At 46.9% G+C, this 72089-nt stretch overlaps 1 protein-coding gene across 1 annotated transcript; it reads right to left on the bottom strand.

Annotated features, from left to right (window-relative positions):
* Positions 1 to 1458: 1458 nt before the first annotated feature.
* PDPK1 (3-phosphoinositide dependent protein kinase 1) lies at positions 1459 to 40549 on the bottom strand. Its single transcript, XM_073648098.1, has 14 exons — positions 40407 to 40549; positions 28461 to 28709; positions 27271 to 27313; positions 25906 to 26043; positions 22943 to 23087; positions 21139 to 21236; positions 19604 to 19679; positions 17531 to 17599; positions 17327 to 17423; positions 15679 to 15852; positions 14155 to 14372; positions 12881 to 12938; positions 6636 to 6788; positions 1459 to 4903 (listed from the first exon to the last, which is right to left on the bottom strand). Exons 1-14 carry the CDS (start codon positions 40428 to 40430, stop codon positions 4790 to 4792), a joined length of 1656 nt encoding a protein of 551 aa, XP_073504199.1. The 5' UTR covers positions 40431 to 40549; the 3' UTR covers positions 1459 to 4789.
* Positions 40550 to 72089: the final 31540 nt, after the last annotated feature.

Below are 72089 nucleotides of genomic sequence, written 5' to 3' on the forward strand. Positions count from 1 at the left end.
CACAGACAGAACACATGAAAAATGGGACGTCAATATGTGGCCTACTTCACACATCAGTGCTTTAAAATGACATTATATTCTATGGGGCCACTTATCCAAATCCAGGATCAAAGTTTCCATTCAAGCGAGTCTTTGGGGAACAAAAAAAATAAATAAAAAATAGACATCATATGAATGTCATACATGCGCAGTCCATTTTTTATGGACCAGTTCCAGACAGAAGAGAGACGCACACATCTGACATTCATGGGCAGAGTACAAAACGTCTGGACAGGCCACAGGTCTCCTGACCCCCAACTCAACAGCCTCTTAGGCAGGGGTGCACAACATTTTTTGGTTCAAGGGCCACGTTGCCATGCTGAAACAATCCAAAGGGCTGCAATTTTTTTTTTTTTTAAAGGGGTAGTTAAATACATCACCAGAACCATATTATGAGTAATTGAGAAGGATTTGGAGTTTCTGCTCCCAAAAAAATCAGTGTGAACACACGCCAACTTAAACTGAATTTTTTTTAGCAGAAATTCACCAAATCCTCCTTAAAAAGTGTCAAAACTTTGAGATTATAAGTTTTAGGCTATGTGCCCACGTAGCAGATTTGATTCAGTGCGTTTTTGCCTCTCTCTGGCAGAAAAAAAACGCATGCAGATTTACATGCGTTTTTTTCTGCCAGAGAAGCGTTTTTTTAGCGTTTTTTCAAGCAGTTTTCCAAGCGATTTTGAGCATCACTTGGAAAACTGTTTGACAAGTTGGTCACACAATATAAATCCATGCTTTAAATGCTGCATCTATAGTAAAAAAAACAAAACCTGTTTACTCACCTCTCCGGTCTTCTCCCGACCGCATCCTCTCTCCTCGGCGTCCCGCGGTGTACTGGCAGGACCTGCGGGGACGTCATTTAGTCAGCTGATGGTCATGCATTTGAATGCAGCACCCGTAATACCATCTTTACATGAATGCTACATCAGAACCACCGTCCGTACATGAATGCAGCGCCAGGACAACAGTCAGGACATGGTAGTTCTGGCGCTGCATTCATGTACCGATGGTAGTTCTGGCGCTGCATTCATGTACCGATGGTAGTTCTGGCGCTGCATTCATGTACAACTACAAGTGCCACCTGTGTTTTTCACGGATAGCTATGGGGCTGTTCACATGTCCAATTATTTCCTCGGACTGAGTGGTCCGTGCAAGATTGCGGAGACATGTCCAATTTTGATTCCAGTGTTGGATCAAAATAGACAATGTAGGTCTATGGGTCTGTGAACAAAACTGGACAGCACTTGCATGCCATCCGAGTGTGGTCAGATTTTCACAGACAGTTAGAAGGTGAAGAAACCAAACTCTGATGAAACTTGGAAACTTTAAAAAAGCAAAGCCAGGAGGGGGGGGGGGGGGGGGATCATAAATGTAAGACCACCTAACACCCATAAATAAAGAAACAGACGACATGTACACCTATAACCCTACATGCTTTTTATTACAAGACTAAATCGAGCATATGTGAAAAATTTCTCATTCAGTTACTACATCTAGGGGCACAAATATTTGGAAAGAACAAAAAAAAAAAAAATCATTAAATTATGAGAAATATGATTAAATCATTGACCAAATAGAAAAATTTATATAATAAAGCCAGGAAACAAAAAAAAAAAAAGTTGTAAAATATAGTTTACAATAATTATTCACATTCATGGCTGTACATCAATACATACAACATCGTGGCCCAGAACATGAATTCAATCCAAATAATTCATATATTAGAATTTAAATAACACAGACTGAACTAGAGGCCAATATTTAGCCAGCAAATAACCTTATACAAGAATAAAAATACAAAAAAAGTGAATATCCTATCATTGCATTATTTGTTTAACATTTTTTTTTTCCAGGTTTTTTATTTTTCTTTATTTTTTAAGCTTAGCCTGTACATCACAGTTACAGTCAGCGACAAACCAGAAAAAAGGAGAGAAAAAATAAAATAAAAAACTGCCACCAACCTGAAAAGGAAAGCCAACTTACTATCAAGAAATTTTTTAACATTTTTTTTTTCCCCCCTAAATTCTTTAACTAAAATTTCAGCAGTACTATAAACTCTGCCACCGATCGAGGCATATTAGACACTGTTAAACCTAGACTGTGGTCATTTAAGCTTTTTATCCCCCCTCCCCCCACACCACCACCATTGGGCTTGTAGACTAGCTGCGTCACAGAATAATAATAATTAAAAAAAAAATATATCTAAGAATTGTCTATCTTCTTCTAAGGTCACTGTGCAAGTTGCATGTGCGTTCCTTTGAGCAGCATAGGCGTCAATGTTATCAGCCGTAGGATGGGGGCACTCTGGGTAGGTCCTAACCTTGTCTAATAGCTACGCGTCCAGCTGTGGGTAATGTCAACATTAACCAGCGTTAGGATTCGGGGTCCCACTACCGTGCCAAAAAAATGTATCCAAGTACTATAGAGACCCCCCCAATGCTTCCATGTCCGTCGACTTCCCCGAAGGCTTGTAAGAGGGGCGGCCATATTGGATGATGGATTACCGCTATCAAAGGCCTTTCCAAAAACAAGAATAAAGAGGGATATAAGGAGCCCAAGGACAATTTTTTTTATTGATTTATATTACAGAAAGCCAGCACAGCTGGCTGTGCTTTTGATCCAAGATACACCTCAAACTACTTTTTCCCCTTCATCTGTACCAGGTTAAAAAGGGTGTATGAGATTAAACCAGTGCCACTACTGTCTATTGTCTGGTACTGCAGCTCAGCCTTGTTCACTTAAATGGGGCTCAGCTGCAATACCAGAAGCAGCCAATACACAAGAGTGGAGCTGTTTTCAGGAAAAAAAATACAAATTAACAGACCTATTTTTTTTTTCTAATTTCATACCAGCCCTATTGGCCGCTTCCAGTACTGCAGCTTAGCCTTGTTCACTTGTATAGGGCTAAGGTGCAGTACTAGAAACAACCAATACACCGAAGGGGCACAGTTTCTGGAAAAACAACACAGGTCTTTTTAAAAATAAAAATAAAAATTCCTAGCTTCATGCAAACTCTTTAAAGATTAAAGACAGGTGTCCAGGACCGAAGATCGCGGCCCCCGATGCACCGATCACACATCTGCCTAAACTCTATGCAAGTGAGTGGTCTCCATCTCCAGCACAACCTAGAAACTTTTAGTTTTTTTTCGCCTATTTACAGAAATGTTTTGACCTCCTAAATGGAAGCGATTCATGAACTGATATTTTGGGGTTTGACAAGTACCGTAAATCCTTGAGAATTAAGTCTGACTGATCTGTTGTGTATAATAATGTGTGTATAATATTATATATATATATATATATATTGCAATAAGTACTAGCTAAAAACATGTTTTGCTTAGATATATTTATTACAATATATACATAATGTACATATATATATATATATAAATGTAATAAAAAAATATATATTACAATGTATACATAAAATATATATTTTTAATACATATTTATATATATTAATTTTTTTATACATAGATATATATTTTATGTATACATATTGTAATATATGTCACAAATTATATAAATATATATTTTTTTTATAGTAATACATATATATTTTTATTACATGATCTAACACATTTTTATACACAACAGACTATATGTAAGTGCAAATATATATCTACAGCCCTGAAATTAAAAGAAAACAATAGTATATGGGTTTAAATAGCAGCAGGCAGATGTAACAAAGCCCGTGTACGAACACCGCCCTATGGTAAAATATCTCTCTGTGGGTTTATGTTACTGTAGTCAGTAGAACAGTCTTTAGCATTCCTATATTCCTTTTCTTATACTCCCTCCCTTCCCCCAACCCCCAAAAAAACAAAAAAAAAAAGGCTGGCCTCCTAAAATCCAACATGGTGAGAAGAGAGATCTCCTTTTCGATTGGTCTTGCAGCAGTCGGCAGCTCTACGGCTACACCAGGACGCACTTTCGGACAGAAGATAAAATCTAGGATATAGGATTTTCTTCTTTACAATTTTATATTTATCTCTATCTCTAATATATATATATATATATATATATATATATATATATATATATATATAAAATGTACGGTGATATATTCAGTGCTACGGTCAACACTTTTTTTTTTTTTTTAACCCTGCTTCTCATTATTTCTAAGTCTGTGTGGTGCACAGTTCATGTACTAAAGTAGAAGTACCACCTAAGACGAGAAGATCTGGAAGAGACGTGTTTGACCTTATCGAAACGCACTATGAACGGAAGTAAGACGATCCCTTGCGTGGAGCCGGGGCTGCGCGTTTTATCATTTCCGTACTGTACGGCTCCCATGATCAGACTAGCTCCCTGCCAAATACCAAGAAACAAAAAAAAATAGGCAAGATGAAGGTCCCGCGGACGACTGTATATGAGATTCTCACGTGTGCACGAGTACAATGATCTGTGTGGTTTTTTTCTACCGACTGTACGTTAAGCTGGCATAGCGAGGCCTACCCACTAGGTTGCAGAAGATATAGAGCTGGTGTGCACAAAAGCAAAAAATAAAAAGAAATAAAAAAAATAATCACCACAGCAACGATATGCATGTTGTAACTCAACAGAAGCACAGAGAAGAAGCGAGGTAAACCCTGGATTCCATTATTGTCCACGTGTTCTGCTTTCTGATGGAGAGATGGCGGCTCGGTGGGTGGAGAAGGGTTTCTCTTCCGTTCTGCTATGTAAAGCTCATCTGTTGGATCCGGGACTCTAGCAGCACGAGGGAAGCTGGCGAGACGTGGAGGAGACGGCGCTATTTGCTGCTGTTTTGGTGATTCTGGTATCTGTGCCGCCAAACTTCCTGGATCTTTTTGCACCACTTGTGTGCGTTTCCACTAGGGTCCATCAGGTAATATGTTCGGTTAGGCTGCAGAGGGAAGATGGAAATGTTAGGAGAGGAAAACCTGGCTTTAGAAGGAATGGGTTTTAAAAAAAAAAATGACCAACTGTTTAAAATCAGGAAAGCGTATTTTATTGCAAAATCGTTAAAAAGTAGATGCAAGTGCAAGAGATGGACGATGACCGTTTCGCACACAATGGTGCTTCAGCAGGTCCAAATGGACCAGCTGAAGCACCATTCTGTGCGAAACAGCTGTCACCTGTCTCTTGCACCTGCATCCACTTTTTAATGATTTTGCAATAAAATACGTTTTTATGGGGCAGAGAGTGCCGACTTTCTGCTCTATGAAGTTTTATGAAAATCTTGCATTTGGGGAAGCACCCGGAGTTCCAGTATAATCATGAGGTGCGTGCCGTTATCTGTTGTCGTGTGAGTTATGAATGGTGCAGGTTTTTTCCCCTTTTTTTAAATCAGGCATTTATGTATTAGAACTTATTTATTTATTTTTTTAAGAAAATGTGATCATTTTTATTTTTCATATCACAATTTTTATGAAAAAACAAGATTTTCACACTGGCCACTAGGTCTCATATTAGACTCCTACTTTCTGATCGTCACATGGACATTTGCATGGACTCACTCAGACCCTATTTGTTTGCATTGAGGCATTATCTGAGCATGCTCTACTCTGGAAAAAGATCATTGTACAGGAGGAGGAGGTGAGCTGTGACACCACCTATTGTGAATGGTGGATCCGGTGTTATCAGTCATTGTACAGGAGGAGGAGGTGAGCTGTGACACCACCTATTGTGAATGGTGGATCCGGTGTTACCTAGTGTATATATTTAAAAATCATCTGTCTTAAAACATTACAATTTTTTTTTCTCTCTAGGTGATAGAGATTTACACTACAAATGTCACCAATACATCCAAATGGCTGACAATGTACAATTATTAGAAAGTAATCGTCATTTTAATTATAATTCATAAATCAATAGTACATAAGATATATAAGCAACTTCTTCATAACAGAGAAATGTGATTCTTTCCTCCCTGCACTCATCTTTCACTCTCAAATCCTGGGAAAATCTGTGTTCAGTGAAGACAGATTTCCCCCATTACTGAGATGGGAGATGACAGTTGGTGCTTTTAAAATTCTATGGAGGGGGAGGAGCTGGAGGCAGAGACAGACATTCTGCTGAAAGGACAATTACAGTCCTCCATAGAACTTTATAAGCACCAACTGTCATCTCATATCTCCGTAATAGGAAGACCTTTATGCACTGAAAACAGATTTTACCTGTGAACTTGAAAATGAATGATCAGTTCAGGAAAAGAAAGAAACAGATTTATCTAATAACATGTTATAAAGTTTCTTATTTTCACGTGTACTATTAATCTACAGGGATAAAAAGAATATATTAAATGACGGCTGCTCTTTAAGGGTTGAGTCTCCATCCAGCAGTGCGTATCAAGACGTGATTGCTCAGACTCCCAGCAGCGCCAGCCTTGGGGCTTACTGCAAATTGCAGAACAATTCTGGGATTACCAAACTCTGGCTTTGACCACAGCAAAAAGTTCAAGGTTAGCACAAGGGAATCCTGAGATTTACTGTGAATCGCCATGGAAGCTTAAATTCAAGCCAAGTGAACCCCTCGGACTCAATGTAAGCGGCAATACTCCCGGGAGAAGACATTAGTAATAAGACTGATCGACCATTGATGGCAAAACGTCGAAAGATGCTCCTCTGGATACTTACAGTATGAACAAAAAAGGTTTTGAAATTCTTCGCTTCTGGGCGCAGCTCCTGTGACCACGGGATTTCTCCTTTTAGGACTTTATTTACTGGATCCACATAATAAAGGTGCGGGCCTTCTGTAAGGAGAAGCTGACGCCGGCGAGCAAACAAGCCCTGCGAAAGAAAACACACGAGGGGAAACAGTCACAGTGGGACCAAGATAGATTTATACATTTAAAAAAAAAAAATTATATTATATATATATATATATATATATATATATATATATATATATATATATATATATATATATATATATATATATATATATATATATATATATATATATACACACACACACTTTTTTTATAATATTATATATTTATAATATTTTACATATATTTATATTTTTTTATTCATTTTATCTAGTTATCTATTTTTTACATTTTTTATTATATGTATACATATACACACACGTCAAAATTTAATACATCTACAAATATGTAAACAAAAAATGCAAAAAAATAAAATATCAATATTAAATATAATTTTTACATATAAGTACATATTGTTATTGTTTAATATATCTAAAAAGTAGGCATTAGACCTACCGGTAATAGGGTTTCCAGGAGTCCCTGATGACAGCACCCTCAGGAGGACGTCCTTCATGTCTCTGATAGGGACAGGAAACACAGAAGAGTTTGAAAGCCCCCCCTCCACCCACCCATACCTCCAGTGATTTTCCAAGTACCACACCAGGATGGATGCAACGCTATTTTATTTAGTTTCCTTCTATCTATGTTAACATCACACAGCAAATTGGAATATAAGGGGGGGAATATAATAGGTGCTGTCATGAGGGACTCCTGGAAACCCTATTACCGGTAGGTCTAATGCCTACTTTCCAGGACGTTCCTCCTGACAGCACCCTCAGGAGATTACCAGAGTATATATTCAGGGGGGGGGATTATAGCTTGGAGGACCTTCCTTCCGAAAGCCATTTTCTGGTTAGACAGAATGTCCAGCTTATAGTGTCTGCAAAAGGTGTTTAAACTTGTCCATGTTGCAGCTCTACATATTTGGTCCATAGATGCACCTGCTCGTTCTGCCCATGATGTGGCCATTGCACGGGTAGAATGGGCTCTGATATTACCTGGAGGGGTTTTCCCCTCTGAAGAATAGGCTAGATGTATCACAGATGTCACCCATCTTGCCAGAGTCATTTTTGAAGCCTTTTTCCCTTTGTTTTCACCTGCGAACTGTACAAACAGATTAGAGTCAATTCGCCAGTCTTTTGTTGTTTCTAGATACTGAAGAACTACCCTCCTGACATCTAGGGAATGAAAGGCTAGTTCTTGCTCACTTTTATAGTCCTGACAGAACGAGGGTAAAACTATTTCTTGATTCATGTGAAAAGGTGTTACCACTTTTGGCAAGACTGCTGGATGCAGTCTGAGGATGATACAGTCGTCCAGAATCTTTAGGTATGGATCTTTTATTGAGAATGCTTGCATCTCCCCAATGCGTCTTGCTGTGGTTATAGCCACTAGAAAAAAAGTTTTGAAGGAGGGAATTTTTGCACTGGCCTCTAAGAGGGGTTTGTAGGGATGTTTGCACAGATTACTTAAGACTGCATTCAAATCCCAAGGGGGGATATGAGTTTTTACTGTCGGTCTCATTCTCATTGTGGCTTTCATGAATCTCTCAATCCAAGGATGATGTGCTAGGGGGAAGTCCATGAAAGTACTTAGACCTGCAGTCTGCACCTTTAGAGTGCTAGGTCTTAGACCTTTGTCTAAACCAGCCTGCAGAAATTCTAATACCTCTGGGATGTTAGGACTCGAATCTTCCATTGCAGACTCCCCATATAGTGTACAAAACTTTTTCCATATTTTTGTGTAGATTGCTGATGTTACAAGTTAAGTTTTCTACTATTTTCCATTGTTGAGATTACCGTGTCTGAGAGCCCTTTGGACCTTAGGATCTTCCTTTCAGGATCCAGGCTGAAAGTTGGAGAAATTTTACCTTGGGATGGTATAACGGTCCTTGGAAGAGTAGATCCTGTCTTTCTGGTAGAATAATTGGATCCTCCAGGGCCATCCTCTTCAGTAAAGGAAACCAGCTCCTCTTGGGCCAAAAAGGTAAGATTATTATTATTACCCTGGTCCGATCTTCCTGTATCTTTCTTAACACTAGTGGAATTAAGGGTAGAGGAGGAAATGCGTAAGCCAGGTCCATGTCCCACTTCTGGGACAGAGCATCTACTCCGGCTGGTCTGTCTCCTGGATTGAGGGAGAAAAATTTTTCTGTTTTTGCGTTTTTCCGGGTGGCAAATAGATCGACTTGAGGGGAACCCCAGCTGAGTTCTATGTGACGAAACTCCTCCCAATTCAGCTCCCATTCTGTTTGTTGTAAGGTTTTTCGACTGAGGAAGTCAGCCACCGAATTCGGAGACCCTTTCAGCTGTTATTGAAAGTACTGTTTTTTCTGCCCACTGAAAAATCTTGTTCGATAAGGCTTGCAGTTGGTGAGGTCTTGGCCCCCCTGATGTTTGAGGAAGGCCACGGTTGTCATATTGTCTGACAGGACTCTGACATGCTGATATTTCATCTGACATGTCTTCAAGGTTTTCCAGACTGCTAGGAGCTCTTTTAGGTTCGATGATCCAGGAAGGTATTGTGCGTGCCAGGTACCTTGTAGGTACTGATCTTTCACATGTGCTCCCCAGCCTCTGCCGCTTGCGTCGGTGGTAAGGGTGATGAAGGGGGATCAACTTCCACATAACTCCCTTTTCCAGGTTGGTTTTTGAAGTCCACCACTTCAGAGATTTCTTTGCTGTTCCTGACAAGGTTATCTTCTTGTCCAGACTCTCCATCTTCCTGTTCCAGGATCCTAGGATCTGATGTTGAAGGGGCCTTGAATGAAATTGGCTCCATCGAACCGCAGGTATGGAGGCTGTCATCAGACCCAGGATCTTCATGCACTCTCTGATTGTCACCTTCGATTTCTTTCTGAAAGTGATGATTCTGTCTCTGAGATCTGTTCGTTTTTGTTCTGGAAGAAAAGACATCTGTCGTTCTGAGCCCAGTAGAATCCCTAGAAAGATCTTTCTTCTTCCCGGTAACAAATCTGATTTCTCCCAGTTTATAATCCAACCTAGATTCTTCAGAACTAAGGTGGTTGAGGATAAACTGGCTCTTAATTGCTGAGGAGAGTCTGCGATAAGTAGGAAATCGTCCAGGTATTGGACAATTAGAATTCCTTGTTCTCTTAGAAACGCCATAATCTCGGCTACAAGTTTGGTGAAAATGCGTGGGGCCGAGGAGAGACCAAACGAGAGGCATCTGAACTGATAATGCTGTATGTTCTGCCTGTCCTTCAATGCGAATCTCAGATATTTCTGGCTGTGAGGGTGAATAGGTACATGATAGTAAGCCTCTTTGAGGTCTAACGTGCACATCACCATGTTCTCTCTGATCAGGGGAATCGTGGATCTGATGGATTCCATTTTGAATTTTTTGTACACCACTAATTTGTTTAATGACTTTAGATTTATAATTGTGCGGTAATCGCCTCCTGGCTTTTTAAAAAAAAAAAAAAAAAAAAAAAAAAAAAAAAAAAAAAAAAAAAAAAAAAAAAAAAAAAAAATCGAGAAAAGATTTGAATAGTACCCCGAAAACTGTTCAGCCACTGGCACCGGTATTACTACGCCAACAGCTTCCCGACATCTGTCCGTAATCTCTGCTGGACTAGTGGAGACTGAGCAGTCGTTAGATGGAATCTCTCTTGGGGAACTTTTACCATCTCTATCTTGTACCCATCTGCAATTACCTGCAGTATCCATGGATTGCTGGATACCCCCGACCATGCTCCCAGAAAATGTTGGAGTCTCCCTTCTACTCTCATGGCGTCATTGTCTATGCGAGCTATTTCCCGTACTAGAAGAGGTATTTCTGCTTTTACCCCCTTTTTGGTAGCTCCATCTACCTGATTTTCCCTTTCCAGTGTATTCTGATTTCTGTTGGGGACGTGGTCTCCGAAAGGATGTTATTTTTCTGGGTTTTTCCCCTGGAAATCCCTTCTTTTCGTCCGAGGCCTTTTCCAGCATATCATCTAGAACTGGACCGAACACTCGGAGGCCAGAAAAGGGGATGGAGCACAATTTGTTTTTGGACTGGTTATCTCCAGACCAGGTTTTTAGCCATACTGCTCGCCTGGCAGCAGTAGATAATGCGTCATTTCTTGCAGCAAACCTAATTGATTCGGCTGAGGCCATAAACTCTGTTGCCATTCTTAGCAGAGGGATGGAGTCTCTGATCTCCTCTCTGGAAGTTTTGTTCCTCAGATGGTCTTCCAACTGTCCCAACCAAATGATCATGGATCTTGCTACAGAGGTTGCTGCGATGTTTGTTTTAATTACCGCAGGTGCAGTTTCCCAAGTTTTCTTAAGGAGGCTATCTGCCTTCCTGTCCATAGGGTCCTTTAAGCATGGCGAATCCTCAAAGGGGATCTATGTCTTTTTTGCTACTCTAGCTATTAGAATATCAATTTTTAGGATCTCCTCCCACAGCTTGATTTCCTCTGGCTCAAAAGGCAAACGGGATCTGAAACTCGTGGGAATTATTAGTTTTTTCTCTATCTCTTCCCATTCCTCTAAAATCATGGCTTTAATGTGATTATTGACAGGGAATACGCTGTTCATATGGGTTCTCAACCCTCCGAACATTTCATCTTGTACTGAGGAGGGCTGGAGGGTGTCTTCCACTTTCATAGGGTTCCTTACTGCCGATAAAAGTGGTTCAGTGTTTTCCCAAGAGATATTTCTTCCTTTCTTCTGGGGGAACTGAAATAGATCCCTCCCTTTCATCCTGTTCAGGATCAGCATAAACTGATCGTTCTTCCTCCTCCTCTGAGCTAGATTCCATCTCCCACCGGGGTCTCTTTTGCCTAGGTCCGGGTTGGGAAGTTTGTGTGGGGATTATATTTGCGACTGAACTTTGGACCTCCTCTCTTATTATGGATCTTATGTCCGACATAAAGGAGGAATGTTCATCCCTGACTACTCGGGCAATACAGTCGGTGCATAATTGCTTCCCATATGTGTCCGGTAGCTTCAGGTTACAGATGGCGCATCTTTTCCCTTTTTTCTTAGGGGTTGATGACGTTGTGGGTTTTTTAGAGCCCTCCTTGTCCTAAAACAACAAGGGATCGTATAGTAATAACCTACAGATGGTAGCAGGAAACTTAGACCAAGAAAACTCCCATTAACTCACATGTACCGGGGTTTCTGCTGGCATATCAGGGCGACCAGTGGTTAATCCTTCCATGGCTGGTGTCCAGACACAGTGATACCGCAGATGCAGCCCCACAGTTAAATAGCCTGTCTCACCTGTCTTCCATCTGCTTCGTCAAAATGTAGGCGCTTCCCCTTTAATTTCAGGTTGGCGCCCTTTTTTTCAAATGTAGACAGGAACCGTAAGTGCGTTCCAGCGTGGAACGCACGCCGGTTACTAAAGGCAGGCACTCCACTGCCCCTGTAACCGGAAATGCCGCTCGCTCCTTCTCCCTTGCGCACATAGGATCGCACGCAGGGCTGCAGCGGCATGGACCCAGAGCCCCCTTTATGAGGGAAACCGGTCCACCTCGGGAGCCACCTGCTCAACTGGCCAGGCTGAGGGACCCCTTTGGCAGGCAGGGTGTCGGCCTCTGGACTGTGGCAGAAGGAAGGGGAGGAGTGCGAGGACCCCATCCCGATCCTCCTGCGTCCGGCTTCAGGAGCTCCTGCTCACTGGAGGTTAAGATCTTCTGCGTCCTGTCTCCGATAGGGACAGGAAAAACACTGGAGGTATGTGGGGGGGGGGGCCTTTAAAACTCTTCTATGTTTCCTGTCCCTATCAGAGATATGAAGGACATCCTCCTGAGGGTGCTGTCAGGAGGGACATCCTGGAAATATAACTTTTATATAAATATTTTTAGATATATTAAACTTTTACAGATGTGTATTTATAAATTGAAAAAATAAAATAAAGTATTTGTTTTATTTATATACACACGCGTAAAATTTTTATACATCTACAAAATATAAATATATATAAAAGTTTAATACATCTAAAAATATAAAACTTTTATATATTTTATATATCAATTATATTTTTAGATATATTAAAAACTTTTACATATATGTATATATAAATTGAAAAAAAATAAAACAAATCATATATACACATCCATTATAATATATAGCGATCACATTAACGTCTACTCACCTTTCTTTTATCAACTGGACCCATTTTCAGTATTAAATTGTTTTCCACAAACTGGTGCCTGTAATGATGAACAATACATTCATTACTGCCCTAATAAAGCATGTGGAAGGGGATATTATATATATATATATATATATATATATATATATATATATATATATATATATATATATATATATATATATATATATATATATATATATATATATTACACACACCACGTAGACAGGAAACCTTACACTCCAGTAATGAACATGTTACAAATGAATTAGTTCATCCCAAATCACAAGGATGGGCAGCTGAGACTTGTAATGGAGAAGCAGGGGCGTCTTGTAGACACCAGCGTACCCGCATACTTTTTGACGCATCTAAAAGGGGGCATGCGTGTTTCTGGAAGAGACTTCTCTGTCATTTTTGTGGAGTCTTTGCTGCCAGTGTTTTTTTTTTTGTTTTTTTTTTTCATTAACGGTTTATCGAGATTTTTTACAGACAGGATCCAGTTGGAACAAGGCTGAATATTTTGCCAAAAGAGTGTGTTCACATCAAGTTTTTTTTTTTTTTTTGCTGCGTTTATGTAGCGGAAACTCACCAAAAACCATCCGGTTTTATTGGAGATGAAAAGTTTCTGAAAAAAATAAATAAATCAAGCCTCTGAACACGCGCTAAGGCTATGTGCACACAGAGTCTTTTTACAGGAGTAGAAACTTGGCACAACATCAAGTTTTTGAGGGGAATTTGGAAAGTTTCCTCTCCGTTTCTGCTCCAGATAGACTACCTGTGCACAAGCCCTTCATGGATTTGCATATTGAGTGGTTTTTGAAAAGTTTTGCTTTTTCTAAAAAGAAGGATTAAAGTATTTTCATTCAATTTTTGCTGCAAAACAATCTATGAAAAAAAAAAAGTCTCTGTGCTCATAGTCTTAGCGATGTTGTCGGGTTTAGAAAACCTATTAGCAAATTCCCTACTGGTGAATTTCGACTTAATAGATTTATTATCCTGAGAGTAAATGGCTCTGGAGCGCTCACCACATCCATGCATTACACGGACAGCCCATTAGCTTGAAATGACCGCTTTGTAATACTTAATTTCCCCTGCGGAGGCGCTGCAGGGAAATGGAGCACGGTTCTCACTTCTGATTACAAGGTTTGCACATCGCTAGGATGTCACTTCATGATCCGGAGAATGAGGGGCCCTCAGCGCTGGCATTTTCCGCAGTATAGTGGCGTCCCCCCTGGCTGTGCAGCTGGATGGACGTCACATATTAACACACTCACCATTGGTTTCCACCGGCTTGTTTCTCTAGCAGAAGCTGCTTTTCCTCCTCGGAGAACAGGAGATCAAGCTCGAAAGAGTTATTATCCAGGTCATGAATGTACTGTTCAATGTTACTACCGGATCTCTGCGGCTGAACCGGTTCTGGGATGGATAGGGCTTGGGAGGACACGGACGAGGCCACCTGCATCCCCCCAAACTGACTCAAGAGGTCGTCATACTGGAAGAAGAAGAGAAGAAGGACACGAGAGTTTATAAGTCATTTAGATGGAAATTCACTTTTACACCATCAATATCAAAGGTGAAGGGAGAGGACCAGATGCATTTTCTGCTTTGAGTAATATTTTTTTAGTAGGACAACAACAGCAGAGATCAGAGTTTCTGCCGATCAGAGTCATTGGTGAGACCAGAACCTGGGCATTACAGCTGGGGTCCGGCTCCTGCCAGCAGGGACGCGTTTGTAATCTCATCCCGCGCCATTGACCAGTTACGGTGACCCCGACCACCTCGCTCTTTAGACGGTGTGAAGGGCAAAACATATTTCAAGATACAATCACAAAATGAAGGTTGTACGGTAGCTAAAGAGACTGTGTCATCAGAAAGATAAATGAAACAATAGGTTAGGTTTAAAAATAAAAAATTTAATAGTGATATGAACATATGTTACTAAAAAAATCCAAATAAAAATGGTGCAATTTTCAGCTGCTCATCAGGCCAAAATTAGACTCCCTGTACTGTATGTGGAGGTTAGCGGAAAGAGACTGAAACAGACCCTATGTGTCTGTGTAGAAGCATAACCCGAACATGCTCAAATCTGGGCAAGGGCCAGTGAGAGGAGAGAGATGTAATATTAACTACTGTGAATGTCAGAGGAGGAGGTGAGCTGTGATATCTATTCTGAATAGTGGTGGATCCTGTGAGATCAGTCATTGTACAGGAGGAGGAGGAGGTGAGCTGTGATATCACCTATTGTGAATGATGGATCCTGTGTTATCTACTGTATATAGGGGTGTTATTTGTCACAGTACAGGAGGAGGTGAGCTATGACACCACCTATTAAGATTGGTGGCTTTTGCTTTATCGCTTATGAAGAAATTTATAAAGAGGTTGTCCTATTACAATCATTTTCATGTTTAAGGCCAGTCAGGTCATAATAACGTGGTAGGTGAAATGCAGGGGCGGACATACCATTGGTGCAACCTGTGCCGCTGCACAGGGCCTCAGGGGGAAAGTAGGCCAAATCCACTTTCTAAGCAGGTGGAATGGTGCATTATAATGAGCTATGGGACTGCAAAGGGCCCCTATATTGTTCTTGCACTCTTCTGTGTATGTCCACCACTGGTCAAATGTATGGGAACCCTATTGTTACCAAGAGAATGACCTGGCAAGGTCCCAATCTTGGCGACAGTGGAAGCCGTCCATACAAAGCCGCCCTCCAAAGAAATATAGGAAGCAAATTACTCTGAGGCGATGTTACGTTTCCCATAGTTCTGACCCGAGAGTAGATGAAATCTGAAATGACTTACATTTCCATAAAACTCTTCATCATCTTCGGCCATGGCGGGCAGGTACGCTGTGAGTTTAGGAGGAGTCTGAAGGTGTAAGTCTTGCCACGTGATGCCATCGAAGAACGAATGACCCTTTAGGGGACCATATCCTCCCATCTCCTCACAGCCTAATCGTTTGGTGGGGTCTAGGACCTATAAAAAAAAAAAAATAAAATAAAAAAACCCCAAAATGTATAGAATATAGAAAGGTTGAAGAGAGACACAAACTAAACTAGAATACATAATCAATTTTCATCATCTGTTTGAATTCCCTTCTCTTTTAAGAATAATATAAATATATATATATATATATATATATTATATATATATATATATATATATATATATATATATATATTATTATTATTATTTTATTTATTTTTATTTTTCCTTGTGTTGAAGTTTGACAAGATTTAACTTTTTTTTGTCTTCATTGACTTCTGGAAGTTTTCACATGGATTGTGCAAGCTGCAATTTTTTTTTTTAATCGAACTACATCTGCAGGTGACTTATTTAAAAATGGTTTCTCTTAAAGGGAATGTCAGCAGGTTTTTGTTATGTAGAGCAGCATGTTGTAGAGGCAGAGAGCCTGATTCCAGTGATGTGTCACTTACTGGGCTGTGTGTTGCTGTAATAAAATCAGTGTTTTATCAGCAGGAAATTATCACTACAGGACTAAGTGTCTCGTGCCTCCTGGTCCAACCACGCCCCCAGAACTGATTGGCCGCTTTCTGTCAATATACAGTGTACACAGAAAGTAGCCAATCAGTGGTGTGGGTCGGGTTATACACAGCTCTGCTAGAATCACAGTTTTCTCTGCTGCAGATCTATCACAACTGCTGCACCCAGTAAACTAAGTGACATCGCTGGAATCAGGGTCTCTGTTCGTATACCATGCTGCTGTCAGATTACATAGCAAAAACCTGCTGACAGATTTAACTATATTAAGGTCAGTATGAAATCTGATTTGTAGACATTTGCCTAAAGGGGTTGTCCGGTCAGAAGATACTGATGACCTATTCTTGAGTCGGGTCATCAGTATCAAAATCGGTGGCTGTCCAACTCTTGGAACCCCAATTAATCAGCTGTTGTAAGCTCCAACGCAGCGCCATTCAGTATGTAGCAGTCGCTGATGGGTGCTGCAGATCAGATCCTATTTTCTTGAATAGATGCTGTGCTGCTGTACCTGGCAGCAGCTACTACACACATTGCATGGAGTTGTGCAGAGCAATTTGTTTACATCCAACAGGTGATCAGTAGGGGTGGAAAGTGTCAAACAACCCCCCTCCCAAATTTGATATTGAGAAGTCATCCTATATCTCTTCACCCAATAATCCCTTTAAACAAACCAATATCAAATAGAAAAATCGTCTTCAATAAATATTTAATAAGCATTTCTGAATGAGAATGATACTACCATGTCTAATTATTCCAATGATATACTTGCTGTGGCGCTCCCTGGTTTCTTTTGACGCCCTTAGCACAGTCACTCATCCGTGTGTCACAGTCCTTCATGGGCTGTAAAGTTTGGGTCAGTGGACCCGCAGCCAGTCTGTGCATCGTTTTCCATACCTGGACCTACGCACATGGATGAGTGAATCCAGCCAAAAAAAAAAAAAGGACATACCAGAAGTTTTTCTACAAGGTCTTTAGCTCTGGGGAAGAACTTTTCCGGGAAGTCGTACTCCAGCTTTATTATCTTCTGAAATATAAGGTATTCATTGCTGCAATAGAGAACACAAAGCCGATCAGAGTGTCATTCTGCACAAACTCACAACTCCAAAATCTGAGCGGCACTCCTTCCTCCACCTTAGATAAGGGACAGGCTTACCCGGCTCTGTAAGGCGGCAATCCGGCTACTAACTGATAGATAATGCAACCTAACGCCCACAGGTCAGAACTGGAGGAAGAGAAAAAAAAAAGGATCAACCAAAATGCAAAGTTATATTAAAAGTTTTTTTTCCTCAAGTCAAACATGTTGCACCGATATAACTGCAATAAATAGAGTTTATGCCCTATAGTAAGTATGGCACGGAAAACAACCTGTAACATCACAGCTTCACCGTCCTAGGTGTCCGGAGGTCTGGGAACTTTACTATGAAATGTAATATATTCAATTATGCAAGGATCACTCTTTTGCTTTCCATGAGGACAAGCATGATAGGAATGTGCGCTCAGTAAATGGATAAGAATTTAATGTCATCATTAAGTCCAGCGGCTCAGATACCCCTTCCCTTCGACTGCTTATGTTAGGGACATCCTCTGCAGCATTAGACCATTGGCACTGACATGGGCATGGTAAATCAGTGGCCTCCTTATGAGTTTCCTCTGCTTTGTCAGGGTAGATACCCCCAGTTTAAGTTGGGACACAACTGTATGGCATATAGGGAGTCTGGCAGCACAAAATGACTGTTCAAACCAAGCACTGCACCTTGCAGGGGTCATAGCCCTAATAATAAATAATTAATGCCCAAATTCATTGCTGTACTTGCCAGAAATTGGTCAATATTCAAATATGCTAATGAGGTGCTTAGCGCACCCTTGGCGTCACCGGGCAGCTTAGCGCACCCTTGGCGTCACCGGGCAGCTTAGCGCACCCATGGCGTCACCGGGCAGCTTAGCGCACCCTTGGCGTCACCGGGCAGCTTAGCGCACTTTCCCACCTACTTGTTTTCCATCTGTAAAGAAAAAACCTGGGAGTCTGAACTGAAACGTAAATTGATGTGCATGCAAAATGTAAATGCATGTTCACATAAGGCCACTAGACAGAGAAAAACCAAAGACAAGCAAAATACCCAAATAACTGGAAGTAAATGGATAAATCGCACAGTGCAAAAAAATATGATAAATAATAAATACCCTTTATTATTTATCATATTTTTTTTGCACTGTGCGATTTATCCATTTACTTCCAGTTATTTGGGTATGTTGCTTGTCTTTTGTTTTCCATCTACTGTATATCTACCATCCTTTGACTACTGGAAAGTCAGAACTGTAAATCAAGGATGAGGAGGGCGGAGATGGAATACATGCACTAAACTTGATGGCACCCCAAGGGTGCACCATGCGCAACAATAGCATAGTTGAATAAAGCAGGCTTTCTGGCAGGCGCAGCAATGAATTTGGACACTAAAAGTCCAATTTTTATTAGGCTTAAGTCCCCTACAAGGTCCTGTGCTTGGTGTGAACAGTCATTTTGTGCTGACAAGACTCCTTTTAAAGAGAATCTGTCATCAGGTTTCCTTGTTCTAGAACGGCCCCCCACTATAATGACCTTTCTAGATGTACTAATCCTCCAATGTATACCAGCCGGCTGCAGATGTAAGAAGAGCCTGTACTTCTGTCCTTATGTCATCCATGTCTCGCGCTCGTTTTGCCCACCCAAAGCTCAGCGCTTGTGCATAGGTGAATTTATTCTCTGGCCTGAACACGGCAGAGTATTCCAGGCTCCTGATGAACAGAGTAAGAGAAAAATGTACTGCTAGATTATGAGTGTAGGGGACGTCATCGATGTCAATGCAGGGCAAGGGGTAGGAAGACGTACACTGCGGTGGGCTCTGAGGACGGCTCAGAGGGGATTTGCATCTGCTACGGGACAGAAGTGCAGGCTGTTCTTACAGGTATCGCAGACTGTGGCAGCAGGGGAATCACACATTTACAAAAGTCATTGTAGCAGGAACAAGTTCAGAACAGGGAAACTTAAAGACAGGTTATCAGGCTGCGTTCCCAAATAGTAGCAGTTCAGGCTCAATGGATCACAACTCAGGAGCTTTTCCCAACATGGACATTTGCTGAGTGCTCTCTTCATGGTCTTCAGCGTGAATAACTAACGATCTGCTTAAAATTAATGAGCATTTTACAAGAGCGGAACAGGAAATAAGCTGTGAAAAGCCATTAGACTTGCCTTTTACATGCTGATTTTTCTGTGAGAAGCTCCGGAGACACATACTGTGCTGTTCCCACAAATGAATTTGCCCGGGCTGCGGAAAAAAATAAAATATATATTTTCTAAATGCAAGTTAACACTGATTTTTTTTTTGGGACAGTCAATTTTGTAATTTTTCCCCTCTCACTTGTTCTCTATTTTAAAAGGAAAATATTCACCCTTGATAACCTAGTTTACATGTTTAACCCCTTCATGACATGCGCCGACTGTTAACCTGTTGAATGCCGTTGACACACTCAGCCAGCGGCATTTAACACGCGCCCATGACGTGATCGCGGGTCGCCGATGGGTTGCTGTGACAGCGATTTTTTACTATATGCATTGCTGTATATAGCACAAGCGATCAATCGCAGCTTCTATTAAGGACAGTGGTAAGCAGAAAATAATGTTTTAAAAAATATGGAGGAAGAAAAAAAAAAAAGTCCAAATCACCTTTTTTCCCCCAGATATAAAAAAAAAAAATTACACATGGTGTATTGCCGTGTTTAGAAAAGCCATCTAAAAAATATAAAAATAATGAACCTGATCGGAAAACAAAAAAAAAAAAAAAAAAAAAAAAAGGACAAAATTACAGTTTTTTTTTTTTTTTGGGGGGGGGGGGGGTCGCTGCAATTCCACATAAAAAGCTGTAACAAGCGATCAAAACATCATATCTATCCCAAAATGATATCAATAAAAATTCAGTCTCGCCATGCAAAAAATAAGCTGTCATACCGCTCCATCGACCAAAAAATTAAAACGTTACGGATCTCGGAAAAAGGCAAAGCCCCCCACCCAAAAAAAAAAAAACCTTCAGATTCTTTTTTCACCACTAAAATAATAAAAAGAAACTGGACGTATTGGGTATCGCAGTAATCGTACTGATGAGCAGAATCAGAATGTGAAGTAATTTTTACCACAAAATGTACACCGTAAAAACAATTACCAAAAACCTTCCAGAATGGTTTTCACAATTGTTCCCCACTTGGAATTTTTTTCCCCCCATTTTCAAGTACACTATGCGGTAAAATGAATGGTGTCATTCAACAGTACAACTAGTCCTGCAAAAAAACAAGCCCCAGTACGTCCATGTGGACAGAAAAAAAAATAATAATAATAATATGCCTTTGGGAAGAAGAGGAGGAAAAAACGAAAATTGACCACATCGTGAAGGTGTTAATGACATAGAATACAACTAGAGATAAAACTTCAATAATTCCACTTTTTTATATTGTGCTGATCTTCAGTTAAAAACCTAATAGTCCAGATCTGCAATTACAGTTCTGCTGGTTATTAGTGGAAACAGTCAACAAGAATGGGGTCAGAGACCCCCTAAGAAAAAGTCAGTAAGATCGTGAGTGATGGGGTGGCAGCAGGTATCACAGGATTGCATCTCTGCACTACAATACAAGCGGATCCGGCAAGTAGATTTTAGCCAATTTGCTGACTTTTTCCCTAATAGTGAAGCCTGGTAGCCATAGAAAAGGCCGACTGTCCCGGGACATGTTACCTACCTTGCCGGCTATCGGAGGACAACACCTTTGCTGTCCCGAAGTCTGTGATCTGAATGTGCATGTCTTCACTAAGCAAAATGTTTTCCGGCTTCAGGTCTCTGAAATAAAGAATATAATTTTGGAATTATTTTCTCTAATAGTCAAGTCTATCAGCGCTCGTTTATTGCCCCTGAAGCTGTAAGGACAGATCGACGTCATTAGGATTATTTTGTCCCCATACAGCTTGCATGTTGTCAGCAGCACGTCTTGTCTACATGAGGTCATCACCGCTTGACAAAAAGATATTTTGGAATGAATGATCCAATCAGTGTCTCGCATGTCCCATCGGCTGATCAGTGGCCATGAGCATTCTTATTTGCCAATCAGTCCATGTAAATAAGTCACCGGTGGTCCGCTCCGATCTCCTGATGCCTCTATTCCCTTCGCTCCGTGAAACTTGCAGATTACTATGCTTTGCTTATATATAGCAATTATTTACACAGCACTTTACAGACATCATCACTGTCCCCATTGGGGCTCACAATCTACATCCCCTATCAGTATGTCTTTGGAGTGTGGAGGGAAACCAGAGAACCCGGAGGAAACCCATGCAAACACGGGTGGAACGTACAAACTCCTTGCAGATGTTGTCCTTGGTGGGATTTAAACCCAGGACCCCAGCGCTGCAAAGTAACAGTGCTAACCACTGAGCCACCATGCTGCCCCTACTACAAGTCTAGGATGAAAAAACCACCATTTTTTTTCTCCTTTTTCCCTTTGTGTTTCAGATCAAACCAAGAACTGAAAATATTGTTTTGTTGCCCCCATAACAGCGTTCTGGCCTTAGGGTGGCCATACACCTTCAATAGATTGACAGACAATCAGGTGCCCCCATACACTCCCGGCTGAGGAGGCATTGCTTTTTGATGGAGAGGTGACTATGCTGCCATCAGAGATGTCAGATAGTCTTCTGATTGCAAAAGGAATAGCCCCATTCTTCTTTCTGTTAGGTGGTCCCCATACGCATAAGAGGGTTGGACTGCATGTTCTCTTAGATGCCTCGACCTTGTGTTCTCTCAGGGGGATTAGCAGCTGCAAGACATGTCCGACAGCAGCTTTCTACCAGATGGAAACATGGACGCTCAGCCGAGGTGAGTGCTCAGGTGTATGGTGAAACATAAGTGTATGGACACCTATGAAGCCCGATCCATCCACTTCTGACAACCATAGGGGAGTGATGAGGACCTGCAAACTTATCAGATGTCTGCTGAGAAACCTGGTCTAACTTATCAGATTAACTATTGGTTTGATGGTTTAGGACACAGATCAAGCCGGAGAGTATTTACAAACTGCGCACGATGTCCTCACAAGACAAATCCTCTTACTGCCAACACAAGTTCGCCACAAGAACAGAGCAGTCATATCCTCAGAAGATTAATGCTGCAGGGGAAGACATCCGTTAGGTTGGAAATCACACATGTAGCTCTTTGACACGGTAAAAGAAGGTTCAGTCTTTCCTTTATCATTCTTGTCCTTAGATCTACTCATAGTTTTGGTTTAAGAAAAAAGAAATGCATATGTGATTCCAGAGATTCGCACGTCCGACACTCATGGACTGAGTGTGCACCGCGACGTCCGCTCCGGCTAGGAGTCTACGGACCCAAAATGATCGGCCTCTTATATGCCCGAGATTGGGTCAGGAGACTCCCAGCTGGTCCGGACGTCGCGGCCTCTACTCCGACAGTAAGAGTCAGTGGCAAACAAACCAAGCGGGTTCTGGTTTCATGCATTCGTCCAAATTATATTTCCACCCATGTGACCTTACCTGTGAATTATTCCCTTCTCGTGTAGGTATTCTAAGGCGCACACAATTTCTGCCGAGTAAAACCTGGTGCACGTTTCATCAAAAGAGCCAATCTTCCTTATGTACTTCAGTAGTTCGCCATTTTTGGCGTAACTGAGGCCAAAGTCTGTAGCTGTTGTTAAGGAATAACGTTATGAAGAAACTCGGGATTTATTCTTTCCCTGATCCGACAGAAGACTGAAATAATAGGAGGCAGCGATCATGCTATTATAGAATTTTGGATAACTAGAGGAGGAAGACATGTGAAGACTCAAACTTCAAGGTTAGATTTTAGAAAGGCAGATTTTAAGAGACTCAGAAAGAGAATAGGAGGGATCCAATGGCTGGATGTCCTTAAGGACAAAAATGTCCAGGAAGGATGGGAAATTTTTAAAAATGAGATTCTCAAAGCACAATCGTTAGCAATCCCGAAAAGTAGGAAGAATGGGAAGCATTTAAGGAAACCAGGATGGATGAACACAGAACTTAAACACATGCTAAAAAGAAAGAAAGAAATGTTTATTAAATGGAAAGAGGGAGGCATATCTAAAGAAGATTATAATGCAGTCTGCAGATCCTGCAGGGCACGTATCAGGTTAGCTAAAGCTGACAATGAATTAAGGCTTGCAAGAGATGTCAAAAGCAATAAAAAAGGATTTTGGGGGTATGTCAAAAGTAAAAGAAAAGTCAAAGATGCTATAGGATTTTTACAGGATGAAAATGGAGAAATGGTAAGAGGATGTTGAGAAGGCCAAACTTTTTAATTCCTATTTTGCACCTGTTTTCTCTCAGAAAGAAAGTGTAACATCAACTGATCTTCACTGTCCTTTTAAAGGAATAGAGGAATCCAAGTTATCTGTAAACAGAAAGATTGTGAGGGAATATTTAGCTAACATAAATGAGTTCAAGTCTCCAGGTCCAGATGAATTACACCCCAGAGTACTGAAGGAGATCGTAGAAGAAATTTTAGAACCACTCTCCATAATCTTTGAAAATTCTTGGAGCACAGGAGAAGTCCCAGAAGACTGGAGAAGAGCAAATGTTGTTCCTATCTTCAAAAAAGGGAAGAAGGTGGACCCAGGGAACTATAGGCCGGTGAGTCTGACTTCTATACCAGGAAAGATCTTTGAACAAATTATTAAACAACATGTATGTAAGTACCTGGATAAGAATGAAGTGATTAACCAGAGTCAGCATGGGTTTGTAACTAACAAGTCATGTCAGACTAACTTAATCTTCTTCTATGACAGAATCACTGACTGGGTGGATCAGGCAAATGCTGTTGATATAGTATATCTTGACTTCAGCAAAGCATTTGACAAAGTATCTCACACCATCCTTATTGAAAAAATGACCAAGTATGCAATGGACCAGGCAACTGTTAGGTGGATTCATAACTGGCTTAGTGATCGGACTCAAAGGGTGGTTGTAAATGGCTTCACATCCAGCTGGATGAATGTCTCAAGTGGGGTACCACAGGGCTCCGTCCTGGGACCTGTATTGTTCAACATCTTTATCAATGATTTAGATGAAGGAATTGAGGGTAAACTGATTAAATTTGCTGATGACACAAAGCTAGGAGGGATAGCTAATACTAGAGAAGAGAGAGAGAGGATTCAAAAAGACCTAAATAAACTGGAGCAATGGGCAGCAACCAACAGAATGGTTTTTAACAGGGAAAAATGCAAAGTACTACATCTGGGCAATAAAAATGAAAAAAGCATATACAGAATGGGAGGAATAGAGCTAAGCAACAGTACATGTGAAAAAGACTTAGGTATACTAATAGATCATAGACTGAACATGAGTCAACAGTGTGATGCAGCAGCAAAAAAGGCAAATACAATTCTGGGATGTATTAACAGAAGCATACAGTCTAGATCACGTGAAGTCATTATCGGTCTTTACTCCTCTTTGGTCAGACCTCATCTGGAATACTGTGTACAGTTTTGGGCACCACATTTTAAAAAAGACATAGACAAACTGGAGCAAGTTCAGAGAAGAGCGACCAGAATGGTGACTGGTCTGCAAACCATGTCCTATGAGGAACGGTTGCAGGATTTGGGAATGTTTAGCTTGCAAAAAAGAAGACTGAGAGGAGACTTAATAGCTGTCTACAAATATGTCAAGGGCTGTCACATTGTAGAAGGATCATCTTTATTCTCATTTGCACAAGGAAAGACTAGAAGCAATGGGATGAAACTAAATGGGAGGAGACACAGATTAGATATTAGAAAAAACTTTTTGACAGTTAGGGTGATTAATGAGTGGAACAGGCTGCCACTAAAGGTGGTGAGTTCCCCTTCAATGGACGTCTTCAAACAGAGGCTGGACAGACATCTGTCTGAGATGATCTAGTGAATCCTGCTTTGAGCAGGGGGTTGGACCAGATGACCCAGGAGGTCCCTTCCAACTCTACCATTCTGATTCTATGATTCTATGAAAAGTTTCTTTGGTTTTATTAGAGATGAAAATGTAGAGGAGCATTACTGAGGCCATGCACAATTAGGTTTCACCTTTCATGGCTTTATCAAGTGTTCGTCCAAAGCCGATCACTGCTAGTCCCAATTACCTTATTCTCTAGGGATAATTTGTTAGTACATTTATACAGTTCACCAATAAGATGCAAAACCAAAGTGATGTGAATAGTGGTTTTTTTCTTGAAGGGCTTTGGAACCATTATTTTTAACTAAAACAAGCATCTTTCCAACATGCAATTCCCCATGATATACAGCTGTCCCTGTACAGCCCGATAGTCGTACTTTCCCACTTCTTGGTAACGGACTTGTTCATTTTGAGAAAAAAATAACCCAAAACCCTGCAATCTGGCCACTTTTCTATTTTTCGGAAGCGATCATTATCTCCAATCTTGGCTCTTACAGCCGCCATTACATCCTATTGTGTAACACTGGCAGATCGTCTCACACACTTGTCTTAAAGGATACATAGTTTTTCAACATCTTGAAATGTGAAGTATAGCTTGACAAAGAACGGGTGATCCAACCGCGACATTACATCTCTTTCCCGCGTCACATATGGCACCTTGTTCTCCTTTACAATGTGACGCTTCTGTAGAATTTTAACTAGAAGGTAAAAAAATATATATCAAATGTATAAATTAATGCAGATGTATTAATACTGGTGAGGAAATATCATTAAAAGGGGTGTCCAGGTTTGGGGCTCAATGCGCACACTGCAAGCTGTCAGGATTCTTTGGTGCTCATGTGACTGCAAGTATGTAATTTGCATACTCCCGGCCACATTCCGACTAGACATGTCTGGTCTCGTTCAATTCATTTGCATTGAGTGAGGCAGCACACGTCTAGTAGTCACATGGCGGCATTTATGCAAACTGTAAACTTGCGGTCACGGCCGCTACCATAGAATCCTGACAGTGAGCAGAGGACTCACAAGTCTGCAATCACATAGAGAGACTGCAGACTTGTACCCCAAGGCCGGACAAGCCCTTTAAGGGTGATGTCCACCTTCACAACCATTTTATTTCATTGCTCCAATGCATATAAATGAAAAGGGAGGCAACTTTGTAATAATCGCCTCTATGTTATCAGACTAGACACGCCAAAAAGCCAGCAGATTTGGTCACGAAGAAGGGCATCGTCTTAAAAATAGCAATTATTTAATAAAAACTTGCTACTTTTGGCAAAACCCATTTAAATGAAAGGTATTCACTAAAGACTGAAACTTGTTCAAGGAAAAAAATAAAATAAACCTTTGCTTTTTACCCTATATAAGGGTTTGAGGGAAACCCCCTCCCCCGGCTACAGTTTGTTTAAAAAAATAGAAATCCATGTGACTTGCTCCCACTCTTTGGGTCCAGCGACCAGTCTCTGCTGCCGCTCCCGACGTCTTATTTTCTGCACCACTGACGTTGCGTCGACAGCATTGCAGCAAAACAGTGAACAAGATCAGCAGCTTAGACTCAGTGCTGGACCAAGGCAAGGTGAGTAAGGTGAAGAGAGCAAGAGCAGCAGCATAGACTCAGTGCTGGACCAAGGCAAGGTCAGTAAGGTAAAGAGAGCAAGAGCAGCAGCATAGACTCAGTGCTGGACCAAGGCAAGGTCAGTAAGGTAAAGAGAGCAAGAGCAGCAGCATAGACTCAGTGCTGGACCAAGGCAAGGTGAGTAAGGTGAAGAGAGCAAGAGCAGCAGCATAGACTCAGTGCTGGACCAAGGCACAGGTGTTTTTTTTTTTTTTATTAATAATCAAAACTGCAGCTGGGAGATGGGGGTATTTCCAAAAGTAGAAAACCCCTTTAAATAAGTGTGAAATCCCTAAATGTATATACTTACTGGCATACTCTCTTCCGGTTGATATCTCCTTGGCCAAAACGACCTATAAAATAGTAAAACAGTGCATTCACCACATTGAAACACAGAACATCTTAACAGATAATCTACAGGTTATGAAAAAAAAAGAAGACCCCGGCTCATGAAGTCACAAGACTGATTAATATATTCTGTATGACAAGCATGTAACGCGGAAACCCTTCCGATAAGCCACAAGACCATGCTTACAGAAAGTCGGAGATATCATGCTATAGAGTGCATAAAATGCTTCTGGGCCATTCATCATACCCCTCAGATTGCCATTTGGCCAGCAGCTATTACCTGTGACCCCCATATACACATGCATGCCTTCCTACACCTCGTGAGCTTGTGTTTTCAACACAGAGAGAGAAATAAGTTACTATTAGACATCTGACAGCTTCTTATCTTCCGTGAGAATGAAGGATGGGGCATGTTAAAATCCAACATGTTCGATCTTTCTTTCCACACCAACCACTGCTATCTCATTCACATTAGATCAGAGCTTCTCACATTTTTTCTGCTTGACTAAGATAATGCCAGGCCTCCCTATCTGCAGTGGACATAGAATCCTACAATGTTAGGGTTGGAAAGGACCTCCGGGATCATCGTGTCCAACCCCCTGCTCAATGCAGGAGTCACTAAACCATCTCAGACAGATGTCTGTCCAGCCTCTGTGTGAAGACTTCCATTGAAGGAGAACTCACCACCTCTCGTGGCAGCCTGTTTCACTCACTGATCACCCTTACTGTCTAAGTTTTTTCTAATCTGTATCTTCTCCCATTCAGTTTCATTCCATTGCTTCTCGTGTTTCCATGTGTAAATGAGAATAAAGCTGATCCCTCTACAGTGTGACAGCCCTTCAGATATTTGTAGACAGCTATTAAGTCTCCTCTCAGTCTACTCTTTTGCAAGCTAAACATTCCCAGATCCTCTAACCGTTCCTCATAGGACATAGTTTGTAGACCGGTCACATATCAGTATTTGTAGCAGATTTTTCTTTTTTCGTACATAACCCTTACTCCTCAACCGTTCCACAGGAAAAAAATACATTTTTACACTACAACACAAGTCATGTGTTTAGGTGTCCCTAAGACAGTCCTTAAGACTGCAAAATCATACAGCAGGATACTCCAACAAGAGACACAATACAAAAGAAACACACAACAACTCACTGTCGAGAAGGATCCTTCGCCGAGGATTTTGCCGAGCTTGAAGTCCTGGGGGCGTTTCTTTCGAGGCTGCTGCGATGCTTGTTGCACTGAATGCTGCTCAGACTCCGCTGTGTGAGCCTCGCTGGTGGAGGCCGTGCGAGGGCTGCAGTTCGCCAGGGTGGGCGAAGACCCAGAATCTGAACCAATCACGAGAGAAGGAGATGGGCAGGGGCACATAACCACGTTGGACTGAATAGGCATAGTATCATACTGAAAAGAAAATGGGAGGGAAAAAAATAAAATCAGCAGCAGCAAAGCATTATGGATCAAATGGAACAGAGGAAACGATGTTAAAGGGGATATATCAGCAGGATTTCACACCCCAAAATATTTATATGTGCATGTAGCTCTTTCAAAGACAAGTCTAGCAATACCTTTACATGGCGAATAAGTTCCTCCATTACTTAGAAATCAGCATTTGAACTGATATGCAAATGGGACTGAAGAGCTATGGTAGATCTGAAGCCTCTGTCACTCCAGCTCTATTCCCCACCTAGTGTCGCCTCCTCCTGCTTAAATGACAGCCTCTATACTGTGTGACTTCAAAAGGAGCAGTCAATCGAGCAGGAGAGGCGGCGCTGGGTGGGGAATAGAGCTGGAGTGACAAAGGCTTCAGATCTACCATAGCTCTTCAGCCTCATTTGCATATCAGTTCAAATGCTGATTTCTCAGTAACGGAGGAACAGACTGACCATGTAAAGGTATTGCTGAACTTGGCTTTGAAAGAGCTACATGCACATATAAATAGTTTGGGGTGTGAAATCCTGCTGACAGATCCCCTTTAAGCAAACAGAGCAGATATCAAGACCCCAATCAGACAATGAGCACCGTGTATGGCCGGATCAATGCATTTACTCCACAGCTTCTAGTGATCGCCCCTCCTGGAGGACGGGCTTTGTTAGCACAGCTGCCTTTTAGCTTTTGGCTTTGTGGTATTTCTATGTAATCCCCATGTTTGTTTTCTACAGAAACTCCAATTTACGCTCACATACCAAAACAATAAAGGAAAAAAAGGCTTACAACCTTTCAAAATAAGGGCCAAATGCTGAGCAAATAGAAATAAATGCTCTGCCATTACACAAGTAAACCGTGAGAGCCACGGACATCCACCTCTCCATTCACTGCCCGCCGGGAAATATGCCACGTGTGAACTCACCCGCAGTGTGCTGCAAAGCTGCTTGTTGTATTAGTGGTCTGCAAAAAAATTGGGGGCCATTGAGCTACATTATTTAATACAGGGTTTTTTGAAGCAACATAGTATAGGGGTTTAATATTGTGCATCATAGGCAAGTTTTTAAAAAACACCCCCCTTCTCGCACTGTAATAAAAATCAGCCAAGCACCTGGCTTTTCATTTCACGGAATTCATGAAATCATTAAATCAATGGCCAAACTACAGGAAACTCCTACATAGCAGAGCAGCCGATGAGCCGCGGCACCAGCAGATAGCGGCACGCGGTACTTTCCATGCACCTGGCTGATCGTGCTATTTCTGGAGATTTTCTAGCAAGTGAAAACCACGGGGGTTTCTACCGAACGCGCCGTGCCTTGAAAATATTTACATCGATCGAACAAGGGCTGCGAGATAAAAGATGGAAAAAAAAAAAAAAAGAACCTCCCGATACGTGCGGAGAAGTGCCGCCATATACATGACCTGGAGGAGAAGGTCACCAAACTGCGGTGCACAAACTGCGGGCAAAACCTACATAGCCCATTACACATCTGTAATGGACAAGATGGACCTTGATGAAAATAAAATAATTAAAAGATATCTAAAATTTGTAGCTAAAGACTGGGCCAACCTTGGCCAATCTCTGCTGGCCACCATCCTGAGAATAAAGGGCCCTTTTGTTCTCAGGATCATCAATCATGAAGTTAAGGCATGGCCTTCACCATCGCTTCATCTTGTGGATAAACTTATTTACCTCAATGAATATGGACAGTCAACTCATCCAGTCATATTCCTCCCCAGTCTTACAGCCGTGGTCCCACCACTATGGTGCAAGCTCAAATCGGCATGAGGAGCATGTTCCTCAAGGTTTTATAGGGGCTGTCTGTCTATCTCAAAGCCCTTTTACCATGCCCGTTATTAAAAGGGGTATTCTCCACTTTTGTCCCCCTGGATAAAACAGACACGGCAAGGAAAGCCATCCCGCCTTGACGTACTCATCATGACAATGTACTTTCTACCCAAACTCTACTGAAGGTGATCAGAAATCGGCTGATCACTAAAGGACCCTTCAACCAAACTGAAGGCGTCAGCCAAATTTTTGGCACAATTTTCTGAGATGAGGTTATAGAGGCTGCACGCTCCCGATGAGCGGGCGCACGCATGTGTAAACTTAGGCGAGGCGATTGGCGTTATTACAGGCGCATTAGTCCGGGTCGTGTTCTGCTGAAGCAATAAACCTTATCAGGAGAGGGCTCATTATGAATGATTTATTAATAACTTCCCTGTTCTACACAAACACATTAATTCTCTGCTGAATCACTCAGCGGTTATCACCGGGGAAGCTGTGGGCGGTCAGATGTGGTGTTACATGTCAGCCATGTAATCCCAAACACGCACAGGGCTCGCTGCCTGACGGCCACACTGGTGGTCACCCAACTACCGCATGTCAATCACAATGACAATTCAATCATTTCTATATATTGACGACCAAGCGTTTGAAAGGTTATCAGATTGGCAGGGGTGCCACGGGTGCAGCTCTGCTCCTACTGAAGTGAATGGAGCTGCAGTACCCGAGAATGGCCACTACACGGTGTTTGGAGCTGTGCTGTACTGGTTCTGTACCCCCTGTATCAGCAGATTGGTGGGGGGCACAGCTGCTCTAAAATCTACATCACAAAGTTACCTAACTTTTAATTAGTTCTGCACCCTGGATAAAACGATACTTATGGATCAATTGCATGTGATAAGTGGCAAAATAAATGCCCGCTGTCTCTTAGGCCGTGGTCACACTTTGCATTTTTTCACAATGAGAAAGTGCAAAAAAAAAAGCATATGTTTTTGCATTTTTTGACACATATATTCTGCACCCCCCCAAAAACACTCACCAAAACCGGCTTTTTGTAAGCAGCTTCTTTACTGACAAGAGAGCAGGATTTGAAAGCAACATGTGAACAAAGCCTTGTAGGATGTGCCGAGTATAATAACAATGCAGCTTTAGGATTACAGCTCCAGGCCTCTCTGGATGACATCACAGAACTGCAGGATGATGCAAGGAGGCTGCAATGTCTGATCGGAGGTAAACAATGCAGGTCTTACAAGACAACTCTGCCAGAAAAAGCGGCATCTCTGTAAGGAACTGTGAGATCTCCCCCTCCAAACCGAGCGCAAGTCTGAGCAAATCCTCACAAACACGGGCTGAATATAGCCAGCTAATGGAGGCTGCAAATCCCCCGCGGCCGGAGAGAATACAAATGAGTCACACAGATCCTCCTAATTGGAGCGTATGTACTGCGCTCGTCATGTGCGAAAACAAGAGGTGCAGCCGGTGGCAGGACTGTTCACAACGAGCTAGAGGTGCAGCCGGTGGCAGGACTGTTCACAACGAGCTAGAGGTGCAGCCGGTGGCAGGACTGTTCACAACGAGCTAGAGGTGCAGCCGGTGGCAGGACTGTTCACAACGAGCTAGAGGTGCAGCCGGTGGCAGGACTGTTCACAACGAGCTAGAGGTGCAGCCGGTGGCAGGACTGTTCACAACGAGCTAGAGGTGCAGCCGGTGGCAGGACTGTTCACAACGAGCTAGAGGTGCAGCCGGTGGCAGGACTGTTCACACAGAGCTTTTCTCTACCTACAAGAGAGATGCAGCAGGTGGCAGGACTGTTCACACCGAGCTTTTCTCTACCTACAAGAGAGATGCAGTCGGTGGCAGGACTGTTCACACCAAGCTTTTCTCTACCTACAAGAGATGCAGTCGGTAGCAGGACTGTTCACACCGAGCTAGAGCTGCAGCCGGTGGCAGGACTGTTCACACCAAGCTTTTCTCTACCTACAAAATAATTTTTTGCCTTTTTTTTATTAATCTGTAGCTGAAAGTAACTTAGATGGTCTGATGAAATTGATGGGTCACCTGACTTTCATCTAATGTCTATGGGTATCTTGAGCCATAGACACGCGGCGCAGAGCCTTCGGTGCGAGCCATAGACACGCGGCGCAGAGCTGCAGTGACTCCATGCTTGCGTATGATGAACTGTTCAGCAGGACTTAAACCATATTGGGCCTTTTTGCAGCAATTTTTAAGAGGATTTTTCAAAAGCGGCACAAAAGCATTAAATGGAACCATAAGAGCTAAGGGACAAATTTGTCACCATATTAGATCAGCAATCTCCCACCCGTGGCTCTCCAGCTGTTCTAAAACTACAACCCCCAACATATTGGAAGTAGTAGGGTTTTAACAGAGATCACTCAATCAGGCGAGAATCAGATACTATAGGCGGACAGTGTGGGCCTATGATTTTGTTAGGGTAGAACATTTCTGTGCTACTGGCGCACGGACATCAGAGTGGTACACGGCACTCATCGGTGCACCATGGGTCAGACTCAAAACCAGGCCCCTAAAGCAGCTCGGGGGCAGGGGTGAACCGGTGATACCAGCCCCATATTGTTTCCACCTCAGCATCACACACACAGGTTTGCTGCGATTTTTATGGCTGTGGCCAGATGCGTTTCATGAAGTTACATACAGAGGGGGCTTTGCGCCATTTCTTTGTGTAGCAAAAGTCACAAATTGCGGCACATGTCACACTTGACACCTTTTTATCTTTCACTTTTCAGCCTCTCGACAACTTTTTTTTTTTTTTTTTTTTTTTTTTAAAGTCTGAAGAAGTTCGCAGGTTGACTCAAAGAGGAAGCTTGGAGTCATTTGAAAAAGAAAAACAAAAAACACCTTACAATGGACTTTTAATAACATTTTTTAATTAAAAATAAAATAAAATCTGAATTAATGGAGCGTCACATGCCAGGTGATAATCGCGAGCGTCCACGTGCCAAAGGGCTGATACACCCCGGGGACGGACGGGTGACTGATAACACAAGTGCGGCTGCAGGGTCTGATCCTCCGTGCAATGGATGTGATCAGCGACATACCTGGACGTGTTGAAATTGGTAGAAAATTGGGTAAATTATTTTTGGCATTTCTTGTACTGTGGAAAGGAGCGTCCATTGGCTCAGTAAATTCCTGAGGGGGAAAGAGGAGCAAGAATTCTAGGTCGCATACCAGACGCTAGTTAGGCACCTATCGAATTTCAGATACAAAGGCCAACAGGAACTTTATCATGTGTCATTCAAGGGTGAGGAGGGTTTTACTGCAGGAAGACACTCGGCTAGAAAGCTGTTCACATTGTTTATTCTGACCGATGCAAGAAGATCAATTCAGTAACCGCAGAGATGCCTGGGAAAGCAGAAACTTAAAGGGGCTGTCTTATGTTCACTAATGAGTAAAATTGCAATAAGCAATTTTTCAACTCAATTCTCAAGAACGAAGGGATTTTTAATTCTATAGTTTGAGGTGGCTGGTAGCCTCGGCAACGAGCAGCCGAGTGGCCAGTCTCTTATGCAGGCAATGTGAGCTTCCATTGCTCTGGAGCTGCGCTACTCCCAATCCTGCCTCTGCTTGAAACATGGGAGAGGGCACTGCTTCCCTCGTCATCCAGCAAGCAGAAGCCAGGGAAACGGTGCTCTCCTGAAGACCAAAGATGAACACACAACGTTAATAGGTTTTCTACTGCAACTCAATCAGACCTACAATGAAAACCATAAGTGATAACCCCTCTAAATCAGGAATGCTCAACCCTTCTCTCTCAGGCTGAACCAAGCCCAAGGGCTGTAATAAAACGTAGGAGTGTTCCCATATCAGAAATGTATGGCATATGGAAAGAATTTGACATAAATCTCTTCGTGGTGTCGGTTCCATTTCTTGGACTCCTGCCTGTCCCTAAGTCGGTCCCCTTCTTCCTATTTTATAATTTAGAAAGGAAAAAAGTGCATGCAGCTCTCTCCATTGTGGTTTTAAAATCTACCAAGCTTTTGTCTGTCCCAATAAATGGATCGGTTCTGTCGGGGGGGGTTCATCTGAATCCCATTTTGGGGAGGATTTAAACAGAATCCCTGAAGCAGTGCTCATCATAGATACAGGATAAATGTGAACTAGGCCTCACACCTTGCATCCATGAAAAAGCTACGCATAGTACTGGGGCTATACAAACATATAAGCACAGGCCTTATGGCCTAAACTCAGTAGTTGTACCCAGTAAAAAAAAAAAGTCTTAAAAAAAATACTATTTTGAGGAAATTAGTCTCCATAGATTTACACTGTAAAAGTGACTTCTGGTCCACACTTAAAGGGAATCGATCACCAGGTTTTTCAACAGCTTGAAATAGGGACAGAGACCCTGATTCCAGCGATGCATCACTTACGGGGCTGCTTACTGCAGTTTTGATAAAATCACAGTTTTCTCTGCTGCAGATGTCAGTTCTCTGAATGCTGTATAACCCTGGCCACAGCTCTGATAGGCAGCTTTCTGCCTATGTAGAATGTACTGCTGCCAATCAGTGGTGGGGGAGGGGTTATACAGAACTCATGAATATGGAGGACTACCTGACAGCAGATTTACTAGTCCTCTAGTGATAAAAAAAAAAACACTGTTTTATCAGCAGAAGATTATCAAAATTACAGCAAGAAGCCCAGTAAGTGACAACATTGCTAGAATCAGGGTCTCTGTCTCTACATTATGCTGCTCGCAGATTATGTGGCAAAAATTGGATGACATTCTCTTTGCACCCCTGTGTGATCTGGCGGGTCGAAATTGAAGTCAGAAGACTCAGAAGAGGACTGGAGCGGGGTTGGAAACCAGTTAAGACTGCGATCCCCACTCCAGAGTTATTTTACATAGGCTTTTATTTTTTTGCAACATGCTAGCGGTACAGCTGACTTTTTGCCCTAAAAAGTTGCAAAAAGGGTAAAAAACAAAATTAAGCACATTCTAGATTGCGTGTAAAGTTGATGAATTACGTTCTCAAGTTTGGAGAATTTGGTGCAAAAAAAAAAAAAATGTTCCATGAAGGAAACACATTTGGCAACATGGTTATGAGGCAGAACAAATGAAACAACAAAATTATGTATGATTAAGAAAAATAAAACCAAGACGATTTTCCTGCGGAAACTACCGATACAGCTGCAGAGCTCCTACAATGAAGAGCACACCCATCCAGCAATAATCCATTATCCCAGTGCTGAGAATTAGAAATTTGAAGCCACACGCTAATTGAGCATAGAAGTGCATTGGGGGCTTGACTGAGTACATTGACACACCCCTAATGCATGTCCAGGCTAATTTACATGTGGCTTCTTGGCTCGATGTCTCATTGCTCACACATTGGATTACTATAAGACAAGTATCATTGTTACTGATGGACCACAACCTGTACAGCCACACCACTAGTTTTAGTAGTAAAATTGACATGACCGGTTCCAGTTAACTACAACTTCACATAATAATCACTTTTGTAGGTGAATATAAGGTAAGTTGATGGCATAGCAAGAAAACGGCACTGTAACTGTAGAATAAGAATGATGGACAAGAAAAAAAGTAAAGATTTGTTCTATGGGATTTTTATGCCTCAGAAAAAAAAAAAACTCCTCAAAAACTCCTCAGTTTCCATTTCAAAACATCAGCAAAAAGATTCAGTCTGCACAGTTTGAAGTGATTCTTTGCATTCACAATGGCCAATAAAGTGTTCCCGGGAAAGCTCGTTTTCCAATATTTGAGCTGTATAAACCGGCTGTCAATCACCTGACAAACAAGCAAAAATACTAATTTATCAGGTGAAATTATCTTTAAGCTTGATTGTCAGCAGCACATCATCCTGTTTAAACAAAACCTGTGCTGCTGAAAACAGGGCTCTGCTATTGGCACAGAACGATCATGTTAACGATCGTTCTGTGAACATAGAAGTGCGGTTGGATCTTTTTTACATAGCCACAATCTGCCAGTGTAAACAAGCCCTTACCATTGTCCGTGAACGGCGTTCAGTATTGTATCTCATCTCACGCTATAGCTTTAAGGCAAATGTCACTTTTGGTAACACAATCAGATCATGTAGTGCCAGATACACAGCGTTCTCCATCGTGCTCCTGTGCAGGTAGGTGCACGTCTCTGCGCTGCGGAAGTACTATAATGCGCATGCGCCGGCTTTACTTCTTGGTCATCGGTGCTCTTCGGCCTCTCCTGCACAAGTGCGTTACAGGACTTCGCTCTGCACGCTGCCAAGATTCCCCGGTACTCCCCATGAGAGCAGCAGGGAACATGACTGCATGTACGAGATTTACATACTTGCGGTCACTGCAGACTAGACTCATCAGGCTTCTCTCAGTTCACTAGTATTGACAGAAGTTTAACAAGTCTAGTTGGCAGGTGACTGCAAACATTTAAATCCCTTACTAAAATTGTGTAACTTGCGATATACTTTAGGGTTATTCTCATCTTAAAATGAGTAATATTGCCAAGTGCTTCCCCTCCGACGTTGCTCCAGCAATATCGGGCTGGGGCTCTCGTAATATCATTCAGTGGCCGCTAATTGGCCGCGTCAGTCTCACTGATGAAACTGACATCTGGAGGAGTCAGAACCGCTGCTGCTGATCTCTCACTTCCTATAGATGTCAGTTTCATCCTAAAGAAGGAAGAGTGAAGCGGCCATTGATCGGCTGCAGGACTCACGTGACATAATGTCATGTGAATCCTGGGAGACGAGGCGGCACCAGAGGTGAGCACAGGTTGCCCAAGTAGTGGACAAGCCCTTTAAGACCAGGAGAAGTCTATCAGCTGTAGCCAACAATGCCGCTTGCCAGAATTGCAAATTAAGCCCGAGTATCACCCACCAGCAAGCCAAGGAGTGGTGCGCTCCTGCCTCAGGAGAAGACACAACCCCTTTAAGTGTTGACAAATGCCTAAATTATTTGACACCACTATATAAAGTATGCCTCCACTGTACGGCCCAAACAAGACGTGGACAAAGCCAAAGAATAATTCAATAAAAAAAAAAAAAGTTTAATACATTTGAAACCAAAAGAAATAATTAAGAAAACGTATCAGGCAAAGTCAAACAAATGTCACATCCACATTCCAGGCCCTTGTATACATCCACAAGTAGTTACATGTTGCCATAATTATCCAACACAACGCCTTCCATAAATGTGGGAGAGAAACTAGGAGGAAACTTGGCAGATGCCAGTAACAGAGCGCAGATTAGCAGATTGCTCCAATTAATGCCTGTGCTGTGAATGACAATGCAGTTGTGAATGACTTGTAGAAACCACAGCGGAGCGCGGCACACACCATTCACTAAACGCCTTGTTTACCCTTCTGAATCGCTTCCCATTTTTACTCCCCAGAAAGGGAACTTGGCCGTTGTTTACGAGATGGAGAGTAAAAACACGTAAGAGTCGGAGGAGTCACTGAGGCAAGTCACTGCCGGCCGCTCACCTTTACAAGCGTTCCTGGTACTTTTCTAAATAAAGTTATTTGAAAAGAACATGACATATACCTGCGCGGTAAGAGATCATGCACATGTTCTGGGGGACGACAGCTGTCAGGACAGGACTACTGACAGGTCATAGTTCCCACGTCCCCCCAAAGTTCTGCATTCAGGGATAAATATATAAAAAAAAAATTTTAAAACTTCAGTCAGGGGTAGACAGTGACACCCCCATATACATTACCAGACAATATCAGCAAGTGTGTACAGCAGCTTATAGGTCTTTTCCCAAAATCACAAGTTATCTCCCAACTATAGGTCAGAGGATACCTTGTTGAGCACGGGAACCCCCGACCAACGGGTCAGGGGATGCCTTGTTGATCACGAGGACCCCCGACCGACGGGTCAGAGGATACATTGATCACGGGGACCCCCGACCGACAGGTCAGAGGATACATTGATCACGGGGACCCCCGACCGATGGGTCAGAGGATACCCGACCGATGGGACGCCCAACCAATGGGTCAGAGGATACCTTGTTTTTCATGGGGACCCTGAACCGATGAGACGCCTGACTGATGGGTCAGAGGATACCTTGTTGATCATGGGGACCCTGAACCGATGAGACGCCTGACTGATGGGTCAGAGGATACCTTGTTTTTCATGGGGACCCTGAACCGATGAGACGCCCGACCAATGGGTCAGAGGATACCTTGTTGATTACACGGAGGACCGACCCATGGGATGCCCGATCTATAGGTCAGAGGATACCTTGGTGATCATGGGAGGACTGACCGAACGATGATGGGACGCCCATTCATACTCTATGGGACGGCCAAAGACAGAATACAGTGCTTTGCTATTTCAGGCAGTCCCATAGCCAACGAATGGGTTGGAGGTCAAGGGTGCGTAATACCATTCTCAGGATCCCTGGGGGGATCCAACTGCGGTATAACTTTTGATTTTGAGAAAAACCCTTTTAATACATCTCACATTTGAGATATCTCTACAATTATATACAATGTAAAAAAAATCCTCTGTGAGATTAACATTCCAGGAAACTATATCAGGGGCACTGAGCTCGCAGAGGATTGGCAGGACTGGATAGAACCGAAACAAAAATGCAGCGGCGAGAAAGTGTTCAGCCTCCGGGTGTAGACGGTGAATGCCTCCATGCACTGACAGCAATCAGAGATCTTAAAAATCGTAATGCACCGAATAAATAATAAAGTATCAGAAAGTTGCAGAACTTTTCCTGACACAATAATTAAAGGGGCGCTCTCCACAGCAGTAAGAGATGGGTGACTGTTAGGATTTGCAATCGCTTAAAGGGGTTAAGCACTATTGGACAGCCCCTTATTAATGGGGCCAGAATGCTGGATAAGGTAAAACAGAAAATCTATACTTACCTCCAATACCGGCGCCGCACCTCTGCGCTCAGCCCCATTTTCCCAGCCAGACTTGTGACATAAACAAAGGTCACGTGACCGCTGCAGCCAATGATCGCCTGCATCATTCACATTTTTGTCCGAGTAGAACAAACCATGTTCTTCCACTCTGACATGACAGTGAAGGCCTTAGTGGTCCCCTGACATTGCTTATTATGCAAGGAGACCAAAGGGGGGCATAGATGAGAGCAGAGGTGCGGCACTGATCCTGGAGGTAAAGATTGATTATATTTTTTCATTTTGTCCTTCAGCCATTTTTAAGGGGACATGCATTAGTAGACAACCCCTTTAATGATCATATTCTGACCTCTGGGACCCCCAAGGATTCAGAGAATAAATGAGCCACAGCATTACAGCCCCTTCACAGTGCCCCTGCTGGCTGTGCAGTGAACAGCAGACAGCCATATTTTCTTGAATGGAGCAGCACTGCAGATTGTGGTTGGGACCATTTTATTTCTCAGTATTAGGGGACGTCGCCTTCTAGCAATATAACATCAGTTACTGCCATGGGAACACCCCTTTACCACAGGCGGTAAAATAATCCCTATTCACCCCCTTTAAATTTACAAAGGGGTCAGCATGTGACCTCTTCAGCCAATCAGCGCTCTCCCTGGTCACGTGACACACTCCTGGCATCAAAGCTCTGTCCTGGGGGCCGTTCTGCCAGCAGTTGGTCACATGACTGCTGACAGGGCGATAACAGAAGATTTGGGGGTATTTATGGCATTTTCCACAGGGGCGAGGCCGGTACATAACACAGCCCATAGGGTACATGCAGTCACCTACAGAAATGAGGTGTGACTATAGGGCCCCATGTGGGGGCACCTGCCAGGCTCTGGGCACAGGGCTACATGCCCATCCTCACATCTATGGAAGGGAGAGGCCTGCTGCCGCCGCTACACGCACCGCTCAGCCCCATCTGCCCCACACCAATGCCTCCTCCACCCTCCACAGCCCTTGAGAAACAAGGCGGACATCTCACCACTTGGCTGGTGGTCCTGGCCATGGCCTTCTCCCCCTCTCCTCAGATGGCTCCAGGAATCACACAGCAGCCAACAGTAATGGCCGCCCGCATCGTCTGGCGCTGACGTCACTCCACAACAATGTTCGTGGTGGTGAAGGGAGGGGCTTATCGGAAAGACGCCGCCGCTGATTGGCTGATGCTGATGTGTGCTCGCCGATGATTGGCTGCCGCGGCTGCCTGTCACTCCCCGGTGGGCACGCCCTTCCCCGCCCCCTCCTCCTCCTCATTCACAGAAAAAGCGTCTTCGTTTCCTTGTTTGTTTCCTCCATTTTGCACTTGCAGTGAGGTGTGCCGGGCTGGGGCTGAGTGCCCGCCTCACACTCACACCTTCCCATGAGACTGCGGGCAGGAGGTGTCATGGCTGCTTCCTGCTACCTATACATATATGTCTGCTTATAATGCATTAAAATAAAGCTATCCGAGTCTTGAAGTCCTTCAGGTGTCCTTTATCTGCTTCTCTTTAGGATAAGGGTCTGCATGTCGACTGCGGTTACCGTGGCAGCAGTTTTGTCGCTGTGTAACATGACAGGGATCGCAGACATTTTTTTCGGATTGAGACGAGCGTATTTCATGGTCCGTATAACGACCCATTGTACGGCCCCTCATAAGTGAGACCCCCTTGAAGTATGGCCTAAGGAGGCATTATCACACATCCGCTAGATCGGAGAGGGTCTGACTGCTGAGACTCCCACTGATTGCCAGAACAGGGACCTCCGACTGCTGAGACCCCCACTGATTGCCAGAACAGGGACCTCGGACTGCTGAGACCCCCACTGATTGCCAGTACAATGACCTCCGACTGCTCAGACCCCGACTGATTGCCAGAACAGAGACCTCGGACTGCTGAGACTCCCACTGATTGCCAGAACAGGGACCTCGGACTGCTGAGACCCCCACTGATTGCCAGAACATGGATCTCCGACTGCTGAGACCCCCACTGATTGCCCAAACAGGGACCTTCGACTGCTGAGACCCCCCAGTGATTGCCAGAACAGGGACCTCCGACTGCTGAGACCCCCCACTGATTGCCAGAACAAGGACCTCCAACTGCTGAGACCTCCACTGATTGCCAGAACATGGACCCCACTGATTGCCAGAACATGGACCTCCGACTGCTGAGACCCCCACTGATTGCCAGAACATGGACCTCCGACTGCTGAGACCCCCAATGATTGCCAGAACATGGACCTCCGACTGCTGAGACCCCCACTGAGTGCCAGAACAGGGACCTCCGACTGCTGAGACCCCCACTGATTGCCAGAACAGGGACCTCCGACTGCTGAGACCCACACTGATTGCCAGAACATGGACCTCCGACTACTGAGACCCCTCACTGATTGCCAGAACATGGACCCCACTGATTGCCAGAACATGGACCTCCGACTGCTGAGACCCCCACTGATTGCCAGAACAGGGACCTCCGACTGCTGAGACCCCCACTGATTGCCAGAACATGGACCTCCGACTGCTGAGACCCCCACTGATTGCCAGAACAGGGACCTCCGACTGCTGAGACCCCCACTGATTGCCAGAACATGGACCCCACTGATTGCCAGAACATGGACATCCGACTGCTGAGACCCCCACTGATTGCCAGAACATGGACCTCCGACTGCTGAGACCCCCACTGATTGCCAGAACAGGGACCTCCAACTGCTGAGACCCCCACTGATTGCCAGAACATGGACATCCGACTGCTGAGACCCCACTGATTGCCAGAACATGGACCTCCGACTGCTGAGACCCCCACTGATTGCCAGAACAGGGACCTCCAACTGCTGAGACCCCCACTGATTGCCAGTACAATGACCTCCGACTGCTCAGACCCCCACTGATTGCCAGAACAGGGATCTCGGACTGCTGAGACTCCCACTGATTGCCAGAACAGGGACCTCGGACTGCTGAGACCCCCACTGATTGCCAGAACATGGACCTCCGACTGCTGAGACCCCCACTGATTGCCAGAACATGGACCTCGGACTGCTGAGACCCCCACTAATTGCCAGAACATGGACCTCCGACTGCTGAGACCCCCACTGATTGCCAAAACAGGGACCTGCAACTGCTGAGACCCCCACTGATTACCAGAACAGGGACCTCCGACTGCTGAGACCCCCCACTGATTGCCAGAACAGGGACCTCCGACTGCTGAGACCCCCCACTGATTGCCAGAACAGGGACCTCCAACTGCTGAGACCCCCACTGATTGCCAGAACATTGACCTCCGACTGCTGAGACCCCCACTGATTGCCAGAACAGGGACCTCCAACTGCTGAGACCCCCACTGATTGCCAGAACAGGGACCTCCGACTGCTGAGACCCCCCACTGATTGTCAGAACAGGGACCTCCAACTGCTGAGACCCCCCACTGATTGCCAGAACAGGGACCTCCAACTCCTGAGACCCCCACTGATTGCCAGAACATGGACCTCCGATTGCTGAGACCCCCCACTGATTGCCAGAACAGGGACCTCCGACTGCTGAGACCCCCCACTGATTGCCAGAACAGGGATCTCCAACTGCTGAGACCCCCACTGATTGCCAGAACATAGACCCCACTGATTGCCAGAACATGGACGTCCGACTGCTGAGACCCCCACTGATTGCCAGAATATGGACCTCCGACTACTGAGACCCCCACTAACTGCCAGAACATGGACCTCCGACTGCTGAGACCCCCCACTGATTGCCAAAACAGGGACCTGCAACTGCTGAGACCCCCACTGATTACCAGAACAGGAACCTCCGACTGCTGAGACCCCCCACTGATTGCCAGAACAGGGACCTCCGACTTCTGAGACCCCCCACTGATTGCCAGAACAGGGACCTCCAACTGCTGAGACCCCCACTGATTGCCAGAACATTGACCTCCGACTGCTGAGACCCCTACTGATTGCCAGAACAGGGACCTCCGACTGCTGAGACCCCCCACTAATTGTCAGAACAGGGACCTCCAACTGCTGAGACCCCCAACTGATTGCCAGAACAGGGACCTCCAACTGCTGAGACCCCCACTGATTGCCAGAACATGGACCCCACTGCTTGCCAGAACGTGGACCTCCGATTGCTGAGACCCCCCCACTGATTGCCAGAACAGGGACCTCCGACTGCTGAGACCCACCACTGATTGCCAGAACAGGGACCTCCAACTGCTGAGACCCCCACTGATTGCCAGAACAGGGACCTCCGACTGCTGAGACCCCCCACTGATTGCCAGAACATGGACCTCCGACTGCTGAGACCCCCACTGATTGCCAGAACATGGACCTCCGACTGCTGAGACCCCCACTGATTGCCAGAATAGGGACCTCCAACTGCTGAGACACCCACTGATTGCCAGAACAGGGACCTCCGACTGCTGAGACCCCCACTGATTGCCAGAACATGGACCTCCGACTGCTGAGACCCCCCACTGATTGCCAGCACATGGACCCCACTGCTTGCCAGAACATGGACCTCCGATTGCTGAGACCCCCACTGATTGCCAGAACATGGGCCTCCAACTGCTGAGACCTCCACTGATTGCCAGAACATGGACCTCCGACTGCTGAGACCCCCACTGATTGCCGGAACAGGGACCTCCAACTGCTGAGACCCCCACTGATTGCCAGAACAGGGACCTCGACCTGCTGAGACCCCCACTGATTGCCAGAACAGGGACCTCGGACTGCTGAGACCCCCACTGATTGCCAGTACAATGACCTCCGACTGCTCAGACCCCCACTGATTGCCAGAACAGGGACCTCGGACTGCTGAGACTCCCACTGATTGCCAGAACAGGGACCTCGGACTGCTGAGACCCCCCACTGATTGCCAGCACATGGACCCCACTGCTTGCCAGAACATGGACCTCCGATTGCTGAGACCCCCACTGATTGCCAGAACATGGGCCTCCAACTGCTGAGACCCCCACTGATTGCCAGAACATGGACCTCCGACTGCTGAGACCCCCACTGATTGCCAAAACAGGGACCTCCAACTGCTGAGATCCCCACTGATTGCCAGAACAGAGACCTCGGACTGCTGAGACCCCCACTGATTGCCAGAACAGGGACCTCGGATTCCTGAGACCCCCACTGATTGCCAGTACAATGACCTCCGACTGCTCAGACCCCCACTGATTGCCAGAACAGGGACCTCGGACTGCTGAGACTCCCACTGATTGCCAGAACAGGGACCTCGGACTGCTGAGACCCCCACTGATTGCCAGAACATTGATCTCCGACTGCTGAAACCCCCACTGATTGCCAGAACAGGGACATTCGATTGCTGAGACCCCCCACTGATTGCCAGAACAGGGACCTCCGACTGCTGAGACCCCCCACTGATTGCCAGAACAAGGACCTCCAACTGCTGAGACCTCCACTGATTGCCTGAACATGGATCCCACTGATTGCCAGAACATGGACCTCCGACTGCTGAGACCCCCACTGATTGCCAGAACATGGACCTCCGACTGCTGAGACCCCCAATGATTGCCAGAACATGGACCTCCGACTGCTGAGACCCCCACTGATTGCCAGAACAGGGACCTCCTACTGCTGAGACCCCCACTGATTGCCAGATCAGGGACCTCCGACTGCTGAGACCCACACTGATTGCCAGAACATGGACCTCCGACTGCTGAGACCCCTCACTGATTGCCAGAACATGGACCCCACTGATTGCCAGAACATGGACCTCCGACTGCTGAGACCCCCACTGATTGCCAGAACAGGGACCTCCGACTGCTGAGACCCCCACTGATTGCCAGAACATGGACCTCCGACTGCTGAGACCCCCACTGATTGCCAGAACAGGGACCTCCAACTGCTGAGACCCCCACTGATTGCCAGAACAGGGACCTCCGACTGCTGAGACCCCCCACTGATTGCCAGAACAGGTACCTCCGACTGCTGAGACCCCCCACTGATTGCCAGAACAGGGACCTCCAACTGTTGAGACCCCCACTGATTGCCAGAACATGGACCCCAGTGATTGCCAGAACATGGACATCCGACTGCTGAGACCCCCACTGATTGCCAGAACATGGACCTCCGACTGCTGAGACCCCCACTGATTGCCAGAACAGGGACCTCCAACTGCTGAGACCCCCACTGATTGCCAGTACAATGACCTCCGACTGCTCAGACCCCCACTGATTGCCAGAACAGGGATCTCGGACTGCTGAGACTCCCACTGATTGCCAGAACAGGGACCTCGGACTGCTGAGACCCCCACTGATTGCCAGAACATGGACCTCCGACTGCTGAGACCCCCACTGATTGCCAGAACATGGACCTCCGACTGCTGAGACCCCCACTAATTGCCAGAACATGGACCTCCGACTGCTGAGACCCCCACTGATTGCCAGAACAGGGACCTGCAACTGCTGAGACCCCCACTGATTACCAGAACAGGGACCTCCGACTGCTGAGACCCCCCACTGATTGCCAGAACAGGGACCTCCGACTGCTGAGACCCCCCACTGATTGCCAGAACAGGGACCTCCAACTGCTGAGACCCCCACTGATTGCCAGAACATTGACCTCCGACTGCTGAGACCCCCACTGATTGCCAGAACAGGGACCTCCAACTGCTTAGACCCCCACTGATTGCCAGAACAGGGACCTCCGACTGCTGAGACCCCCCACTGATTGTCGGAACAGGGACCTCGAACTGCTGAGACCCCCCACTGATTGCCAGAACAGTGACCTCCAACTGCTGAGACCCCCACTGATTGCCAGAACATGGACCCCACTGCTTGCCAGAACATGGACCTCCGATTGCTGAGACCCCCCACTGATTGCCAGAACAGGGATCTCCGACTGCTGAGACCCCCCACTGATTGCCAGAACAGAGACCTCCAACTGCTAAGACCCCCACTGATTGCCAGAACATGGACCTCCGACTGCTGAGACCCCCACTGATTGCCAGAACAGGGACCTCCGACTGCTGAGACCCCCCACTGATTGCCAGAACATGGACTTCCGACTGCTGAGACCCCCACTGATTGCCAGAACATGGACCTCCGACTGCTGAGACCCCCACTGATTGCCAGAACAGGGACCTCCAACTGCTGAGACCCCCACTGATTGCCAGTACAATGACCTCCGACTGCTCAGACCCCCACTGATTGCCAGAACAGGGACCTCTGACTGCTGAGACTCCCACTGATTGCCAGAACAGGGACCTCGGACTGCTGAGACCCCCACTGATTGCCAGAACATGGACCTCCGACTGCTGAGACCCCCACTGATTGCCAGAACATGGACCTCCGACTGCTGAGACCCCCACTGATTGCCAGAACATGGACCTCCGACTGCTGAGACCCCCACTGATTGCCAGAACAGGGACCTGCAACTGCTGAGACCCACACTGATTACCAGAACAGGGACCTCCGACTGCTGAGACCCCCCACTGATTGCCAGAACAGGGATCTCCGACTGCTGAGACCCCCCACTGATTGCCAGAACAGGGACCTCCAACTGCTGAGACCCCCACTGATTGCCAGAACATGGACCTCCGACTGCTGAGACCCCCACTGATTGCCAGAACAGGGACCTCCAACTGCTGAGACCCCCACTGATTGCCAGAACAGGGACCTCCGACTGCTGAGACCCCCCACTGATTGTCAAAAACAGGGACCTCCGACTGCTGAGACCCCCCACTGATTGCCAGAAGAGTGACCTCCAACTGCTGAGACCCCCACTGATTGCCAGAACATGGTCCTCCGATTGCTGAGACCCCCCACTGATTGCCAGAACAGGGACCTCCGACTGCTGAGACCCCCCACTGATTGCCAGAACAGGGACCTCCAACTGCTGAGACCCCCACTGATTGCCAGAACATTAACCTCCGACTGCTGAGACCCCCACTGATTGCCAGAATAGGGACCTCCAACTACTGAGACCCCCACTGATTGCCAGAACAGTGACCTCCGACTGCTGAGACCCCCACTGATTGCCAGAACATGTACCTCCGACTGCTGAGACCCCCCCACTGATTGCCAGCACATGGACCCCACTGCTTGCCAGAACATGGACCTCCAATTGCTGAGACCCCCACTGATTGCCAGAACAGGGACCTCAGACTGCTGAGACCCTCACTTATTGCCAGAACATGAACCTCCGACTGCTGAGACCCCCACTGATTGCCAGAACATGGACCTCCGATTGCTGAGACCCCCACTGATTGCCAGAACAGGGACCTCCAACTGCTGAGACCCCCACTGATTGCCAGAACAGGGACCTCCGACTGCTGAGACCCCCCACTGATTGCCAGAACAGGGACCTCCAACTGCTGAGACCCCCACTGATTGCCAGAACATGGACCTCCGACTGCTGAGACCCCCACTGATTGCCAGAACAGGGACCTCCAACTGCTGAGACCCCCACTGATTGCCAGAACAGGGACCTCCGACTGCTGAGACCCCCCACTGATTGCCAGAACAGGGACCTCCGACTGCTGAGACCCCCACTGATTGCCAGAACAGGGACCTTCGACTGCTGAGACCCCCACTGATTGCCAGAACATGGACCCCACTGCTTGCCAGAACATGGACCTCCGATTGCTGAGACCCCCCACTGATTGCCAGAACAGGGACCTCCGACTTCTGAGACCCCCACTGATTGCCAGAACAGGGACCTCCAACTGCTGAGACCCCCACTGATTGCCAGAACATGGACCTCCGACTGCTGAGACCCCCACTGATTGCCAGAACAGGGACCTCCAACTGCTGAGACCCCTACTGATTGCCAGAACATGGACCTCCGACTGCTGAGACCCCCACTGATTGCCAGAACATGGACCTCCGACTGCTGAGACCCCCACTGATTGCCAGAATAGGGACCTCCAACTGCTGAGACCCCCGCTGATTGCCAGAACAGTGACCTCCGACTGCTGAGACCCCCACTGATTGCCAGAACATGGACCTCCGACTGCTGAGACCTCCCACTGATTGCCAGCACATGGACCCCACTGCTTGCCAGAACATGGACCTCCGATTGCTGAGACCCCCACTGATTGCCAGAACATGGGCCTCCGACTGCTAAGACCCCCACTGATTGCCAGAACAGGGACCTCAGACTGCTGAGACCCTCACTTATTGCCAGAACAGGGACCTGCAACTGCTGAGACCCCCACTGATTACCAGAACAGGGACCTCCGACTGCTGAGACCCCCCACTGATTGCCAGAACAGGGACCTCCGACTGCTGAGACCCCCCACTGATTGCCAGAACAGGGACCTCCAACTGCTGAGACCCCCACTGATTGCCAGAACATTGACCTCCGACTGCTGAGACCCCGACTGATTGCCAGAACAGGGACCTCCAACTGCTGAGACCCCCACTGATTGCCAGAACAGGGACCTCCGACTGCTGAGACCCCCCACTGATTGTCGGAACAGGGACCTCGAACTGCTGAGACCCCCCACTGATTGCCAGAACAGTGACCTCCAACTGCTGAGACCCCCACTGATTGCCAGAACATGGACCCCACTGCTTGCCAGAACATGGACCTCCGATTGCTGAGACCCCCCACTGATTGCCAGAACAGGGATCTCCGACTGCTGAGACCCCCCACTGATTGCCAGAACAGAGACCTCCAACTGCTAAGACCCCCACTGATTGCCAGAACATGGACCTCCGACTGCTGAGACCCCCACTGATTGCCAGAACAGGGACCTCCGACTGCTGAGACCCCCCACTGATTGCCAGAACATGGACTTCCGACTGCTGAGACCCCCACTGATTGCCAGAACATGGACCTCCGACTGCTGAGACCCCCACTGATTGCCAGAACAGGGACCTCCAACTGCTGAGACCCCCACTGATTGCCAGTACAATGACCTCCGACTGCTCAGACCCCCACTGATTGCCAGAACAGGGACCTCTGACTGCTGAGACTCCCACTGATTGCCAGAACAGGGACCTCGGACTGCTGAGACCCCCACTGATTGCCAGAACATGGACCTCCGACTGCTGAGACCCCCACTGATTGCCAGAACATGGACCTCCGACTGCTGAGACCCCCACTGATTGCCAGAACATGGACCTCCGACTGCTGAGACCCCCACTGATTGCCAGAACAGGGACCTGCAACTGCTGAGACCCACACTGATTACCAGAACAGGGACCTCCGACTGCTGAGACCCCCCACTGATTGCCAGAACAGGGATCTCCGACTGCTGAGACCCCCCACTGATTGCCAGAACAGGGACCTCCAACTGCTGAGACCCCCACTGATTGCCAGAACATGGACCTCCGACTGCTGAGACCCCCACTGATTGCCAGAACAGGGACCTCCAACTGCTGAGACCCCCACTGATTGCCAGAACAGGGACCTCCGACTGCTGAGACCCCCCACTGATTGTCAAAAACAGGGACCTCCGACTGCTGAGACCCCCCACTGATTGCCAGAAGAGTGACCTCCAACTGCTGAGACCCCCACTGATTGCCAGAACATGGTCCTCCGATTGCTGAGACCCCCCACTGATTGCCAGAACAGGGACCTCCGACTGCTGAGACCCCCCACTGATTGCCAGAACAGGGACCTCCAACTGCTGAGACCCCCACTGATTGCCAGAACATTAACCTCCGACTGCTGAGACCCCCACTGATTGCCAGAATAGGGACCTCCAACTACTGAGACCCCCACTGATTGCCAGAACAGTGACCTCCGACTGCTGAGACCCCCACTGATTGCCAGAACATGTACCTCCGACTGCTGAGACCCCCCCACTGATTGCCAGCACATGGACCCCACTGCTTGCCAGAACATGGACCTCCAATTGCTGAGACCCCCACTGATTGCCAGAACAGGGACCTCAGACTGCTGAGACCCTCACTTATTGCCAGAACATGAACCTCCGACTGCTGAGACCCCCACTGATTGCCAGAACATGGACCTCCGATTGCTGAGACCCCCACTGATTGCCAGAACAGGGACCTCCAACTGCTGAGACCCCCACTGATTGCCAGAACAGGGACCTCCGACTGCTGAGACCCCCCACTGATTGCCAGAACAGGGACCTCCAACTGCTGAGACCCCCACTGATTGCCAGAACATGGACCTCCGACTGCTGAGACCCCCACTGATTGCCAGAACAGGGACCTCCAACTGCTGAGACCCCCACTGATTGCCAGAACAGGGACCTCCGACTGCTGAGACCCCCCACTGATTGCCAGAACAGGGACCTCCGACTGCTGAGACCCCCACTGATTGCCAGAACAGGGACCTTCGACTGCTGAGACCCCCACTGATTGCCAGAACATGGACCCCACTGCTTGCCAGAACATGGACCTCCGATTGCTGAGACCCCCCACTGATTGCCAGAACAGGGACCTCCGACTTCTGAGACCCCCACTGATTGCCAGAACAGGGACCTCCAACTGCTGAGACCCCCACTGATTGCCAGAACATGGACCTCCGACTGCTGAGACCCCCACTGATTGCCAGAACAGGGACCTCCAACTGCTGAGACCCCTACTGATTGCCAGAACATGGACCTCCGACTGCTGAGACCCCCACTGATTGCCAGAACATGGACCTCCGACTGCTGAGACCCCCACTGATTGCCAGAATAGGGACCTCCAACTGCTGAGACCCCCGCTGATTGCCAGAACAGTGACCTCCGACTGCTGAGACCCCCACTGATTGCCAGAACATGGACCTCCGACTGCTGAGACCTCCCACTGATTGCCAGCACATGGACCCCACTGCTTGCCAGAACATGGACCTCCGATTGCTGAGACCCCCACTGATTGCCAGAACATGGGCCTCCGACTGCTAAGACCCCCACTGATTGCCAGAACAGGGACCTCAGACTGCTGAGACCCTCACTTATTGCCAGAACATGGACCTCCGACTGCTGAGACCCCCACTGATTGCCAGAACATGGACCTCCGATTGCTGATACCCCCACTGATTGCCAGAACATGGACCTCCGACTGCTGAGACCCCCACTGATTGCCAGAACAGGGACTTCCAACTGCTGAGACCCCCACTGATTGCCAGAACAGGGACCTCCGACTGCTGAGACCCCCCACTGATTACCAGAACAGGGACCTCCAACTGCTGAAACCCCCACTGATTGCCAGAACATGGACCTCCGACTGCTGAGACCCCCACTGATTGCCAGAACAGGGACCTCCAACTGCTGAGACCCCCACTGATTGCCAGAACAGGGACCTCCGACTGCTGAGACCCCCCACTGATTGCCAGAACAGGGACCTCCGACTGTTGAGACCCCCACTGATTGCCAGAACAGGGACCTTCAACTGCTGAGACCCCCACTGATTGCCAGAACATGGACCCCACTGATTGCCAGAACATGGACCTCCGACTGTTGAGACCCCTACTGATTGCCAGAACATGGACCTCCGACTGCTGAGACCCCCACTGATTGCCAGAACATGGACCTCCGACTGCTGAGACCCCCACTGATTGCCAGAACAGGGACCTCCAACTGCTGAGACCCCCACTGATTGCCAGAACAGGGACCTCCGACTGCTGAGACTCCCACTGATTGCCAGAACATGGACCCCACTGATTGCCAGAACATGGACCTCCGACTGCTGAGACCCCCACTGATTGCCAGAACATGGACCTCCGACTGCTGAGACCCCCACTGATTGCCAGAGCATGGACCTCCGACTGCTGAGACCCCCACTGATGGCCAGAACAGGGACCTCCGACTGCTGAGACCCCCACTGATTGCCAGAACAGGGACCTCTGACTGCTGAGACCCCCACTGATTGCCAGAACAGGGACCGCCAACTGCTGAGACCCCCACTGATTGCCAGAACAGGGACCTCCGACTGCTGAGACCCCCCACTGATTGCCAGAACAGGGACCTCCAACTGTTGAGACCCCCACTGATTGCCAGAACATGGACCCCAGTGATTGCCAGAACATGGACATCCGACTGCTGAGACCCCCACTGATTGCCAGAACATGGACCCCCGACTGCTGAGACCCCCACTGATTGCCAGAACAGGGACCTCCAACTGCTGAGACCCCCACTGATTGCCAGTACAATGACCTCCGACTGCTCAGACCCCCACTGATTGCCAGAACAGGGATCTCGGACTGCTGAGACTCCCACTGATTGCCAGAACAGGGACCTCGGACTGCTGAGACCCCCACTGATTGCCAGAACATGGACCTCCGACTGCTGAGACCCCCACTGATTGCCAGAACATGGACCTCCGACTGCTGAGACCCCCACTAATTGCCAGAACATGGACCTCCGACTGCTGAGACCCCCACTGATTGCCAGAACAGGGACCTGCAACTGCTGAGACCCCCACTGATTACCAGAACAGGGACCTCCGACTGCTGAGACCCCCCTCTGATTGCCAGAACAGGGACCTCCGACTGCTGAGACCCCCCACTGATTGCCAGAACAGGGACCTCCAACTGCTGAGACCCCCACTGATTGCCAGAACATTGACCTCCGACTGCTGAGACCCCCACTGATTGCCAGAACAGGGACCTCCAACTGCTGAGACCCCCACTGATTGCCAGAACAGGGACCTCCGACTGCTGAGACCCCCCACTGATTGTCAGAACAGGGACCTCGAACTGCTGAGACCCCCCACTGATTGCCAGAACAGGGACCTCTAACTGCTGAGACCCCCACTGATTGCCAGAACATGGACCCCACTGCTTGCCAGAACATGGACCTCCGATTGCTGAGATCCCCCACTGATTGCCAGAACAGGGATCTCCGACTGCTGAGACCCCCCACTGATTGCCAGAACATGGCCCTCCGACTGCTGAGACCCCCACTGATTGCCAGAACATGGACCTCCGACTGCTGAGACCCCCACTGATTGCCAGAACAGGGACCTGCAACTGCTGAGACCCACACTGATTACCAGAACAGGGACCTCCGACTGCTGAGACCCCCCACTGATTGCCAGAACAGGGACCTCCGACTGCTGAGACCCCCCACTGATTGCCAGAACAGGGACCTCCAACTGCTGAGACCCCCACTGATTGCCAGAACATGGACCTCCGACTGCTGAGACCCCCACTGATTGCCAGAACAGGGACCTCCAACTGCTGAGACCCCCACTGATTGCCAGAACAGGGACCTCCGACTGCTGAGACCCCCCACTGATTGTCAAAAACAGGGACCTCCGACTGCTGAGACCCCCCACTGATTGCCAGAACAGTGACCTCCAACTGCTGAGACCCCCACTGATTGCCAGAACATGGTCCTCCGATTGCTGAGACCCCCCACTGATTGCCAGAACAGGGACCTCCGACTGCTGAGACCCCCCACTGATTGCCAGAACAGGGACTTCCAACTGCTGAGACCCCCACTGATTGCCAGAACATTAACCTCCGACTGCTGAGACCCCCACTGATTGCCAGAATAGGGACCTCAAACTGCTGAGACCCCCACTGATTGCCAGAACAGTGACCTCCGACTGCTGAGACCCCCACTGATTGCCAGAACAGGGACCTCCGACTGCTGAGACCCCCCACTGATTGCCAGAACATGGACTTCCGACTGCTGAGACCCCCACTGATTGCCAGAACATGGACCTCCGACTGCTGAGACCCCCACTGATTGCCAGAACAGGGACCTCCAACTGCTGAGACCCCCACTGATTGCCAGTACAATGACCTCCGACTGCTCAGACCCCCACTGATTGCCAGAACAGGGACCTCTGACTGCTGAGACTCCCACTGATTGCCAGAACAGGGACCTCGGACTGCTGAGACCCCCACTGATTGCCAGAACATGGACCTCCGACTGCTGAGACCCCCACTGATTGCCAGAACATGGACCTCCGACTGCTGAGACCCCCACTGATTGCCAGAACATGGACCTCCGACTGCTGAGACCCCCACTGATTGCCAGAACAGGGACCTGCAACTGCTGAGACCCACACTGATTACCAGAACAGGGACCTCCGACTGCTGAGACCCCCCACTGATTGCCAGAACAGGGATCTCCGACTGCTGAGACCCCCCACTGATTGCCAGAACAGGGACCTCCAACTGCTGAGACCCCCACTGATTGCCAGAACATGGACCTCCGACTGCTGAGACCCCCACTGATTGCCAGAACAGGGACCTCCAACTGCTGAGACCCCCACTGATTGCCAGAACAGGGACCTCCGACTGCTGAGACCCCCCACTGATTGTCAAAAACAGGGACCTCCGACTGCTGAGACCCCCCACTGATTGCCAGAAGAGTGACCTCCAACTGCTGAGACCCCCACTGATTGCCAGAACATGGTCCTCCGATTGCTGAGACCCCCCACTGATTGCCAGAACAGGGACCTCCGACTGCTGAGACCCCCCACTGATTGCCAGAACAGGGACCTCCAACTGCTGAGACCCCCACTGATTGCCAGAACATTAACCTCCGACTGCTGAGACCCCCACTGATTGCCAGAATAGGGACCTCCAACTACTGAGACCCCCACTGATTGCCAGAACAGTGACCTCCGACTGCTGAGACCCCCACTGATTGCCAGAACATGTACCTCCGACTGCTGAGACCCCCCCACTGATTGCCAGCACATGGACCCCACTGCTTGCCAGAACATGGACCTCCAATTGCTGAGACCCCCACTGATTGCTAGAACATGGGCCTCCGACTGCTAAGACCCCCACTGATTGCCAGAACAGGGACCTCAGACTGCTGAGACCCTCACTTATTGCCAGAACATGAACCTCCGACTGCTGAGACCCCCACTGATTGCCAGAACATGGACCTCCGATTGCTGAGACCCCCACTGATTGCCAGAACAGGGACCTCCAACTGCTGAGACCCCCACTGATTGCCAGAACAGGGACCTCCGACTGCTGAGACCCCCCACTGATTGCCAGAACAGGGACCTCCAACTGCTGAGACCCCCACTGATTGCCAGAACATGGACCTCCGACTGCTGAGACCCCCACTGATTGCCAGAACAGGGACCTCCAACTGCTGAGACCCCCACTGATTGCCAGAACAGGGACCTCCGACTGCTGAGACCCCCCACTGATTGCCAGAACAGGGACCTCCGACTGCTGAGACCCCCACTGATTGCCAGAACAGGGACCTTCGACTGCTGAGACCCCCACTGATTGCCAGAACATGGACCCCACTGCTTGCCAGAACATGGACCTCCGATTGCTGAGACCCCCCACTGATTGCCAGAACAGGGACCTCCGACTTCTGAGACCCCCACTGATTGCCAGAACAGGGACCTCCAACTGCTGAGACCCCCACTGATTGCCAGAACATGGACCTCCGACTGCTGAGACCCCCACTGATTGCCAGAACAGGGACCTCCAACTGCTGAGACCCCTACTGATTGCCAGAACATGGACCTCCGACTGCTGAGACCCCCACTGATTGCCAGAACATGGACCTCCGACTGCTGAGACCCCCACTGATTGCCAGAATAGGGACCTCCAACTGCTGAGACCCCCGCTGATTGCCAGAACAGTGACCTCCGACTGCTGAGACCCCCACTGATTGCCAGAACATGGACCTCCGACTGCTGAGACCTCCCACTGATTGCCAGCACATGGACCCCACTGCTTGCCAGAACATGGACCTCCGATTGCTGAGACCCCCACTGATTGCCAGAACATGGGCCTCCGACTGCTAAGACCCCCACTGATTGCCAGAACAGGGACCTCAGACTGCTGAGACCCTCACTTATTGCCAGAACATGGACCTCCGACTGCTGAGACCCCCACTGATTGCCAGAACATGGACCTCCGATTGCTGATACCCCCACTGATTGCCAGAACATGGACCTCCGACTGCTGAGACCCCCACTGATTGCCAGAACAGGGACTTCCAACTGCTGAGACCCCCACTGATTGCCAGAACAGGGACCTCCGACTGCTGAGACCCCCCACTGATTACCAGAACAGGGACCTCCAACTGCTGAAACCCCCACTGATTGCCAGAACATGGACCTCCGACTGCTGAGACCCCCACTGATTGCCAGAACAGGGACCTCCAACTGCTGAGACCCCCACTGATTGCCAGAACAGGGACCTCCGACTGCTGAGACCCCCCACTGATTGCCAGAACAGGGACCTCCGACTGTTGAGACCCCCACTGATTGCCAGAACAGGGACCTTCAACTGCTGAGACCCCCACTGATTGCCAGAACATGGACCCCACTGATTGCCAGAACATGGACCTCCGACTGTTGAGACCCCTACTGATTGCCAGAACATGGACCTCCGACTGCTGAGACCCCCACTGATTGCCAGAACATGGACCTCCGACTGCTGAGACCCCCACTGATTGCCAGAACAGGGACCTCCAACTGCTGAGACCCCCACTGATTGCCAGAACAGGGACCTCCGACTGCTGAGACTCCCACTGATTGCCAGAACATGGACCCCACTGATTGCCAGAACATGGACCTCCGACTGCTGAGACCCCCACTGATTGCCAGAACATGGACCTCCGACTGCTGAGACCCCCACTGATTGCCAGAGCATGGACCTCCGACTGCTGAGACCCCCACTGATGGCCAGAACAGGGACCTCCGACTGCTGCGACCCCCACTGATTGCCAGAACAGGGACCTCTGACTGCTGAGACCCCCACTGATTGCCAGAACAGGGACCGCCAACTGCTGAGACCCCCACTGATTGCCAGAACAGGGACCTCCGACTGCTGAGACCCCCCACTGATTGCCAGAACAGGGACCTCCAACTGTTGAGACCCCCACTGATTGCCAGAACATGGACCCCAGTGATTGCCAGAACATGGACATCCGACTGCTGAGACCCCCACTGATTGCCAGAACATGGACCTCCGACTGCTGAGACCCCCACTGATTGCCAGAACAGGGACCTCCAACTGCTGAGACCCCCACTGATTGCCAGTACAATGACCTCCGACTGCTGAGACCCCCACTGATTGCCAGAACAGGGATCTCGGACTGCTGAGACTCCCACTGATTGCCAGAACAGGGACCTCGGACTGCTGAGACCCCCACTGATTGCCAGAACATGGACCTCCGACTGCTGAGACCCCCACTGATTGCCAGAACATGGACCTCCGACTGCTGAGACCCCCACTAATTGCCAGAACATGGACCTCCGACTGCTGAGACCCCCACTGATTGCCAGAACAGGGACCTGCAACTGCTGAGACCCCCACTGATTACCAGAACAGGGACCTCCGACTGCTGAGACCCCCCTCTGATTGCCAGAACAGGGACCTCCGACTGCTGAGACCCCCCACTGATTGCCAGAACAGGGACCTCCAACTGCTGAGACCCCCACTGATTGCCAGAACATTGACCTCCGACTGCTGAGACCCCCACTGATTGCCAGAACAGGGACCTCCAACTGCTGAGACCCCCACTGATTGCCAGAACAGGGACCTCCGACTGCTGAGACCCCCCACTGATTGTCAGAACAGGGACCTCGAACTGCTGAGACCCCCCACTGATTGCCAGAACAGGGACCTCCAACTGCTGAGACCCCCACTGATTGCCAGAACATGGACCCCACTGCTTGCCAGAACATGGACCTCCGATTGCTGAGATCCCCCACTGATTGACAGAACAGGGATCTCCGACTGCTGAGACCCCCCACTGATTGCCAGAACATGGCCCTCCGACTGCTGAGACCCCCACTGATTGCCAGAACATGGACCTCCGACTGCTGAGACCCCCACTGATTGCCAGAACAGGGACCTGCAACTGCTGAGACCCACACTGATTACCAGAACAGGGACCTCCGACTGCTGAGACCCCCCACTGATTGCCAGAACAGGGACCTCCGACTGCTGAGACCCCCCACTGATTGCCAGAACAGGGACCTCCAACTGCTGAGACCCCCACTGATTGCCAGAACATGGACCTCCGACTGCTGAGACCCCCACTGATTGCCAGAACAGGGACCTCCAACTGCTGAGACCCCCACTGATTGCCAGAACAGGGACCTCCGACTGCTGAGACCCCCCACTGATTGTCAAAAACAGGGACCTCCGACTGCTGAGACCCCCCACTGATTGCCAGAACAGTGACCTCCAACTGCTGAGACCCCCACTGATTGCCAGAACATGGTCCTCCGATTGCTGAGACCCCCCACTGATTGCCAGAACAGGGACCTCCGACTGCTGAGACCCCCCACTGATTGCCAGAACAGGGACTTCCAACTGCTGAGACCCCCACTGATTGCCAGAACATTAACCTCCGACTGCTGAGACCCCCACTGATTGCCAGAATAGGGACCTCAAACTGCTGAGACCCCCACTGATTGCCAGAACAGTGACCTCCGACTGCTGAGACCCCCACTGATTGCCAGAACATGTACCTCCGACTGCTGAGACCCCCCCACTGATTGCCAGCACATGGACCCCACTGCTTGCCAGAACATGGACCTCCGATTGCTGAGACCCCTACTGATTGCTAGAACATGGGCCTCCGACTGCTAAGACCCCCACTGATTGCCAGAACAGGGACCTCAGACTGCTGAGACCCTCACTTATTGCCAGAACATGGACCTCCGACTGCTGAGACCCCCACTGATTGCCAGAACATGGACCTCCGATTGCTGAGACCCCCACTGATTGCCAGAACAGGGACCTCCATCTGCTGAGACCCCCACTGATTGCCAGAACTGGGATCTCCGACTGCTGAGACCCCCCACTGATTGCCAGAACAGGGACCTCCGACTGCTGAGACCCCCCACTGATTACCAGAACAGGGACCTCCAACTGCTGAGACCCCCACTGATTGCCAGAACATGGACCTCCGACTGCTGAGACCCCCACTGATTGCCAGAACAGGGACCTCCGACTGCTGAGACCCCCCACTGATTACCAGAACAGGGACCTCCAACTGCTGAGACCCCCACTGATTGCCAGAACATGGACCTCCGACTGCTGAGACCCCCACTGATTGCCAGAACATGGACCTCCGACTGCTGAGAACCCCACTGATTGCCAGAACAGGGACCTCCAACTGCTGAGACCCCTACTGATTGCCAGAACATGGACCTCCGACTGCTGAGACCCCACTGATTGCCAGAACATGGACCTCCGACTGCTGAGACCCCCACTGATTGCCAGAATAGGGACCTCCAACTGCTGAGACCCCCGCTGATTGCCAGAACAGTGACCTCCGACTGCTGAGACCCCCACTGATTGCCAGAACAGGGACCTCCAACTGCTGAGACCCCCACTGATTGCCAGAACAGGGACCTCCGACTGCTGAGACCCCCCACTGATTGCCAGAACAGGGACCTCCGACTGTTGAGACCCCCACTGATTGCCAGAACAGGGACCTTCAACTGCTGAGACCCCCACTGATTGCCAGAACATGGACCCCACTGATTGCCAGAACATGGACCTCCGACTGTTGAGACCCCTACTGATTGCCAGAACATGGACCTCCGACTGCTGAGACCCCCACTGATTGCCAGAACATGGACCTCCGACTGCTGAGACCCCCACTGATTGCCAGAACAGGGACCTCCAACTGCTGAGACCCCCACTGATTGCCAGAACAGGGACCTCCGACTGCTGAGACTCCCACTGATTGCCAGAACATGGACCCCACTGATTGCCAGAACATGGACCTCCGACTGCTGAGACCCCCACTGATTGCCAGAACATGGACCTCCGACTGCTGAGACCCCCACTGATTGCCAGAGCATGGACCTCCGACTGCTGAGACCCCCACTGATGGCCAGAACAGGGACCTCCGACTGCTGAGACCTCCCACTGATTGCCAGCACATGGACCCCACTGCTTGCCAGAACATGGACCTCCGATTGCTGAGACCCCCACTGATTGCCAGAACATGGGCCTCCGACTGCTAAGACCCCCACTGATTGCCAGAACAGGGACCTCAGACTGCTGAGACCCTCACTTATTGCCAGAACATGGACCTCCGACTGCTGAGACCCCCACTGATTGCCAGAACATGGACCTCCGATTTCTGAGACCCCCACTGATTGCCAGAACATGGACCTCCGACTGCTGAGACCCCCACTGATTGCCAGAACAGGGACTTCCAACTGCTGAGACCCCCACTGATTGCCAGAACAGGGACCTCCGACTGCTGAGACCCCCCACTGATTACCAGAACAGGGACCTCCAACTGCTGAAACCCCCACTAATTGCCAGAACATGGACCTCCGACTGCTGAGACCCCCACTGATTGCCAGAACAGGGACCTCCAACTGCTGAGACCCCCACTGATTGCCAGAACAGGGACCTCCGACTGCTGAGACCCCCCACTGATTGCCAGAACAGGGACCTCCGACTGTTGAGACCCCCACTGATTGCCAGAACAGGGACCTTCAACTGCTGAGACCCCCACTGATTGCCAGAACATGGACCCCACTGATTGCCAGAACATGGACCTCCGACTGTTGAGACCCCTACTGATTGCCAGAACATGGACCTCCGACTGCTGAGACCCCCACTGATTGCCAGAACATGGACCTCCGACTGCTGAGACCCCCACTGATTGCCAGAACAGGGACCTCCAACTGCTGAGACCCCCACTGATTGCCAGAACAGGGACCTCCGACTGCTGAGACTCCCACTGATTGCCAGAACATGGACCCCACTGATTGCCAGAACATGGACCTCCGACTGCTGAGACCCCCACTGATTGCCAGAACATGGACCTCCGACTGCTGAGACCCCCACTGATTGCCAGAGCATGGACCTCCGACTGCTGAGACCCCCACTGATGGCCAGAACAGAGACCTCCGACTGCTGAGACCCCCACTGATTGCCAGAACAGGGACCTCTGACTGCTGAGACCCCCACTGATTGCCAGAACAGGGACCGCCAACTGCTGAGACCCCCACTGATTGCCAGAACAGGGACCTCCGACTGCTGAGACCCCCCACTGATTGCCAGAACAGGGACCTCCGACTGCTGAGACCCCCCACTGATTGCCAGAACAGGGACCTCCGACTGCTGAGACCCCCACTGATTGCCAGAACAGGGACCTCCGACTGCTGAGACCCCCACTGATTGCCAGAACATGGACCTCCGACTGCTGAGACCCCCACTGATTGCCAGAGCATGGACCTCCGACTGCTGAGACCCCCACTCATGGCCAGAACAGGGACCTCCGACTGCTGAGACCCCCACTGATTGCCAGAACAGGGACCTTTGACTGCTGAGACCCCCACTGATTACCAGAACATGGACCCCTGACTGCCGAGACCCCCACTGATTGCCAGAACACGGTCCTCCGACTGCTGAGACCCCCACTGATTGCCAGAACAGGGACTATCGTCTACGGGACTGTACGATATCTTAAAGGGGCTGTCCACTACCTGGAGGCACCTTTCTATAGTCATGGCCAAAAGTTTTGAGAATGACACCAAAATTATATTTTCACATGATCTGCTGGCCTCTGGTTTTTGTTAGTGTTTGTCTGATCTTTATATCACATACAGAAATATAATTGCAATCATATTATGAGTACCAATAGGTTATATTGACAGTTAGAATGAGTTAATGCAGCAAGTCAATATTTGCAGTGTTGCCCCTTCTTCTTCAAGACCTCTGTAATTCTCTCTGGCATGCTCTCAATCAACTTTTGGACCAAATCCTGACTGATAGCAGTCCATTCTTGCATAATCAATGCTTGCATTTTGCCAGAATTTGTTGGTTTTTGTTTGTCCACCCGTCTCTTGATGATTGACCACAAGTTCTCAATGGGATTAAGATCTGGGGAGTTTCCCGGCCATGGACCCAAAATCTCTATGTTTTGTTCCATGAGCCATTTAGTTATCACCTTTGCTTTATGGCAAGGTGCTCCATCATGCTGGAAAAGGTATTGCTGGGCGCCAAACTGCTCTTGGACGGTTGGGAGAAGTTGCTCTTGGAGGACATTCTGGTACCATTCTTTATTCATGGCTGTGTTTTTAGGCAATACTGTGAGTGAGCCGATTCCCTTGGCTGAGAAGCAACCCCACACATGAATGGTTTCAGGATGCTTTACAGTTGGCATGAGACAAGACTGGTGGTAGCGCTCACCTCTTCTTCTCCGAATAAGCTGTTTTCCAGATGTCCCAAACAATCGAAAAGGGGATTCATCAGAGAAAATGACTTTGCCCCAGTCCTCAGCAGTCCACTCCCTGTACCTTCTGCAGAATATCAGTCGGTCCCTGATGTTTTTTCTGGAGAGAAGTGACTTCTTTGCTGCCCTACTTGAAACCAGCCCTTGCTCAAAGAGTCTCCGCCTCACAGTGCGTTCAGAAGCACTCACACCAGCCTGCTGCCATTCCTGAGCAAGCTCGGCACTGCTGGTAGTCCAATCCCGCAGCTGAAACAGTTTTAAGATACGGTCCTGGCGCTTGCTGGTCTTTCTTGGGCGCCCTGGAGCCTTTTTGACAACAATGGAAGCTCTCTCCTTGAAGTTCTTGATGATGCGATAGATTGTTGACTGAGGTGCAATCTTTGTAGCTGCGATACTCTTCCCTGTTAGGCCATTTTTGTGCAGTGCAATGATGGCTGCACTTGTTTCTTTAGAGATAACCATGGTTAACTGAAGAGAAACAATGATACCAAGAACCAGCCTCCTTTTAAAGTGTCCAGTGATGTCATTCTTACTTAATCATGACTGATTGATCGCCAGCCCTGTCCTCATCAACACCCACACCTGTGTTAATGGATCAATCACTAAAACGATGTTAGCTGCTCCTTTTAAGGCAGGACTGCAATAATGTTGAAATGTGTTTTGGGGGTTAAAGTTCATTTTCTGGGCAAATATTGACTTTGCAAGTACAGTAATTGCTGTTAAGCTGATCACTCTTTGACATTCAGGAGTATATGCAAATTGCCATTACAAAAAATGAAGCAGTAAACTTTGGAAAAATTACTATTTGTCTCATTCTCAATACTTTTGACCATGACTGTACATGAAATATCCCCCCTGTAAAATAAAAATAACTGATCCCTCCCGCACCATTCTAGCGATGTCGGCGCTCGGTCTTGCATGGCGGTGTTATGCCAACTGAGCCAATCAGTGGCCAGTATTGATCAGCAACCCAATAGATGCCGCTGATTTGCTGTAGCACTCACATGGCGTAACAATAACATGGGAGACCCAGCTCCGACATCTCTGCAACGTCGCCAGTGTGGGATGTGTGTGTCTGTTATTTTTATTTTACCGGGGGGGGGGTATTTTATTCAACTTACTGATTGATGGGTGTCCCACACCAGTGACCTCCATCGATCGGCCGAACAAGGAATTTGTGTCCCTGCTTGGGCACTGTTAACCACATAAGACCACGGCTCCATTATCAGTACTCTGTCAGTATTTTGGAGCTAAAACCAAGTGAGGAACAATCAGAGAAAAGGTATAATAGAAACAAGTCACAAATTCTGCATTTATCACCTACTCCTGGTTTTGGCTCCCACTCCTGAGAAAAAATACTGACCGAATACTGACCAAATACTGATAGTGGGGTCATGGCCTTAGGACTCGCTCACATTGGTGTATAAATCGTACGAGTGCAGCGCGAGAAAACATCGTATTGTACTCTGGCCAATGTTCTACAATGATTTAGTGCTCATCTGTGAGTTTTTCCTCAGCTGGGATCAGGCTGAGAAAAAAATCACAGCACCCTACATATAATAAACTTGCACCCTTTAGTGCCTTTCATGTGACCCTAGAGGGTATTTAAACTAGTTTAACCAAATTAAAAAAAATAATAATAAAAAAATGACATGGGGTCCCCCCTATTTTTCATAACCAGCAAAGGTAAAGCAGACAGCTGAGAGCAGATATTGTCAGGCTGGGAAGGTCCCTGGTTATTGGTCCCTTCCCAGCCTTAAAATAACAGCCCGCAGCCGCCCCAGAATTGGCGCATCACATGAGATGCTCTAATTCTTGCTCTTTGCCTCACTTTTCCCAATTGCCCTGGTGCGGTAGCAATCGGGGTAATGGTTTATGAGGTTGATTTCTCTCCGCTCTAAAAATGGACACTTAACAAAACCCAGATTGACCCCATAATAATCCATGAAGGTCCCTCTGCATCCGTTTGCATCAATGTTGCGACAGATCAGTTTTTTGACATTATTTCCATTCGTCTGTTTCTAAGGATGGAACGGACAAACTTTATATCAAAATGCAAGTGTGAATGTCGCCTTATGCCGAGGCAGATCTTATCGTCTTATGATATAAACCCTTTAATCATGGACAGAAGCTCCTACTAATGCAACATGCAGCAAAAAATGTCCTATGCCAAATTATTAGCTGCCTAACTGCATTATTTTGTGGGTTTTCTGGGCAGAATGCATATTATGTCCTGACAATACACCACTATCACATGCATGTTAAAGTGCACTCTCTCTCTCTCTCTCTCTCTCTCTCTCTCTCTCTCTCTCTCTCTATATATATATATATATATATATATATATATATGTATACTGTATACAGTCCCCCAATTGATTAGAGTTCCCAGCTACCCAATGCCCTTCAGTCCCAGCAAAGCCAGATTACTTTTTTACTGGGTTTCTGGGGATGAATATAAAAGAGAGATGATGGCTGAGAAGACAAGGGGGCAAGGGACCATAGGTCCCCCCTTCTTCTTCTTCCTGAGAGCTGGTTGGGATTCATTCAAGCGAAAAAGGGTCTACGAGACGTACTTACAGAATGGTTGGCCACCCAAGCGTGTGATCCATTCAGAAGTTGTGATCTTATGCAGTAGGGGGCTGAAGGGTGGAAAAAAGTGGTGTGATATTGGAGGAGAGATAGGAGTGGGCAGAAGATGGGGGGGTTATAACGTAAGAGAGAAGGGGGACTGAGTGTTGATCCAACAGTTAGGCTGCATTCACATGTCCATTCAGGGTCCACATACCGACCACAGGTCTAACACAAACTTTTAGGGTCGGGAAAACTGAGGTCAGACTGGGGATTGCTGTCTGGATGCGGATCGTGAAACACAGACGTGTGTATACAGACTTATTTTTTTTTACCCTACCTCCCCATCCCTCATACACAAGAACTCTGGGATCATTGGTGTATCCCAAAAAAAACACAGCCAGATACCAAAAAAATATGGGGTGTTGAAATTCAATATGCCTATTCCCATCATAGGTAGTCAGGAGGCCCTACCAAAATCGTCAGGTTAGTCCATCTTCACTCTAATGTGTATGGGCACCTTAAGGCTATGTTCACATGGGGTGCATCAGCTAAAGATTTATGTCAAGAAGTTATATAATAAATTATAAGGGCTACAGGTGTGCCAATTCTATTAAGGTCCACAGTAGAGGAGATTTGACAAAACCCACCAGCTGTGGTGGTGTTGGCCAATAGAGGTGAACAATCAATTTTATGCCAAACAAATTTGTGTCGAATGCTATGGTATTCACAGGTTCCAGTGAATTTGAACAATTTGTGATTCATCAAAAAAATGCCCGCCAACATTTTACATGGTGTAGCAGATTGCTTCAACAACAGAAGGCTGACATGACTTTAGGCGTGAGTGCACAGGCTTTCCGATAATGCCTTGCAGCTATCACATTTCACAACATAGCACAGATAATCAAGAGGTACTATGGTAGCCTGTTTAAAAGCTGGGGCAGGGAATGCAGCAGCCATTTTAGGGTGATTTAGGATAATGAGAGAACGTCAGAGCTCAGTAATACAGATAGGAAGAAAAAGCCTTAAAACAGTGGACAAATCAGGGGCAGACATACCATTAGTGCAACACAGAGGCCCAAGAGGTAAGGGGGCCACTTCCAACTGCAAAGCAGGTAGAATTTTACATTTTGATGAATTATTGGACTGCAAAGGGCCCATATGATGTTCTGGCACAGGGTCCCTCTTCTGTCTGTGTACGCCAGTAGGACAAATACTCAAGATTGTGTTGTGTTGTACAGCTGCAGCAGTGAAGAAAATTAATGTAGTAGTCTGTGAATAAGACCACGGCCCCACTATCAGTATTCGGTCAGTACTGTTTCTCAGGAGTGAGAGCCAAAACCAGGTGAGGAACAATCAGAGAAAAGGTATAATAGAAACAAGACACCAATTCTGCATTTATCACCCACTCCTGGTTTTGGTTCCCACTCCTGAGAAAAAATACTGACCGAATACTGATCAAATAGTGATAGTGGGGCCGTAGCCTAATACAGAGATTCAATTGATAGGAGGAGTGAGCGATAGTAGAGGTATCAGCAGTGCCAGACTAGGTATGATCGATCAATGATATAGTGTAACTGGCATCTGTCCTGCTGCATATTCCATTTCTTTCATCATTCTTAATGCATTAAAAAGCAGCAGCCAGTCACAGAAACAAAAAAATGCTTACTAATCTTTGAGTTTTTTAATTTCTTGTGCAATCCTTGTTGTGATGGGTGAAATAATTATTTAAAAATACAAAGGAAAATTTCCCAAAATCCTGACATTTAACTGCACATCTGTTTTGCAAGACACATTTTCTATTTGTTCAAGCCACACTAATACTGCGTCCTGTTGCAGGTGATGGCATTTGGACGTGCAACTACCTAGCAGATGTTATTTTGACATTTTTGGGAAGGCTGTTGAACTTTTGTTAAAAAAAAGAAATTAAAAAAAAATTGTAAAAAAATATAAATCAGTGCATGTCTGTTTTTGCACACCTGACTTACAAGTCAATTTGACACCTATACTTCAGCCTGCTGCTACAATTTCCTTCTGTACATGTACTTACCTAAGTATTTCTTGTAACTTTTTTTTGGCAAGGGCTGAATGGGTTGAAAAGACTGTCAAAAGTTAATTATTATGTATGGTAAAAGAAAAAGTGGCAATGGATGGGGTAGTGTAAAAGGAAAAAAAAGGCTAAGAATGTGGGAGCTGCTAGTAGCAGCAGAAGCACCACCACCACCACTGGCAACAATTATAATATCATTATTCAGGCAGTGCTACTGCCAAACACAGGTGACAACCGGCCTTCTTTGCCTACGACAATATGGCAAGAATAGTAATGGGAAAGAAGTGTAAAGCATTATAGAATTTGTGGGATTTCAATAATCTCAGTCAAAGCAGGATGATGTTACCTCTGCCAGCAACACCATCAGCTTGAATCAGTATTATACAAAAAAACAATTTGCAGACTAAGAGAGAGAATTTTTGGCCTGTTTTTTTTTAATTATTTTAAAAGTCTGTCAGTGCACTATGATATTAAATGGGCTGTTGATTACCAATGGGTTACTATCAGCTTCTGTGGTTGGATTACTTTGACATTACTAAGGCTGTGTTTGTTTTAAAGAGCATGAAAAAGGTTGGACACAGTCCTAAGATATCTCATAGTGTTATACACATCATTCCAAGGCAATTGGAGGCTCTGTAGCATTGTGAATTGCGGTGAAATTCGTTGCAAACTGTATTTTTGGAAAAAAATTCATGGAGCCTAGTGAATCCGAATTTCAAAAGATCGTCTCTGGTGGTAACCAGCAGTTGTGTCAAGAAGCTCTCAAATGAGAGAAGCTACTGGGAAGGTCCAGACGATTGTATTCATACACATCTCGGGCAGGGAGAAGACAATAAACTAAAATGGAATAAAGAGTTAGTTCTGCACTGCCAGTAAGAGAGAAGACAATGGCTGCAAGGAAACCCAAAGACCCCCTCAATTTGATCAGAAAGGATTTCTGACTATTGGCTTTCATATCTTCTGACAACTCATTCCCAATTATCAGACTGACTTTTAGACTTTTTTCACAATATGACCAAACTTGGCATCGGATCTTTTGGGGAGTAGACAATTTCCTAAATTGCTGCTTTTAGTTTCAGTTTTTTTGCCGCCTTTTCTGTGTAAGACTATCTTACTTAATGTAGTGGTGAAATATCTTATCCGTACGTTTTGCTTCATCGCTGATTGTGGTTTTCTTTTTTTTTTTTCTTTTGTTTTGTCAGTTTTTTTTTCTCAGGAACTGAAAAGAGGAAATGAGAGGGCAGAGGAGAGAGCAGAGGGCAAACAGACACGGGCAACTCTTGTATAAACTGGAGATAGCTACACCTATATGAGGGAGTATTTTGCATCACCTACACTTTAATACAAAATACCAATGATTATCTGTCTGCTGTCTCTAACATTATGGCCTCCCTCTATCTGAAACTGAATCTCTCCAAAATTGAATTTCTCGTGAACCTACCTATACCCGATATTGCAATTGCCTTGGGTGCTTCAACCATAATTCTCCACGCTTGTCTTGGGGTCATATTTGACACATAACTTTCCTTTATTTCCTATATGCGATCACTCACTCGCTCATGTCACTTCTATCTTAAAAACATCTCCATAATTCGACCTGTCCACTGCCTTGAAATTGCAAAAACTCTTACTCTTGCTTTTATTCATTCTCGTCTTGATTAATGCATCTCTCTACTGATCGGTCTCCCTCTCACGAAACTTTCTCCTCTCCAATCCGTCCTGAATGCAACAGCCGGGGTTGTACTTCTGTCCAGCCACTACACTGATGCCTCCACCTTGTGCCAGTCATTGCACTGGTTACCCATTCGCTACAGAATACAATACAAACTTATCTCTCTAACAAACGAACAGTTGTATTTAGCTCGGTGCAAGGACTGGCATAGAGGGAAACCCTATCTACCCTGCGTGTCATTTCTCACAGGAAGTCCTGTAATGCAGCTTGTTGCAGAAGCAATGGCAACCCGTCCAACATCAACTCACCCTTGTCGGTGGTGCTTTGACACACATACACACATCTTTCTTTGTGCATTTAATTTCTTGAATACAGAGTTGGACAATGGCCTGATCTGTAATGCGGTTTGAGAAGTAACATGCATAAGCATGGCTGATCCACATTAAAAAAGCAGCCATGGAGTGTCCGGGAACCTTTCCACACACTTTTCTTAGCCAGGACTGCTTCTCGGCAGAGTTGGACGGTTCCACCAGAGAATCCTCTGGTGTGCCTTGGCTTCTACCTCAGGAAAGTTCATGATAGCGCTAACTTTGCAGCTGCTATGGGGCTATTGAGCATGGGAGAAAGGTTAGCCCTCAGAATCAAATCCTCTAGTGGGCACAATGTTTTTCAATCTGAAACAGCTTCTCAGTGGGAGTTGTATTTCACCACAGCCATATTCTTTAGCTCGGTGAAGGGACTGGCATAGAGGGAAACCGTATCTACCCCGGCTGTCATTTCTCCGTCACCAGGTTCCGCCCATTCTCGCACACAACCATGCCTTGCTGTATGTTCAGCGGTGAGAGCCACAGATCAGGCTGCTGTGTTACAGCTTTCAATAACTCTGCAGCGCTGGGCAGTTTGTCAATTAAGCATTAAGTATGTTATCTTCAGCACAGCCTGTTGCCGCTTGGCCAAGGCAGTGCTGTCAGCTTGTGACTAGAGATGAGCGTTGTTCTACTCGAACTGTTCGCCAATCTCAAATTCGAGCTGTTTTGGGCGGTGTTCGAGCCGTTCGGCGAACACGAACAATTTGAGAAAAATTCGGCTGTTCGAGGTTATGTTCGATAACTGTTCGTGCACCAAAATCATAACTGGATTTTTTCTCAGTAATGATGAAAATTAATGTTAATACGCAGTTTGAGTGTACAGCGGGGTGGGGGGAGGGGCAGGGGATGGATCTCTGCAGGAACAATGAAGATCTCCATTTTTTTTTCTCTTTCCCGCATTTACAGTGGGGAGGTGCAATCTGTCAGCCTATCAGCAGCGCACACACGGAGCGAAGTGCTTTTTTTCACACAAGCAAGGGCATGTGTCATTGGCAGTGTATGTCACATGTCCTTGCCCTATAAGACCAAGCCATTTTCCCCGTCGCCACCATTTTCTCACTGCTGCAGCTGCGTGTTAGACGGCACCGCTGTTGCTGTGTGTGCTATACCTTGTTAATTTCAAGCCAATTTTCGCACAAATATACAGATAGCTTGGGAGTAGGGAATAGTTGTGATTGCAGTCCTTTTAAGGACTAGGTTACAGCATTTCCTACGACTTTTATCAGGGAGGTCTGTGCTCTTAAATAGATAGGTTGTGGGAGTAAAGACTAATTGTAATTGCAATCCTTTTCAGGACTAAGTTACATCAGTTCCTATCAGTTTTTGCCAGGCAGGTCTGTGCCAGTGCTGTGCAAGTTTTTTTCACAGCATTTGGCTGAATCTAGCAAAGCTAATCCTTTTTGGCCTATTGCAGAGTGTGTTAGTCAGTGGAGTAGCCTATCTGTGTTGCAAGATATGCCACCTGTGTATAGAATACCAATTTTTTTACTGCACCTAGTGAAGTAAAATCTTTTGGGCATAGCATCATTCTATTAGTCCATCTATACTGACCTCCATCAGGTTGCAAATTAAAACTAATTTTTATCTGCATCTACAGTACCTCTGAAAAAATATTTGGGCTTCTAGCTGTGTGTGGGACTTGTTCTATTAGTCCATCTATACTGACCTCCATCAGGTTGCAAACTGAATATATTTTTTTCTGCATCTACCTCTGAAAAAATATTGGGCTTCTAGCTGTGTGTGGGTCTTGTTCTATTAATCCATCTATACTGACCTCCATCAGGTTGCAAACTGAATATAATTTTTTTCTGCATCTAGCTCTGAAAAAATATTTGGCCTTCTAGTAGTGTGTCGGACTTTCTCTATTAGTCCATCTATACTGACCTCCATCAGGTTGCAAATTAAAAATAATTTTTATCTGCATCTACAGTACCTCTGAAAAAATATTTGGGCTTCTAGCTGTGTGCGGGACTTGTTGTATTAGTCCATCTATACTGACCTCCATCAGGTTGCAAACTGAATATATTTTTTTCTGCATCTACCTCTGAAAAAATATTTGGCCTTCTAGTAGTGTGTCGGACTTTCTCTATTAGTCCATCTATACTGACCTCCATCAGGTTGCAAATTAAAACTAATTTTTATCTGCATCTACAGTACCTCTGAAAAGATATTTGGGCTTCTAGCAGTGTGTGGGACTTGTTCTATTAGTCCATCTATACTGACCTCCATCAGGTTGCAAACTGAATATATTTTTTTCTGCATCTACCTCTGAAAAAATATTGGGCTTCTAGCTGTGTGTGGGTCTTGTTCTATTAATCCATCTATACTGACCTCCATCAGGTTGCAAACTGAATATATTTTTTTCTGCATCTACCTCTGAAAAAATATTTGGCCTTCTAGTAGTGTGTCGGACTTTCTCTATTAGTCCATGTATACTGACCTCCATCAGGTTGCAAACTGAATATATTTTTTTCTGCATCTACCTCTGAAAAAATATTGGGCTTCTAGCTGTGTGTGGGTCTTGTTCTATTAATCCATCTATACTGACCTCCATCAGGTTGCAAACTGAATATATTTTTTTCTGCATCTACCTCTGAAAAAATATTTGGCCTTCTAGTAGTGTGTCGGACTTTCTCTATTAGTCCATCTATACTGACCTCCATCAGATTGCAAATTAAAACTAATTTTTATCTGCATCTACAGTACCTCTGAAAAAATATTTGGGCTTCTAGCAGTGTGTGGGACTTGTTCTATTAGTCCATCTATACTGACCTCCATCAGGTTGCAAACTGAATATAGTTTTTTCTGCATCTACCTCTGAAAAAATATTGGGCTTCTAGCTGTGTGTGGGTCTTGTTCTATTAATCCATCTATACTGACCTCCATCAGGTTGCAAACTGAATATATTTTTTTCTGCATCTACCTCTGAAAAAATATTGGGCTTCTAGCTGTGTGTGGGT

This window comes from Phyllobates terribilis, unplaced genomic scaffold (genome assembly GCF_046119375.1).
Source record: "Phyllobates terribilis strain yellow unplaced genomic scaffold, ASM4611937v1 Scaffold_9__5_contigs__length_417890890, whole genome shotgun sequence".
Classification (NCBI taxonomy): domain Eukaryota; kingdom Metazoa; phylum Chordata; class Amphibia; order Anura; family Dendrobatidae; genus Phyllobates; species Phyllobates terribilis.

What these genes read in the sequence shown, in the direction of transcription:
- PDPK1 (XM_073648098.1), bottom strand. Translation starts at nt 40,430, where the DNA reads ATGGCCAGGACCACCAGCCAAGTG. An exon ending in GAAAAATCAGCATGTAAAAG is followed by an intron (nt 17,600 to 19,603) that starts GCAAGTCTAATG and finishes CTCTTCCTCCAG; the next exon opens with TTCTGACCTGTGGGCGTTAG. An exon ending in ATGAAGAGTTTTATGGAAAT is followed by an intron (nt 14,373 to 15,678) that starts GTAAGTCATTTC and finishes TTCTTCTTCCAG; the next exon opens with TATGACGACCTCTTGAGTCA.